The following is a 72,089-nucleotide window of genomic DNA, read 5'->3' on the forward strand; positions in this document are numbered from 1 at the left end:
AGGCAAGTGGAGGCTCCCCCACCCTAGGGTTTCCAACCCTAGGCGCAGGGGGGCCCAAGGGGGGGCGCACCAGCCCACTATGGGCTGGTTCCCCTCCCCACTTCAGCCCATGGGGCCCTCTGGGATGGGTGGCCCCACCCAGTGGACCCCCGGGACCCATCCGGTGGTCCCGGTACAATACCGGTGACCCCGAATCTTTCCCGATGGCCGAAACTACACTTCCTATATATAATTCTTCAGCTCCGGACCATTCCGGAACTCCTCGTGACGTCCAGGATCTCATCCGAGACTCCGAACAACTTTCGGATTACTTCATACTCATATCTCTACAACCCTAGCGTCACCAAACATTAAGTGTGTAGACCCTACGGGTTCGGGAGACACGTAGACATGACCGAGACGGCTCTCCGGCCAATAACCAACAGCGATACCCATGTTGGCTCCCACATGCTCCTCAATGATCTCATCGGATGAACCACGATGTCGAGGATTCAAGCAACCCCATATACAATTCCCTATGTCAATCGGTACGTTACTTGCCCGAGACTCGATCGTCGGTATCCCAATACCTTGTTCAGTCTCGTTACTGGCAAGTCACTTTACTCGTACCGTAATGCATGATCCCATGATCAACCACTTTATCACATTGAGCTCATTATGATGATGCATTACCGAGTGGGCCTAGAGATACCTCTCCGTCATACGGAGTGACAAATCCCAGTCTCGATTCGTGCCAACCCAACAGACACTTTCGGAGACACCTATAATGTACCTTTCTAGTCACCCAGTTACTTGTGACGTTTGGCACACCCAAAGCACTCCTACGGTATCCGGGAGTTGCACAATCTCATGGTCTAAGGAAATGATACTTGACATTCAGAAAAGCTATAGCAAACGAACTACACGATCTTTGAGCTAAGCTTAGGATTGGGTCTTGTCCATCGCATCATTCTCCTAATGACATGATCCCGTTATCAATGACATCCCCATGTCCATAGCCAGGAAACCATGACTATCTGTTGATCAACGAGCTAGTCAACTAGAGGCTCACTAGGGACACATTGTGGTCTATATATTCACACATGAATTACGATTTCCGGATAATACAATTATAGCATGAATAATAGACAATTATCATGAACAAGGAAATATAATAATCATTTTATTATTGCCTCTAGGGCATATTTCCAACAGTCTCCCACTTGCACTAGAGTCAATCATCTAGTTACATTGTGATGAATCGAACACCCATGGAATTCTGGTGTTGATCATGTTTTACTCTAGGGAGAGGTTTAGTCAACGGATCTGCGACATTCAGATCCATATGTACTTTACAAATATCTATGTCTCCATCTTGAACATTTTCACGAATGGAGTTGAAGCGACGCTTGATGTGCCTGGTCTTCTTGTGAAACCTGGGCTCCTTGGCAAGTGCAATAGCTCCAGTGTTGTCACAGAAGAGTTTGATCGGCCCCGACGCATTGGGTATGACTCCTAGGTCGGTGATGAACTCCTTCACCCAAATTGCTTCATGCGCTGCCTCAGAGGCTGCCATGTACTCCGCTTCACATGTAGATCCCGCCACGACGCTCTGCTTGCAGCTGCACCAGCTTACTGCTCCACCATTCAACATATACACGTATCCGGTTTGTGACTTAGAGTCATCCAGATCTGTGTCAAAGCTAGCGTCGATGTAACCCTTTACGACGAGCTCTTCGTCACCTCCATAAACGAGAAACATGTCCTTAGTCCTTTTCAGGTACTTCAGGATATTCTTGACCGCTGTCCAGTGTTCCTTGCCGGGATTGCTTTGGTACCTTCCTACCAAACTTACGGCAAGGTTTACATGAGGTCCGGTACACAGCATGGCATACATAATAGACCCTATGGCTGAGGCATAGGGGATGACACTCATCTCTTCTATATCTTCTGCCGTGGTCGGACATTGAGCTGAGCTCAATTTCACACCTTGCAACACAGGCAAGAACCCCTTCTTAGACTGATCCATATTGAACTTCTTCAATATCTTATCAAGGTATGTGCTTTGTGAAAGACCTATGAGGCGTCTTGATCTATCTCTATAGATCTTCATGCCTAATATATAAGCAGCTTCTCCAAGATCCTTCATTGAAAAACTCTTATTCAAGTAGGCCTTAATGCTGTCCAAAAGTTCTGTATCATTTCCCATCAAAAGTATGTCATCTACATATAATATGAGAAATGCTACAGAGCTCCCACTCACTTTCTTGTAAACGCAGGCTTCTCCATAAGTCTGCATAAACCCAAACGCTTTGATCATCTCATCAAAGCGAATGTTCCAACTCCGAGATGCTTGCACCAGCCCATAAATCGAGCGTTGGAGCTTGCACACCTTGTCAGCATTCTTAGGATCGACAAAACCTTCCGGCTGCATCATATACAATTCTTCCTTAAGGAAACCATTAAGGAATGCCGTTTTGACGTCCATTTGCCATATCTCATAATCGTAGAATGCGGCAATTGCTAACATGATTCGGACGGACTTCAGCTTCGCTACGGGTGAGAAAGTCTCATCGTAGTCAACCCCTTGAACTTGTTGATAACCCTTAGCGACAAGCCGAGCTTTATAGATGGTCACATTACCATCCGCATCTGTCTTCTTCTTAAAGATCCATTTATTTTCTATGGCTCACCGATCAACGGGAAAGTCAGTCAAAGTCCATACTTCGTTTTCATACATGGATCCTATCTCAGATTTCATGGCTTCCAGCCATTTGTCGGAATCTGGGCCCGCCATCGCTTCTTCATAGTTCGAAGGTTCACCGTTGTCTAACAACATGATTTCCAAGACAGGGTTACCGTACCACTCTGTTGCGGAACGTGTCCTCGTGGACCTATGAAGTTCAGTAGCAACTTGATCTGAAGTTTCATGATCATCATCATCAACTTCCTCTCTAGTCGGTGCAGGCACCTCAGGAACATTTTCTTGAGCTGCGCCACTTACCGGTTCAAGAGGTAATACTTCATCAAGTTCTACCTTCCTCCCACTTATTTCTTTCGAGAGAAACTCTTTCTCTGGAAAGGACCCATTCTTGGCAACAAAGATCTTGCCTTCGGATCTGAGGTAGAAGGTATACCCAACAGTTTCTTTAGGGTATCCTATGAAGACGCATTTTTCCGACTTGGGTTCGAGCTTTTCAGGTTGAAGTTTCTTGACATAAGCATCGCATCCCCAAACTTTTAGAAACGACAGCTTAGGTTTCTTCCCAAACCATAATTCATACGGTGTCGTCTCAACGGATTTCGACGGAGCCCTATTTAAAGTGAATGCGACAGTCTCTAAAGCATAGCCGAAAATGATAGCGGTAAATCGGTAAGAGACATCATAGATCGCACCATATCTAATAGAGTGCGATTACGACATTCGGACACACCATTACGCTGAGGTGTTCCAGGCGGCGTGAGTTGTGAAACTATTCCACATTTTCTTAAGTGTGTGCCAAATTCGTGACTCAAGTATTCTCCCCCATGATCTGATCGCAAGAACTTGATTTTCTTGTCACGTTGATTCTCACCTCACTCTGAAATTCCTTGAACTTTTCAAAGGTCTCAGACTTGTGTTTCATTAAGTAGACATACCCATATCTACTCAAGTCATCAGTGAGGGTGAGAACATAACGATAGCCACTGCGAGCCTCAACACTCATTGGACCGCACACATCAGTATGTATGATTTCCAATAAGTTGGTTGCTCGCTCCATTGTTCCTGAGAACGGAGTCTTGGTCATTTTACCCATGAGGCATGGTTCACACGTGTCAAATGATTCGTAATCAAGAGACTCTAAAAGTCCATCTGCATGGAGCTTCTTCATGCGTTTGACACCTATGTGACCAAGGCGGCAGTGCCACAAGTATGTGGGACTATCATTATCAACCTTACATCTTTTGGTATTCACACTATGAATATGTGTACCATTATGCTCGAGATTCATTAAGAATAAACCATTCACCATCGGAGCATGACCATAAAACATGTCTCTCATATAAATAGAACAACCATTATTCTCGGATTTAAATGAGTAGCCATCTCGAATTAAACGAGATCCTGATACAATGTTCATGCTCAAGGTGGCACTAAATAACAATTATTGAGGTTTAAAACTAATCCCGTAGGTAAATGTAGAGGTAGCGTGCCGACGGCGATCACATCGACCTTGGAACCATTCCCGACGCGCATCGTCACCTCGTCCTTCGCCAGTCTCCGCTTATTCCGCAGCTCCTGCTCTGAGTTACAAATGTGAGCAACCGCACCGGTATCAAATACCCAGGAGCTACTACGAGTACTGGTAAGGTACACATCAATACACGTATATCACATATAGCTTTTATGATGCCGGCCTTCTTGTCCGCTAAGTATTTGGGGCAGTTCTGCTTCCAGTGACCACTTCCCTTGCAATAAAAACACTCAGTCTCGGGCTTGGTTCCATTCTTTGGCTTCTTCCCGGCAGCTTGCTTACCGGGCGCGGCAACTCCCTTACTGTCCTTCTTGAAGTTCTTCTTACCCTTGCCTTTCTTGAACTAAGTGGTTTTATTCACCATCAACACTTGATGTTCATTTTTGACTTCTACGTCTGCTGATTTCAGCATTACAAATACTTCAGGAATGGTCTTTTCCATCCCCTGCATATTGAAGTTCATCACAAAGCTCTTGTAGCTTCGTGGAAGCGACTCAAGGATTCTGTCAATGACCGCGTCATCCGGGAGATTAACTCCCAGCTGAGTCAAGCGGTTATGCAACCCAGACATTGTGAGTATGTGCTCATTGACAGAACTATTTTCCTCCATCTTACAGCTAAAGAACTTGTCGGAGACTTCATATCTCTCGACCCGGGCATGAGCTTGGAAAACCATTTTCAGCTCTTCGAACATCTCATATGCTCCGTGTCGCTCAAAACGCTTTTGGAGCCCCGGTTCTAAGCTATAAAGCATGCCGCACTGAACGAGGGAGTAATCATCACCATGTGTCTGCCAAGCGTTCATAACGTCTTGGTTTTGTGGGACGGGTGCGTCACCTAGCGGTGCTTCTAGGACATAATCTTTCTTGGCAGCTATGAGGATGATCCTCAGGTTTCGGGCCCAGTATGTATAGTTGCTGCTATCGTCTTTCAGCTTGGTTTTCTCTAGAAACGCGTTGAAGTTGAGGACAACGTTGGCCATTTGATCTACAAGACATATTGTAAAGATTTTAGACTAAGTTCATGATAATTAAGTTCATCTAATCAAATTATTCAATGAACTCCCACTCAGATAGACATCCCTCCAGTCATCTAAGTATAACATGATCCGAGTTAACTAGGCCGTGTCCGATCATCACGTGAGACGGACTAGTCAACATCGGTGAACATCTTCATGTTGATCGTATCTTCTATACGACTCATGTTCGACCTTTCGGTCTTCTGTGTTCCGAGGCCATGTCTGTACATGCTAGGCTCGTCAAGTCAACCTAAGTGTTTGCATGTGTAAATCTGTCTTACACCCGTTGTATGTGAACGTTGGAATCTATCACACCCGATCATCACGTGGTGCTTCGAAACAACGAACTGTCGCAATGGCGCACAGTTAGGGGGAACACTTTCTTGAAATATTATGAGGGGTCATCTTATTTACTACCGTCATTCTAAGTAAACAAGATGCAAAAACATGATAAACATCACATGCAATCAAATAACAGTGACATGATATGGCCAATATCATATAGCTCCTTTGATCTCCATCTTGGGGCTCCATGATCATCTTGTCACCGGCATGACACCATGATCTCCATCATCATGATCTCCATCATCGTGTCTCCATGAAGTTGCTCACCAACTATTACTTCTACTACTATGGCTAACACGTTTAGCAATAAAGTAAAGTAATTTACATGGCGTATCTCAATGACACGAGGTCATACAAAAAAAATAAAGACAACTCCTATGGCTCCTGCCGGTTGTCATACTCATCGACATGCAAGTCGTGATTCCTATTACAAGAACATGATCTCATACATCACATATATATCATTCATCATTCATCACAACTTTGGCCATATCACATCACATGACACTTGCTGCAAAAACAAGTTAGACGTCCTCTAATTGTTGTTGCAAGTTTTACGTGGCTGCAATAGGGTTCTAGCAAGAACGTTTTCTTACCTATGTAAAAGCCACAACGTGATTTGTCAACTTCTATTTACCCTTCATAAGGACCCTTTTCGTCGAATCCACTCCAACTAAAGTTGGAGAGACAGACATCCGCTAGCCACCTTATGCAACTAGTGCATGTCAGTCGGTGGAACCTGTCTCACATAAGCGTACGTGTAAGGTCGGTCCGGGCCCCTTCATCCCACAATACCGCTGAAGCAAAATAAGACTAGTAGCGGCAAGAAAGTTGACAACATCTACGCCCACAACAAATTGTGTTCTACTCATGCAAAGAGAACTACGCATAGACCTGGCTCATGATGCCATTGTTGGGGAACGTTGCAGAAAACAAAAAAAATCCCTACGTTTCACCAAGATCAATCTATGGAGTCAACTAGCAACGAGAGGAGAGTGCATCTACATACCCTTGTAGATCGCGAGCGGAAGCGTTCAAGAGAACGGGGATGATGGAGTCGTATTCGCCGTGATCCAAATCACCGATGACCAAGTGCCGAACGGACGGCACCTCCGCGTTCCACACACGTACGGAGCAGATGACGTCTCCTCCTTCTTGATCTAGCAAGGGGGAAGGAGAGGTTGATGAAGATCCAGCAGCACGACGGCGTGGTGGTGGATGCAGCAATGATCGCAGCAGGGCTTCGCCGAGCTTCTGCGAGAGGGAGAGGTGTAGCAGGGGAGAGGGAGGCTCCAAGACTTGAGGTGCGGCTGCCCTCCCTCCCCCCCTTTATATAGGCCCCCTGGGGGGCGCCGGCCCTGGAGATGGGATCTCCCAAGGGGGCGGCGGCCAAGGGGGTGGAGTGCCCCCCAAGGCAAGTGGAGGCGCCCCCCACCCTAGGGTTTCCAACCCTAGGCGCAGGGGGGCCCAAGGGGGAGCGCACCAGCCCACTATGGGCTGGTTCCCCTCCCCACTTCAGCCCATGGGGCCCTCCGGGATGGGTGGCCCCACCCGGTGGTCCCGGTACAATACCGGTGACCCCGAATCTTTCCCGATGGCCGAAACAACACTTCCTATATATAATTCTTCACCTCTGGACCATTCCGGAACTCCTCGTGACGTCCAGGATCTCATCCGGGACTCCAAACAACTTTCGGATTACTGCATACTCATATCTCTACAACCCTAGCGTCACCGAACCTTAAGTGTGTAGACCCTACGGGTTCGGGAGACACGTAGACATGACCGAGACGGCTCTCCGGCCAATAACCAACAGCGAGATCTGGATACCCATGTTGGCTCCCACATGCTCCTCGATGATCTCATCGGATGAACCACGATGTCGAGGATTCAAGCAACCCAGTATACAATTCCCTTTGTCAATCGGTACGTTACTTGCCCGAGACTCGATCGTCGGTATCCCAATACCTTGTTCAGTCTCGTTACCGGCAAGTCACTTTACTCGTACCGTAATGCATGATCCCGTGATCAACCACTTGATCACATTGAGCTCATTATGATGATGCATTACCGAGTGGGCCCAGAGATACCTCTCCGTCATACGGAGTGACAAATCCCAGTCTCGATTCGTGCCAACCCAACAGACACTTTCGGAGACACCTGTAATGTACCTTTATAGTCACCCAGTTACGTTGTGACGTTTGGCACACCCAAAGCACTCCTGCGGTATCCGGGAGTTGCACAATCTCATGGTCTAAGGAAATGATACTTGACATTCAGAAAAGCTACAGCAAACGAACTACACGATCTTTGAGCTAAGCTTAGGATTGGGTCTTATCCATCACATCATTCTCCTAATGATGTGATCCCGTTATCAATGACATCCCCATGTCCATAGCCAGGAAACCATGACTATCTGTTGATCAACGAGCTAGTTAACTAGAGGCTCACTAGGGACACATTGTGGTCTATGTATTCACACATGTATTACGATTTCCGAATAATACAATTATAGCATGAATAATAGACAATTATCATGAACAAGGAAATATAATAATCATTTTATTATTGCCTCTAGGGCATATTTCCAACACAACCTACTAGCACCAATCCCGGACTTTGAGACAAGAATTGGATACAAGAGATGAACTAGGGTTTGGAGATGAGATGGTGCTGGTGAATATGTTGATGGAGATTGCCCTCTCCCGATGAGAGGAGCGTTGGTGATCACGATGGTGATGATTTCCCCCTCCCGGAGGGAAGTATCCCCGGCAGAACAGCTCTGCCGGAGCTCTAGATTGGTTCCGCCAAGGTTCCGCCTCGTGGCGGCGGAGTCTCATCCCGAAAAGTTCCTTCCTTTTTTTCTCATCGAAAAACTTCATATAGGAGAAGATGGACGTCGGAGAGCCACCAGGGGGCCCACGAGGTAGGGGGCGCGCTCTAGGGGGGGCACCCTCGTGAGCAGGGTGTGGGCCCCCTGGCCTTCATCTTTGGCGAGGATTTTTCTTTCTTTATTTTAAGATGTTCCGTGGAGTTTCAGGACGTTTGGAGTTGCGCAGAATAGGTCTCTAATATTTGCTCCTTTTCCAGCCCAGAATTCCAGCTGTCGGCATTCTTCCTCCTTATGTAAACCTTGTAAAATAAGAGAGAATAGCCATACGTATTGTGACATAAAGTGAAATAACAGTCCATAATGCAATAAATATCGATATAAAAGCATGATGCAAAATGGACGTATTATCGGGCTTGTTCATTATCAGTTTCAACGTAAGCCGCCACACGGGGCGAGTCATGACGGATGTCACTAGGCAGGACTGCTTCTGCTCCATAAACCATGAAGAAAGGTGTATAACTTGTGGACTTGTTAGGAGTGTTATTGATACTCCATAGCACCGAAGGTAACTCCTCTACCCAACAACCTGTTGTTCGTTGTAAAGGAACCATAAGCCGGGGCTTGAGACCTTTTAAAATTTCCTGATTTGCTCTCTCAGCTTGACCATTAGATTGTGGGTGAGCTACTGAAGAAACATCAAGCCGGATTTGCTCACATTGACAAAACTCCTCCATAGCACCTTGGGACAAATTAGTGCCATTGTCAGTTATAATGCTGTGTGGAAAACCAAAGCAAAAAAATCATCTTTTTCATGAACTGAACCGCCGTGGCTGCATCACACTTGCTCATTGGCTCTGCCTCAACCCATTTTGTGAATTTGTCAACTGCCACCAAAAGATGTGTCTTTTTATCTTTGGATCTTTTGAAAGGTCCAACCATATCAAGCCCCCAAACTGCAAACGGCCAAGTGATTGGAATCATCCGCAGTTCTTGAGCCGGTATGTGTGCTCGTCGTGCGAACTTTTGACATCCATCACACCTACTGACCAGATCCTCTGCATCAGCATGAGCCGTTAACCACTAAAAGCCATGACGAAAAGCTTTGTCCACTAGAGATTTTGAGCCGGCATGATGACCACAATCCCCTTCATGGATCTCACGAAGAATTTCTTGACCTTCTTCAGAAGAAACACAACGTTGAAACTCTCCAGTGATGCTGCGATGATACAACTCACCGTCAGAAATTGTCATTGACTTGGACCGCCGGGTTATCTGTCGGGCCAAGGTCTCGTCCTCTGGCAACTCGCCCCGGGTCATGTAAGCCAAGAACGGCACTGTCCAATCTGGAATGACATGAAGAGCCGCCACCAACTATGCCTTCGGGTCAGGAATGGCCAAATCTTCCTCTATAGGCAACTTAACAGACGGGTTATGTAAAACATCCAAAAAGGTGTTAGGTGGCACCGGCTTACGCTGAGATCCCAACCGGCTTAAGGCATCGGCCGCCTCATTCTTTGTGCAGTCAATATGTTCCACTTGATAACCCTTAAAATGCCCCGCAACAATGTCGACCTCGCGGTGATAAGCCACCATGAGAGGATCCTGTGAATCCCACTTGCCTGACACCTGCTGAGCCACTAAATCTAGCCGCCAAGGCACCGTACCCGTCTCAGACTCATCTCTTTAGCCATCCGAATACCATGGAGCAAGGCTTCATATTCTGCTGCGTTGTTAGTACAAGGAAACATCAATCGCAACAGATAACAAAACTTGTCACCTCGAGAAGAAGTTAAAACAACTCCAGCCCCCAAGCCTTCCAACTATCTGGACCCATCAAAATGAACCGTCCAATATGTGTTGTCTGGTTTCTCCTCTGGCATTTGCAACTCTGTCCAGTCATTACTGAAGTCGACCAGCGCTTGAGTTTGATCGCAGTACATGGCACATACTTCAAACCATGAGACCCAAGTTCAATAGCCCACTTGGCGACTCGTCCTATGGCTTCTCTATTTTGAATAATGTCTCCTAGAGGAGCAGAGCTAACCACAGTGATTGGGTGACCCTGAAAGTAATGCTTGAGCTTCCGGCTTGCCATGAACACGCTATAAACAAGCTTCTGCCAATGTGGATATCTTTGTTTAGATTCAATGAGCACCTCACTGACGTAGTAAACCGGCCGTTGGACCGGATGTTCCTTGCCAGCCTCCTTGCACTCCAAAACAATGGCCACACTGACAGCACGTGAGTTAGCAGTCACATACAACAACAACGGCTCTTTCTCAACCGGAGCAGCAAGAATCGGCGGCTCAGCGAGCTGTTTCTTCAGATCCTCAAAAGCAGAGTTAGCAGCATCACTCCAGACAAAGTCATCCGCCTTCTTCATCATTTGACACAAAGGCATCGCCTTCTCCCCTAACCGGCTTATGAACCGCTTAAGGCTGTGACATGACCCGCCAACCGTTGAACGTCATTGATGCACGCCGGTTTAGCCAGAGATGTAATTGCCTTAATTTTCTCCGGGTTAGCCTCAATACCTCTGTTAGATACCAAAAACCCAAGAGTTTGCCAGCTAGGACTCCAAAAACACACTTGGCCGGATTAAGCATCATCTTGTAGACCCGGAGGTTATCAAAGGTCTCCTTCAGATCAGTTACCAAGGTTTCCTTCTCTCTGGATTTCACCACTATATCATCCATATAAGCATGAACATTACGCCCAATCTGATTGTGAAGGCAATTCTGCACACATCGTTGATAATTCGCCTGGGCACTTTTAAGCCTGAAAGGCAGAGATACATAGCAGAAGGCTCCAAATGGAGTGATGAAAGTTGTCTTCTCCTGGTCCTTAACTACCATCTTGATCTGATGATAACCGAATAGGCATCCAAAAAACTCAAATGCTCGCAACCCGCCGTAGCATCAATGATATGATCAATACGAGGGAGAGCAAAAGGGTCAGCCGGACAAGCCTTGTTTAAATCGGTGTAATCCACACACATACGCCAGGTGCCGTTCTTTTTTAGTACAAGCACCAGGTTAGCCAACCACTCCGGGTGAAAAACTTCAACAATGAACCCGGCCGCCAAGAGCCGGGCCACCTCTTCTCCAATCGCCTTGCGCCTTTCCTCATTAAACCATCGAAGAAACTGCCTGACCGGCTTAAATTTCAGATCAATATTGAGAGTGTGCTCAGCGAGTTCTCTTGGTACACCCGGCATGTCAGAAGGCTTCCATGCAAAGATGTCCTGGTTCTCACGGATGAACTCGATGAGCGCGCTTTCCTATTTTGGATCCAAGTTAGCACTGATAATGAACTACTTGGATGAGTCGCTAGGCACAAAAGCAACCACCTTGGTGTCATCGGCTGATTTGAATTTCAACACCGGTTCATGCTCCGTAGTTGGTTTCTTCAAAGACGCCATGTCTGCCGGGTCAACATTATCTTTATAAAACTTTAATTCCTTTATTGCACAAACGGACTCAGCATAAGCAGCATCACATTCTTCACATTCCAGGGTATTTTCCGGCTTCCATGTACTGTAATGGTGCCTTTATAACCCGGCATCTTGAGCTGCAGATATACATAACACGGCCGAGCCATGAACTTGGCATAGGACGGTCATCCAAACAGGGCATGATATGGGCTTTTGATCTTAACCACTTCAAAAGTTAACTTCTCAGCCCTAGAATGTATTCATCCCCAAAGGCTACTTCCAGCTCAATCTTACCAACTGGGTATGCCGACTTACCAGGTACAACACCATGAAAAACAGTGTTGGATTGTTTAAGACTCTTGTCAGTCAACCCCATGCGACGAAACGTCTCATAATAGAGGATGTTGATGCTACTGCCTCTGTCCATGAGCACCTTATTAAACTTATATCCACCAACCTGAGGCGCCACCACCAAAGCCAAGTGACCCGGATTATCAACCCGGGGAGGGTGATCTTCCCTACTCCACACAATAGGCTGTTCTGACCATCTCAAATAACGTGGAACCGCCGACTCAACAGCGTTTACAGCCCTCTTATGAAGTTTCTGGTCCCTCTTGCACAAATTAGTGGTAAATACGTGGTACTGCCCACTGTTCAGCTGTTTTGGGTTACTCTTATACCCGGCCTGCTGCTGCTATTGCTGCTGATTACTTTGGCCAGATTGCTTATTATAACCACCTTGATTACCCGTATGGCCCTGGCCGTGAAAATCGCCTCCGCCCGAGCCGGCGCCCGGGCCATGAAAACCGTCGCCGCCTGAACTGCCGCCAGGTCCGTGGTTACCATCGAACATGTTGGAATTTTTAAATGCCTTCATGATCATACAGTCCTTCCACAGATGGGTAGCTGGCTTCTCCCGGGTGCCGTGTCTCGGACAAGGTTCATTCAGTAGATGCTCAAGGGTGGGACCTGACCCGCCTGACCGAGGAGGTGGCCTCCCCTTGCACCGTTGGTTGTTGCCCTATGTACTTGCGTTAGCCACAAACTCGTCAGCCTTACGTTTATTACCTCCTTGATTCGCCGGGTTATGCTGGTGACCCTTGCCATTGCCGTTCTTTTTCCCTTCCCTGCCTTCTCTTTATCAGACGCGGGATCCTTGATACTATCTGAATCAACATATTTGACCAGAGCCGCCATCAACTGGCCCATGTGATGACAATCATGCTTGAGCCGCCCCAGCTTCTGCTTCAGAGGTTCAAAATGGAAATTTTTCTCCAACATTAAGATCCCAGAGCCGACATCCATCTTATCAAATGAATGTATTATCTCCTTGACCCGTCGCACCCAATGGGTCGTGGACTCACCTTCCTCTTGCTTGCAGTTAGTCAAGTCCATGATCGACGTAGGTTGCTTACACGTGTCCTTGAAGTTCTGAATGCACAGGTTTTTAACTCTGCCCATGAGCCGATGGAGTTGGGTGACAACCCTTTCAACCAAGTGCGAGCTGTTCCATCCAACATCATAGTGAAATATTTAGCCATTGCTGCATCGCTGACCTCCAATAGCTCCATCGCCATCTCATAACTTTCAATCCATGCCCCGGGCTGCAAGTCGGCCGTGTAATTAGGCACTTTACGAGGCCCCTTAAAATCTTTTGGCAAGCGCTCATGACGTAGAGCCGGCACCAGGCAAGGGACACCTCCTGTCCTTGTGGACACTCATGCCTCAACAGAGGTTGCTGGATAAACCGGAAAAGCCTGATGAGCCGCCTGCTCAGCTGCTAGTTGAACCGCCCGCTCAGCCTCCTGACGGATCCTCCCCTGATCCACTAAGTTAAAGGCTCCATCTTGCGTCGGGTCATGCTTGCACGGTTGGTTATGGCGTTGGGCATTGCTTGACATAGCCGCTGAGTCCATATGTCTGCTATAGCTCGGGCTCCGGCTTGGGCGAGGGATTGAATGGATTCTGTCTCGACTATAAGAGTACGCATCCTGCTGTGCCAGGGCTGTCTGAAGAAGTTCTCTGGCCCTTCGTGTTTTGATCACCGTTGGAGGGTCGCCTTCCATTGGGAGAGTCGTCAGACGAGCCGACGCAGCAATTAAATTCTCCAAAGGGTTAGAGAAGTGACCCGGTGGTACTCGCGTGTAATGAGGCGGAGCAGTATTCACACAGGGTGGTTCCATGGCCCTCGGCTGAACCGCCCCCCGTCCCGGGTGTTGTGATCCGGTTTGCCTCCGGCGGGTTGCTGGGACCGGCCCCGGGTGTGTGGAAAAGATTCCTAGGATCGTAAGTCAGAGGTAGACGTGACTGCGTTTTCTGGTGTCTTCTCCTCATGACCTCGTTTGACGCGTTCAGATCCACCGAGAGCCGAAAAGTCTCTGCTTGAAGCTGCTGAGCACGAGCATCCAAAGCCGCCCGCTCCGCAGCCATCCTGACATCTTCTGCTACTAAATTTTCCTTGGCTTGTGCCACCTCTTCATGTAGTCGTGCCACCTCTGTGTCATGCTAAACCTTATCCGCCGGCTCAACCACAGCAGTTAACAGAGCCGTCATCTTATCCATGAGGTCCATTAATACCCGAGCCGGGGCGTGCGCGGGGTCTCCTGACCCGGCTGCTGCCGACCCGGTGGTTATTGCTGCCGCCACCGTAGAATTCTGCCCGGGTTGAGTGCCAGCCATGAAGACTCCGACTCGATTCGGCGGCTCAAAGGGGTCCTGAATACTGCTGCCATCGGAACAACCCCCAAGCATGCCATCTTGTAGCTGATACAGAGAATCTGTCTCGCCTGTGGACGACGCACCGTCAGAACATATGGCCGTCTCACCACCGTGTATCGATCCTTCAGAAAATTCCCGTCCATGGATGCAACCCACGAAGGCCTGCCGCACGGCGGGTTGAGCCGGGTAGATCCAGCGCACTGAGCCGTCTCGACGAGGTCGGTGCAGATGTCCGGCTCAGGGCCCGGCTCGCCAATCCAGCCGATGAAGACTTGGATTCCGCCGAAGGGGACCCGGTATCCGTACTCAATTGAGCCGGCGTCGGGGCCCCAGCCTTCATCGTCGATGTAGAGCTTGCCGCGACGACTCTTGGTCATCCGGCCCTTCGAAGTTGCCCTTCAAGAACTCAAATTCACCGTGCACTGGCCCCACGGTGGCCGCCAACTGTCATGGAATTGTCATGGCAGATGTCCTAGCGAAAGGACTTAATCGTAGGGCCATCACAACTAGGAAGCTTAAAGGGGTTAATCGGGACAAAGGACACGAGAAGGTTTATACTGGTTCGGCCCCTTACGGTGAAGGTAAGGCCTAATCCAGTTGATGTTGTATTGCTAGGTTTCGATGACCAAGGAGCGAATCCGCTAGCTTGGCTATCAATCTGTTGTCTCTTGTCCTAAGCCGCCGCCGGGTCGTCCCCTTATATACACGGGTTAACGCCTGGCGGCCTACAGAGTCCCGACCGGCTCATAAAACGTGTCCGGCTCGATGACTTCTTTTATATGCCTTTCTTTACAAGTCTTTCTTTACGTATGGCGGTTTACAATATTGGGCTTTAAGCCGCCTCTGGGCTTAGGCCTTCTATAATTCTTAATAAACTATCACCTTGAATGTTTACTAGGCTTCTTTTGTAACTCGCCATTGGGGTTGACCCGGCCCCTCCTGGGCGGGTCATACCTGGTAGCTATATCCCCAACAGAAGGCGAACAGCTGATTCCATGGCTGATCGAAGCTCTGGCACACATGACGACGTGAACTTATCCACGTAGTAGAATCTGGAAACATTTGCACGCTCCTGGCACACTCGAGCATCTTCAGCGCCAAAGGAAATAAGTTTTTTTTTGAATTTTTGAATTTACTGCTCATATCATGTGCATGTGATCCCAGACACCAAACCTCCCTCCTCCAACACAACGGAAATATTGTCAACCGACACCAATCATATTTTCCAAATGGTTCACTGATCAATGCTAACCATGAAACCGAACTCAGCGCAATAGAGGTGACATCATAAAACCTTTTTTGTCTAGCATCCTTTCTTAAACCAAGAAAGTCGACAAAAATTTCCAAGTACTTGACCAAAAGCAGCAAGGCACAAGTACTTTATACAGGTTTTTGAATGCATAGGGTCTGATAGCATGAATTATCCATATCCTACCACTTACATTTAAATTAAATGAAGCGAATTTCTTCCCATAACAAAGGAAGGTCTGGCAGGCTAAGGGAAGGTCAAATACCAACACTCATAGCATGGTACCATAAGTAAATTATTATATAATAACGCATGATAAATAGATAGTCAATATAGATACCATATATAGTTACATGACAATGAACAAGTGTCCGTACATGTTACTCCGTATCTGAGAAGATAATATATATGATGATAATTTAGTACTTGGTATGTAGTAATTTTCTTCTTTTGCGAATGTGGTATGTTCCACAAAAACATAAACTTCTTGTGGTTGGATGGCTGGCAAAACTAGAAGTTTTCCTTGTGGAACTCAAACCGTGTGCTTGTTTTTCTCGAGAGATCCTTTGCAAGATAGCGCAATTCATTTGTCAGCGCCGGCATGCCGCAGTAGAACACTCCTGCGATATCCAAGAAACACAAGGTTAGTGTCAATTCAGAAAAGCAATGCTATGTATGCACAAAAGTTTTGCTGGTTGATTGATCATGTTGTTCTTATGCAGTGGACTCAGACGACAAGCTCATGCCTTGATTGGTATGTCATAGTTGGGTAAGAGAGATTATCCACGAATACTATATATGTGCACGAGGAAATTTCACAAATACACAATATTCGGGACCGACGTAACAGAAAATTACAACTCTAAGGGATTTTAAAAACCACAACTCTAGGACTAATCAGTAACAAAAAACACAGATTGCTTCGTTTAGTCACTTAATGAGAAATATGACGTGCGGATCTCATATGTTAAGTACTAGCGGGACAGTTGGCTTGATCTAGAAAAATTATAATAATTGAAGTTCTTTTAAAAAAATCAAAATTTTCAAAAAATCCCAAAAAAAAGGAAAAAAATTGAAAAAAATAACAAAAAAAAGTGTAGCACAGTCCAACTTTGTTGATCAATCTGGGAAAATTTCAGCCTATTTTACTTTGCCGTATGAAAGTATGGACGATTTTTGTATGAACGTGAATGAGTTGACTTACAAAAACTGTCCAAATTTAAAATGGCTAAGTAAAATAGGCTGAAAATTTCCCAGATTGATCAGCAAAGATGGACTGAATTACTATGTTTTTTTAGTTCATTTTTTTAACTTTGGTTTTTTAAAATTAACACATGGTGCCCACATGTTATATTTCTCATTAGTCCTAGAATTGTTGTTTTTGTTAAAATACCCCCGAGTTGTAGTTTTTTGTTACCTCAACCTCAAATGTTGTATATTGTGTAATTTTCTCTATGTGCATATACCCGAGCTCAACTAACTATGCGTGTATTGATCATTTCTATCTAGACTATGGTTGTAACTCCAAGATGCAGCTTCTCGAGCATGCTAATTGTGCTACGCACAGAAAGTGTGTGGTGCTAGAAATTGTCGTGACTGAATATATATGTATTCCTTCCGTAAAGTAATATAAGACAGTTTAGATCTAAACGATCTTATATTACTTTACTTTATGGGGGAGTACTTCTTTACTAAGCCCCAAATGTTGTGTATTTGTGCAATTTACCCTGGATGACCCTGCCTACCAGTAGGCCAGCGTCGTAGTAGTTTCGTATTGGAAAACAGAAGGAGTAGTAGTTAGTTTCTGTACGGTACTGACCGACGCGTTTTCCTTGGTTCTCCTGAGCGATGCGCTCGTAGGCTTCACGCCAGTCCGCTCGCCCGAAGGTGGTCTTGACTCGGCTGCCGGAGATGATGTCAATGCCGTGCTTGGCATAGTACAGGGACTGGAGAATGGTGAGGGGCGCCGACCGGGCGTCGCCCTCCTTGTGGACGCTGGTGCAGTGGGTGTGGAGCTCGATGATGCCATCCTTGTCGGTCTCGGCCACCTCGTCCATGATCCCACGGAACCACTCGAAGGAGCCTTGCTCCCGGGTGGTCCAGTAGAAGTAGGCACGGCGAGTCTTGAACGACGTCGGCGCGCTTGCGTCGCCGGGGTTGCCAAACTCGATGTCCCCGAGCCGCTTCGTGTTGTTGATGATGTCCTTGATGATCGAGATCATGGGCGTGGCACCGATGCCGAGTCCCACCAGAAGCACAACCTCGTACCGCTTGTAATCCTCCGCGGGTGCACCATACGGCCCATCGATTAGTATCTTGGGGAATCTGCAGCACGAGCACGAGTATTTATTTTTTCAAGATTCACATGACCAAAGACAGCAATTGCGTGAAGAAAACATATGGGTAGCAGATGGATTTTATTAACGCATAGTTGCAGTAGGAAGGGAAAATATTCTTTCCGGTCCATAAAACTGTTCTTATTGTCTCTTATATATGACCGTTCATCCTCCTGACAAAACCCGGGAATCCTCTGACCCGGCTTTTAAAAACTCGTCCTTAGAATCTGAAGTCCAAACTCAGCCCAAAATAAATAAGCAATGACAGTTTCATGTATAAAAATACCAATTTAACTATTTAGCCTGCTATTTTCACTAAACCCTAGTTTCGAGCTATTTCATACTTTCGGGCTTGGCGTTTGGACCTAAAACTGTAGCCTAAGCTTGGCCCCTATAAGCAACAACTGGGAGATGCCACTATACTAGTCCAGCCCAACCATCGGACAATTACACCTTAATATTTTCCATATATCAATCAATCCATAAAAAAATGACCCTGATAAGTGTCACATATGTGGCACGAAGCTATTCCATCCCGATGTTTTTTGATGACAAGTTTAGTTCCTAAGGATAGCAACTTTAGTTGTGAACTATGTCAACTTTCTGTTGGATGGTAGGTTTCAGTTTTTTTTTATGTTTTTATGGCAATTTTAGTTGTAAAAACGTCAGGGCATTGTTACTTTGTGCCATACATGTAACACTTATCATTTGAGAAAAGAAAACATATCAATCAATCAAACAAATCATCCATCGATACTGGAAGATAGGCCTAGCAAGTCGAATACAGGAAAGTCCCAAAGTCATTGGACTAAACTGTGGTTGGCCAAGGTGCCGGCAAAGGTGTGATCGTTTGCATGGCATCTAGTAAAGAAAATAGCATCCCTACCGGTGAAACTCTAAAGAGGAGGAATATATCCGAGGATGATCTATGTGCGATATGCAATGCATCAGTATGGCATCACGCTTTACTCGATTGCCATATGTCTAAGTGTGTATGGGCACTTAGGAAGGAGGAGCTTGTGGAGCATATAAGACTTTGCAAATCTCCTCGTAACCTTGTGGGTGATATGGTAGGCGAGACGGAAGTGAAGCATGAACAAATCTTTCAGAGTTCACTGTCCACAAGGCTATTCGTTCTGAGATACTCGAAGGATCTCGAGCTTACCCTGGAGAAGAAGATGGCTTATTTTGCTGTTTAGAGGTCGAGTGAACCAAGGTGGATTAAATCCCTAGATGGAGGGCCAAAGATAAATGTTGACGTAGTTGTTTCTCAACATAGTGAGAGAGGTTGTTGTGCGGCAATTTGCAGGGATGGTCAAGGAAGATACATGGGAGCATCGATGACCTTTTTTCAAGGTCTTATTGATCCGGAGATTCTAGAAGATCATGCTTGTTTCGAAGCCCTTTCTCTTGCTACATATCTATACATCCAAAGGGTGAGGATAGCTAAAGATTGCATCACAAAGGTATGTCCGATCGAATCAATTTCGAACTCATGACCCGAGAGGAGAAAATGGGACCGGATTTCACGGGAAAAAGTCAACTTTTGCTCATACGTACATACCTTGGGTTGGACTTGGCGTCGTCGCGGTCATACTCTACCTGTCGAATCTCGTTCTTCCTCTCTGTGTTCGGGCAAACCTACAATTTGTGCACACACGTTTAGGGATAGATATGTTTTTGGAGCTTTTGGGGTTGACGATGATGGGATCAATGTCACTAATCACAACAGTACCTTAAGGAAGGCGTCCCTGAGGTCTTCGGTCCAGTCACCAAGCGCCTTGATGTGGACGCTGACGCAGTCGTCCTCCGGCGCCGATGTGATGGAGAACGGGTGCCTGAACGCTCATTCAGTTCACCCATTAGAGAAATCGCTATTTCATTGAGGGGTTGTTTTGTTTGAGAATAAAATTGTCACATATGAGATCTAGAAAAAAGATGATCAATTTAAGTGAGTGTTTGGTTCAATGTATCCTTGCGTATTCGCAAAAAAGAGTAAGTGTTTGGTTCAAGTTACACCTTAGTCCAGACTAGAGGCTAAGACGCGCTTCACCGTGCCACTCTTCATTTGTGGGATTAGCTCTTTTATATCTAGAATATTCTTACAATAAGTAGTTTTGCTTTTATTTTATCTCTGTTGGCTTGTGTCTTAATTATGTTCTGGCGGTGTTCTTTTTATATATCATATTGGGTTGCTGTTTGAGATATTATTTGTTCTGAGAGGAGAAGTTGTTTGATGTGTGGTTGTGGTGTCTTTACATGTTTCGACCTCGGGGTCAGCCGGTCGTAGTTGTTTGAGCCTCTTGGGAGCTCCTATTCCATGCTAAAACCGTGAAATTGTTGTTTCACATGGGCCTGCGGACGAAGGTCTCGCTCGTTCAGCTCGGCTCTCCGCATCTCTCGCTCGTTTAGCTTTTTTCAGCTCGCCACACTACTAGCTCAAAAAACTAGTTATCTTTTTTTAAATGTAGTTGAATTAAAAGATGTTCAAGGGTTTTTAAAATATTGTAAATTTTAAAAAATCAGGAGTTTTAGAAAACATTCATGAATTTAAAATTTATTCATGGATTTGAAAAATGTTTACAAATTAAATATAATTTCGGATTTATGAAATGTTCACAAACATTAAAAATGATCACAAAATTCAAGAATATCAGTGAATTTAATCAATATTAATGAATCTGAAAAAGTGGATTTTAAAAAATGTTTATGTTTTGATGTTCACATATTTTAATAGCGTCATGAATTAAGATGTGAGAAAAGTAAAAATTAAAAGGAGAAGGATAAATAAAATTAAACATCACACACCCTCACATGCGAGGCCCTTAGCACCTCACAACCCCTGGAGCAACATGACACTTCGAATCAAGAGAGCTTAGAGCATCTACAATCACAATTGCTTAAATTGGCTTCCCCGGTCAGTGCCTAGTCATGTCCGTTTTGAACCCTCACTTTCCTTGCAAAACAATCACTCTTCGTATTATCTCATATTGTTCAGTCAAATCCATATAATTGGTGGAGAGGAAGAGAGAGAAAAGAAAGAAAAAGTAAAGAAAGAGAAAAGATGGTCCACAGTGGGCCAAATCCTACGTGGCATCCTCCAGGACACACCCGGACATCCCCATATCTTTCCCATGTATGACTTGGATATGGGGATTTGTGGATTGTCCGGACACGCCCGGACAAAGTAAGAATTACGGTTGGGTGTTTTTTTAGCCTATCTCCTACCCGAACAATGACCGGGCTGTCCAATGGGACGTTTGAGGGTTCTGCTTGTAGATGCTCTTAGTATCTCTATAGATAGATGTTTTTCTTTGTGCCACACTAACAATATCTTTGATTTGTGCCAAAGATTTGCCATGGCAAAAAGTTGGCTAGCCAAAAAATTAATTGAGGTTTCGCTTGCCAATGAATTGGCCAACATTAGCAATCATCCAAACAAAGACCAATACTTCGGCCATGACCAAAAAGTTGGCAGGGTAGACATTGGTGGCAATCCAACACACCGTAAGATCCCATGCCATGTACGCTTACAAAGGGTGCGAACTTGTGACTTCAGTTTTATTAAACTACATTATATAAGTTTAATAAAAATATATAAAAAGTGTGATGTTGTTAGTCCTAAAATCAAACAGCCCCTAAGTGAGGCGGCCAGCCGGAGATGTTTGTAAGTTTGTTGCATCTTACCACTCAAATTTTGAGACGTCTGGGCATTTGATGAAGATGTATTGTCCGCCCTTGAACCTGAACCCCTCAGGCTTGGACATGTGCAGGGACAGCAGGCTTGCGGGGTGCGGGTGCACGGCCACCTTGATCTTCTCCACCAACCGCACCCTCGATCGCAGTGTTCGCGTCAGTCGTTCGCACGCGTACACAACAATTGGCACTGTCAGGTACATCCACGTCTACACGCACCACAAATAGTTCCAATCAATACTCAATTGTCAGTCAGCTATGGCCGATCGAACCCAGAGATTTATTCTTTTGAGTGCAAGCAAATTTTTTGGCTTGGACAATTCCCGCGCAAATTCGAAGAATTAACTATTTTTCTAAAGATATATTGAGATTCCATGTATTGAAATTTTTACAAGAGCTCCCCATTCCACAAGATTGATGTGTTAACGTACCGTCTTCTTTTGCCACTTCTTGGTGAGGTAGAGGAAGTGCCCGTGGACGATGAGCAGCGCGTAGACGATGGCGAAGAGATGATGGGTGTACAAGAAGGCATTGTACCCAGTGAAGCGATTGAACGAGGCGTTGATGAGCATAGTGAGGCGGTTGTGCGAGGCACTCATGGACCGGGTGAGGCGGCCGAGCAGCCCGGGAAGGCTATTTGGATTCTTGGACTCAACGATGCTCTCAGACTTCTTTGGCTTGGGGCGTCGGATTTCTCTTTTGCGGAACCACCCCGTGGCGAGTGTGAAGGTGATGGCCATAAGCACCAACATCACTAGCCCGCTCCACCCTTCTGTGCCCTTCACAAACCACCAATAGTTGGGCGGCTTCACGTCGCCGAAGAATGGCTTCATGGGCTCATACTCGTCATTAGTGGCGTGCACCAGCCTCGGGAAGTCGCACGCCAGGTGAGAGATGATATGAAGCCCGGCGCCGACGAAGATCCCCACGGCGATCACCTTGTGGAAGTTGAGGTTGTCGTTAAATGGCACGAACCGTCCGAGCGTGGTGCGGCTCCGAAGCCACGTGATGGTGTTGCGGCACACAGGAAGGAGAGTGAGCGCCATGTTGAACTTGAGTGTCTCGGCGCCACCCTTGGCCACACACACGCAGTAGCCCATCACCTTGAACACAGCGTGGTGGCGGTACTGCATGAACTTCCAAGCGAATAGCCCCGCGCAGATAGAGAGCCACAGGAGCATCACCCAGCAGCGGCGCCAATTGTCCTTCAGGAAGTATCGGGCGCGGCAGTACAACTGCTTGTACCAATTGGGCTCCGGCAATTTACTGCCGTTGGTCATTGTCTCGCTTAACGGCTTCAGTAATAGCATCTCCAAGCTGTGCAGCTGCAAATTAATTCTTTGCATCAGTTACATTGTTGGTCACAGGGGCGAATCTAGTGGGTGCCAGTGCCGGGTGCAGGCTACTTTTTACTCACTAGATTCGCCCCTGTGACCAACATTCGCCCCTGTGACCAACAATGTAACTGATTTAAAGAATTAATGGTGAGAATAATATACTACACTAGACAATAATTTCCGAACAACACAATGCTATTTGAAGAGTACTATTTGCTAGGATTATGATGATACTTAATCAAATTACACTACTACCTCCTTTCCATTTTATACGACTTATCTCAAAATTTTCATTTTTCCGTTTCATAAGTTTTATTTTTATTGCTCCTCACCACATGTTCAAATTTGAAGGTGCATTAAGTTACTGTATGCGAGGATTAAAGAAAAACTCATCAATGCATGTAATTTTTTTTTAGATATTTACGCATGCATGCATTGCAAATAATACATTGGTAACATTTTTTATGAAAAATAATCGCATTAATTGAGTACTTTTGTAAAATACAAAAAAAATATTCCACCACTTATCATCTATCTTAGTTGGCGAGATTTTTGAATTGAACACTATAAATTGGCCGGAAGATAGTATTTAGCACCCTAATATAGCAATTCTACGCATCAGAGTTAATTACCTCGATGTAGCCAAGGCCGTGGGGGTCCAACTCCTCCATGATGAGCTTGACATACTCCTTGTACTGTTGTGCGGTTATTGTTAGATGGTTCGCCGACGCGCTCAACGTGATGATCTGCAGACCAGATCAGAATAGCCCTCATTGATGTGCAAATGTGCAATGACAGTCTTTTTGAGCGATGACAGTCTTTTTGAGCGAGAATCGTTCATCGTCGAAAATAAGAGAACACACACCCCCTCCATTCCTGTTGTTGGAGAATGGAGATGCCTGAATGAACCAGTGAAAGAGTAGTTGGAATTCACCTGTTTGACCTCCGCCTCGCTGATCCTCCCGTCAGCGTTCTTGTCCACCCTGTTGGTTAGTCAAAGACATTCACTTACGTACTTCACCTTTGACCATGATCGACAAAATACATGAGTTACACAACACAGAATGGTTTTGTTAATAAAATGATTTACCTGACGCATCAATCAAGGACTAATGTTTACCTTTGCTATATAATTAAAGAGCCCCGCTCCGGTACATTCCCCACTAGACGTATAACAGGCAATATGGACTTTCTAAAAGTCAAACTTTGTAAATGTTAACCAAGTGTGTAGAGAAAACTATTTATATATGCAACACTGAATATATAAGGTTTCGTCAAGGGGATCCGCTCTCCCCGTTACTCTTTGTCATTGCTATTGACCCTCTACAAAAGATCCTCCAATTGGCCATGAGCAAGGGGCTCCTTCACAAGATTCGTGGGCGCGACGCCTTGGTGCGGACCTCTCTATATGCGGATGATGCGACGGTGTTCATGGCGCCGATCAAAAAGGACATTGACAATCTTTTCGACATCCTCAAATACTTCGGCCAAGTCATGGGCTTGTGCACCAACGCCCACAAGAGCTCGGTAGTTCCCATCCGGTGCAACCACATTAATTTGAACCGCATTCTCCAAAGCTTGCCAGCCACGAAGACATCCTTCCCTATGCGATATGTCAGTCTCCCGCTCTCGGTTTGGAAACTTAAAAAGGTGGACTTCCAGTTTTTCAAGGACAAGGTGGCCATGAAGCTCCTCCCTTGGGAGGGCCAAAACATCACAATCATCGGCCGCACGAGTCTTGTCAAGTCAGTGCTTACCTCCCAAGTGGTGTTTTTCTATTACACCTCTAATCGTTATGCCAAGCATGCTTCGCAACACTAACAAGCTTGAGAGGGCCTTTCTTTGGTATGGGTCAAACAAGACAACCGGTGCAAACTGCAAAGTAATCTGGAACAACGTATGCTGCCCCTTGGCCTATGGGAGTCTTGGAGTCCTCAACACCAACAAATTCGCGTAGGAACTTAGATTGCGATGGCGTTGGTACAAATGGAAAGAGCCAAGCAAACTTTGGGTGGGCATGGGCAATCCTTGTGATGAGACAGACCTTGACTTCTTCTATGCATACACCATCATGATAGTTGGGAACGGCGCCAAGACCCTCTTTTGAGACTCCCCTTGGGCTTTTGGGACGAAGCCAAAGGATATAGCTCACATATTTTTGAGGCGTCAACAAGGAAACCACAGAAAGTTCGGGAAGCTCTCAAAGACAATGTTTGTATTTCAAATCAAGCTCAACAACGCTTTCTCATGGAACCACTTACATGAGTTTGTGGCGCTTTGGTCCCTAATACAGGACTTTCAGTTGTATGAGCTCGTGGATGATGATATCTCTTGGAAGCACACGACTAGTGGCCATTACTCGGCGACGTCTGCTTACAATGCCCAATTATTGGGACTCATTTTCACTTTCTCACCTATGGAGCATGGCGGTTTGGAAGGCTCCCCCCAAAGACAAAATTATTTGCATGGTTGGCAATCCAAGATAGGATTTGGACCGCCGACCGCTTGGCCAAGCGGGGATGGCCAAATTGCGGTCTATGTCCTCTATGTAGGCCGGAATAAGAATCCAGGCCACATCTTTTTCTATAAATACCCTTTCACCCTTCGCCTCTGGAACATTGTCAAGGCTTGGCTGCAACTTGGACACATTGACACCTCTTTGTAGCACCTATAAGATTCCGTCAAGGATTGGTGGATCAACTCTTCAGGCGATAACATACCTAACACGAAAGCTATGGCTTTCCTCACCATGCTTGTGTGTTGGACGATTTGGAACGAGCGTAATGCCTGCACATTTTGACAAAAAAGCGCTTCGCCACCTATCCTTTTACGCCTAATTAAAGATGAGGCCAAGCTTTGGGCCAAAGAGGGAGCAAAGAAGTTATGGAGTTTCATTTGAGAGAGTAACAATTTGGGTTGTAAAGGTGTTTTCGTAACACAAACTCTTCTCCTTAATTAATAGATGAGGCAAAGCTTATGCCTACGTTTCAAAAAAATAAAAATAAAACTTAAAAGTAAAATATGAAATTACATGTTATGACGAATCTAAAGATATATGTTTGGCGTTCCACATGTAAATATTGTTCTCCATAAGCTTGGTCAAACTTGATGAGGTTTGACTTTTAGAAAAATTATGTGAACTTCATTATGGAACGGAGGGAGTAATGAATAATGTTCACTACTTGATGTCATGCCGACAATAATTAAAATTATATAAATTTATAACATATACACTATGCACCCGAAAGAGGTAAATAGACCGGTAGTCATAAAACTTTCACGCGATGATCAGTATGGTGCACAAACTTGCAAAATATATGTTTCTGGTCATCAAACTTGCACGGACATCCATATACAATCACATTTCGCATACGCGGGCGTATTCGTGGCCTACATGGCATGCCAGCATGGTCTAGGCCTGCCATCTGCTGCTGTCGCATGATAGATTTGCAGAAAAGCCCTTATCCTTTTATTTATGTATTAAGCCCCTAAAATAAAAATAAAAAACATGAATGGCGGGGTTTCAAAGCCGCGAGCTGCCCCTAGTAGGGTCGGGTGGACAACCACACCAAACCGATGATCATTGTTGTTACGATAGCATAACTAATTCCTTTATTATATAAACACGGACCGAAAAAATAAATTTTAAAAAAATGTAACCCAAAAAAGAGAACACTGTGGCTCGACCATGCATGTGACCTCGTGGTCAACGTTAACTAAGATTACCACCATGCTACGACAACACAGCATGTCCAGAAGGGGTAACATTTTTCATGTTGTTAGTCCTTCTCGTTCTAGTTCTACGTAAGTTTGTGACATTTAAAAAATGTTTATGTGTTACAAAAAAAAGGTACGTATGTTTAAACATTGTAAAACATATTTCGAAAGTAGTATCATATAGCATCATATACATGTACCAGCAGCCTAAACTTGAAAGTAAAGTGAGAAGGATGAACTAAGAGTTCTCTTAACTAGACTTGTGCATGGACAACCCAGCCCGGAGACATGTGCATCCGGGCCGGGCTCCGGCTCCGTTTTCTTCCCCGAAGCCCAGCCCAAAAGCCCGAAATGATCATAGATGTATATTTTATTTAAAATATAGGCATATTCTATTATGTTAATACCCCGGATATTGTTTATTTAATTGGAAAATATAACGGTTCATGTGTTTCAGGCCGGGCCAGGCCCGGGCTGGGGATTTTTTTCTTTGGGCTTTGACAAGCCTGGCCTAAACCAGGCCCAGCCCGGTGAATGATCAGGTTTACTCTTAACTAATGCGGTGGGTTTTCCTAAAAAAAACTAATGCGGTGGGCGATTGTAAAAAAAACCCAATGCGGTGGGCCGGAGTTTATAATTAGCGTACATGTCGAAGAAGAGCTGCAGGCGGCTCTTGATGCTGGGGTCTGAAATTTGGTCCCAGAACTCACGCAGCTGCGCCTTGTCGATGCTGCCCCCGGAGATGCCCCGCCGCCTTGCCAGCGTGTCGAACAGCTCGCCGGCGAACGCGACCTCTTTCATACCTGCAAAATTGTTTGATCACAGTGATATACACAACTAATCAGGCACGAGCGAACTGTGTTTTCGATTGAGATAAGGCGGAGCGAGGCGAGGCGTTTGACGTACCGATGCACTCGCCGAACATGGAGCGGGGGAGGAGATCATTCTGGGAGTTAGTGTCGAAGAACCCGGCGGCGCTGGTCCATCCTTTGGAGGCGTCTGTCTCGCTGATGAACTTGAGACCCTCGAGCGCCTGCGCGGGGGCGGACGACATGGACCTGTCGAGGCGGCTCGGGCCGCCCCCGCGCGGCGCAGGCACGGGCTCGGTGAACCGCGCGGTCTTCTGCGCCGCGGAACGACTCCCCGGAGGCACGGCTCTCTCGTGCTCGCCCCCGCTGGCCTCCACGATCTCCCCCACTCCGGCGTCGTCATCGCCCACCCGGCTAGGCATGTCCGGCCGCCGGTTCTAGCTCGTCCCCAGGAAGTCAGCCAGCGGATGGAAGCACGCACCCTGCCTCCAAGAAACCGCAGCTAATGCGGAGGCAGAACTCAGCCAGCGCACGCGCGCCGGAAATTCGCCGCCGGAGGTTTGGTTTCCGCTCGGGCGGCAGCAGCAGCCGAAGCAGTAGTTGGAAGAGGGATCGGATGCGTGTGATGAGACCCGAAGGGGCGGGTGGGAGATGGCTATTTATAGGGGACGGGTGGTTGATCTGCTAGCCATAGCCATGGTGCAGCTTAGTGGTACGGTGTGAACTGTAGGTTGGAACTGAATGTTGACTGTCATTGTGGTTGTTGCTTGTTGCTTGTTGCTTCATGATTAGAGCGGAATGTTCCGACTGGCTTGAATAAAGTACATGATCCAAGTGGAATAATTCGTGTTTTTATATCCACAAAGTTGGGTCATTTATTTTGGAACAGAGGGAGTATGTATTTTATATCCACACCAATGAGTTATGTTGAAACCGTAGCTCGAGGAATTGCTCCATCCCCACTTCATCACCGCCTACCCATTTTTGCTCACTGCATCAAGTTGTTGGTACCATATTCTGGGAAAACCGGCAAGTAAAATAATACCGTATCTAAATAAGGATTATTTAAAAAAAAGTTCTTTATTTCAGGAAATTGTGTAAAAATCTAGTAATACGCATTCTAATTCTAGACGTTATTTTATGGGACGGAGGACTAGAAACTATTTGTAACACAGCCACATGCCTGTTAAAACATGCAGCATAAAAGGGAAAGCCAAAAGAGCAAGCCCTAACAACTATTTGAAGGTAGGATATATAGCAAACTATCCTATTAACATCTAAGCAGGTTCTTCGTACCGCCGGCATCTCCTCCAGTCTCAGCCCAAAGGACAGTGGCAAATGGAAGAAACCCAGCCGATGACAAAATCCACCTAAAGTGCACTACCTTAGGATTCTGCCATTTAGATGACAAGTGTCCCAGACTCTCAGGGCGTTGACTCGTATGATTTTCTGCTATGACAGTTGCAACCTACCTGCACAATCATGCTTTCTGTCGTGCATTATTCTAACCAGAGAAACTATATCTTTTGATTAAGCAATATGACATTTCTGTACAACCATTTAAGAGTCTTCCGATAACATTATCTGCTAATACACATAGCATTTCTCTAAATCTTTGATCTTTTCCTGTATCTGTATGTCCCTCAAGCTAACTAGAATTGATTGTTTAGTGATTACACAATGCTACTAGTACAATTCAAAGCTCTGTGCCTACCTATGTCCCCCCTTTTCTTTTGTTACGACAACATGTCTTAAACTCTTGATATACAACAACTTAAGAACATTTTGACATGCCGCACCTGCTTTGTAGCACTTCCCGGTTACATAAAGCCAGAGAGGACAATTGAGAGTTTCTGAAAGATTTTGTTGTTTATAGATGACAGCTAGCAGCTACTATACTTGAAGACTTTGAGTGTTATGCGAAGTCTTCCTATTCAATTTATAACGTTGGTTAAGACCTCATCCTATATTGGACTTGGGTAGTACCAACTGCAGGCCGGTTAAGCTATCATATTATTTCAATCCGCAACACAACAACCATCAATTCGATGCGTGGAAGTGTACTGCTTCGCAAGTTTGTTGAGCATCGGCATCAAGAGCGGTCGAGTCAACTGCACTTCTGTCAAAACAAGCATCTTTTATGATCTTATCTGATAAGTAACTAAGCTATTTTAATCCATCATCATGCCTGTTCATACGGCTGCAAGATTTGAATACCGGACGTCGTGTTCCCCACGGGAAACCGCACCTTGCTATCTCGAGATTAAATTTTTAGTTGATGACGCCATTTGATCAGTCTTGTTCCTTTAGTCCTTGCTGTGAAACAAGTCTTGTTGCGTCTTAGAAAATCATGTTCATTAGGAGGAGGAAGCTACGTGATGCTTTCGGAAATAAAAGAAAGGTGGTACGCGGTTTACATGCTCCACAGGGCATGCAGATCTCATTGCCATTTGAGGGGTGTTATAGCTGAGTTAATTAGTCCGAATTTGGTGGTGCCTCATGTCTGGTTCGATCTTATTGACACAGAAGGAGATTTGTGTGCATATGATTTGCAAAATTCCGTATATTAAAAAGGGCTCTTTTATGTGGCAGCCTTTAATTAATATGGACGGCCCATTTTCAGAACCTGTCACAACTGTTTTGCGGCGCCCAACCTTGCATACTTCTTCGCAGCTCCCCATCAAAATCTGAGCTGCGATGTCTCCGTCGCGGATGACTGAGTGTTTGGCATGATCTTCATGTGGCTTCGCAAGACCTCTTCGGTGTGCGTTGGGTTGGTGGCCATTTGTGGTGAAGTCAGAGTTGTTTGCTGGGAAGAAGGGATGGGCTGATGCTTACTTGAAGAGAAGCGATGGTGATGATGTCAATGCGCTGCGTCGACGAGGCCTTCTTCATAATGGTGTGTGTGGGGTATCTTGTGTGTTTGTGACAGTTTTTGTCCGATTTTTCGTTAATTAACTGAATAATTCTCTTCTTAATTAACATATGAGATAAATCTTTGCCATCATTTAAGAATGTTTTTTGACAAAGATTGATCAATATTGTTGTCTGAGGTGATTACTATATCTTGTCTTTTTGGAGAGAACATGAGAGCTTTATTCAATCTTCAAGTTTGCGGGGCTGCAGCTTTGAGCCTTTGATCATGGGTTTCAAGAGCCATACATGTTTCTCAAAGAAATGAAATCCAAATACTCACTCATGATGCCTTATTATCAATCCAAATGGTCACTCACGGTGCCTTATTATTAATCTAGGCACTCATTCCTCTCCTAGTCCACGCTGACCAAACGGGCTTCCTCTCCGGCCGTAACATCTCTGAAAATTTTCTGTACGCGGCCGATATCCTTCATTGCTGTGCCAAGCATAAAGCTCCCTCCCTGGTTGTCAAATTAGACTTTCGTAAAGCCTTCGACTCTGTTTGCTGGTCCTCCCTCCTTCGCACTCTTCGTACTCGTGGTTTCCCACTACGTTGGTGCGATTGGATCGAATCTTTGCTCTGCACTAGTTCAACTGCGGTCATGCTTAACGGTGTCCTGGGTAGATGGATCCAGTGTAAGAATGGACTACGCCAGGGTGATCCTCTCGCCCTACCTCTTCATCATTATCGCCAACATTCTTCAGCAACTTATTATCAAAGCCAATCAAGATGGGCTTCTCTTGCACCCTCTCAATCCCACCCTGCCCTGTCCGGTCCTTCAATACGCAGACGATACCCTCATTATTGTCAAAGCCACCCCCGAGGCTGCCTCGCACATGAAGCGAACCCTAGATAATTTTGCAGCTGCCACAGGTCTCCAAATCAACTTTCACAAAACCACCTTCATCCCTCTCAATGTGGACTCGGAACTTGCCACTAAAATGGCCTCGGACCTAGCCACTAACATCTCCTCCTTCCCCCAAACATATCTAGGGCTCCCTCTCTCCCCCTACAAGCTGCCCCCGTCGGCCTTCCAGCCAATCATTGACAGATGTGATATCTATCTCTCTGGCTGGGCTGCCCTCCTTCTCTCTCGCGGTGGTAAACTCGTCTTGTTGTCTGCTGTCCTTGATAGCCTGCCCACCTACTTCATGCTCTGTTTTTCTCTTCCTATTAGTGTTCTTGAAGCCATTGATAAACGCAGACGTACCTTTTTCTGGTCTAATGAGGAGATTTGCTCTGGGGTTAAATGCCTGGTAGCTTGGGATAAGGTTTGCACTCCAAAAGTCGCAGGTGGTCTAGGTGTTAAAAACTTACGTGCACAAAATTTTTGTCTACTGCTGAAATTTGCTTACAAGTTCATGCACTCCACCAACCTTCCTTGGAAAGATTGGATCTTACATCACTCGCCACTTCACATTGGTTTTGGTAGTAACAGCTCCTTCCTTGCAAAAACTATATTTAAACAGTTGCAGAGCCTGAGAGAGATTTCACACTGTATCATTGGTAATGGACAGTCCACTTTCTTTTGGTTAGATCGTTGGCTTCTGCCTGAGCCTCTGGCTATCATCTACCCTGCTCTCTTCTCCCACCACACCAAACAAAATGCCCTCGTAGCTAATATTTTACAGGAAGGGATTGAGCTTGCTCTTCGTAATCGACTAACCAATACTGCGGTCACAGAACTTGCCTCTCTCAACTCTTTGTTGCAGGATGTGTCTACCTCTCAGGAACCGGACACTAGGAGGCTGCTGAATGGTGAAAGTTTCACCACGCGAGGCGCATATGCTGCCCTATCCACCCAGCTCAACGACCAAGCCCTTGCCTTGGTTTGGGACTCAAGGGTGCCGAAGAGTGATGATCTTCGGTTGGCTATTTTACTTGGATCGCCTGAACACCAAGAAGAACCTGCGCAAGAAGCACCTCTTAAGCTCCGACACCTGTCCTCGTTGTAACAGCGCGGTGGAGGACCGTGACCACCTCTTCTTCACTTGTCCGGCGGCTCGCAGGGTTTGGCGTGCTACCGGTATTCAACCTCAGTTTTCTCCGATCGCTGAGTTCTTCACCTCCGCCTGGCCGCCTGCCCTGCCGTCCACAATCCGCCCCTTCTTGCTACTTCTCATTCTCTGGAAAATCTAGGATGCTAGGAACAAAAAAGTTTTCCAGAGTCTCGAGATTGATACGAGAGGTACGATCAAAGCGATTCTAGATGACCTTATTCTTTGGTCTCACCGTCTCCGGACGTCATTACTTAAGGATCACGCCGGGCTGTGGCGTGATTTCCTGTCCTCTCGCACTGCATGAGTTTTGTAAACATTTCACCTCTTTTTGAAATATATTCAGGTGGGGAGCCTTCCCCCCCCCCCCCCCCCCCCCCCCGGTGACCATTTCAAAAATCTAGGCACTAAACGGGAAAATGATGTCCTTTAATAATGTATTCGTCCAGTGGTCAGTTTAGTTTGTTCACAATGGTGCAGAAATGCACACGATGTTGGATGGAGGGCACAGTAAGAGAAGCCACAGTGTTAATCTAGGAGCTAAATTAACACGGTTCCGCAAAAGGATAAACCTCTTCTGGCTGGATGGCTTACAAAACTAGAAATTCTCGCTGTGGAACACGAATTTTGTGCTTGATTTACTTGAGAAATCCTTTGCGAGCCCGCGCAGCTTGTTCGTGAGCACCGGCTCGCCACAATAGAACACTCCTGTGATATCCGAGAAACACAGAGTTAGTGTCAGTTCCGAAAAGTAATGCTAATGCTATGCATGCACTAAAAATGTTGCTGGCCGATCGATTCTGCTGTTCTTAATTATTGACTGGATTGAGGCGAGAAGATCGTCATGCCTTGACTGATATGACTCAATTTGGCAAGGGCAAATATTCTAGGAGTAGTCCTATATATATATACCCGAGCTCAACTAATTTATGGTGGAGAACCTTGATGCTTCTATCTACACTTGACAGCTCAAATTTCGGAGGTGGTCGTAATTAACCATCGGCAAGTAGTAACAAAATTTTCTGCAGTGGTTGGGACTTGGGACTCAAAGGCGCAACTTCTCGTCTTCTCGAGCATGCTCGTCATGCTATCCAAACAAAGCGTGTGGTGCTAGAAGTTGCGAATGGCTGAATATGTACAGCAGTAGTATTGCAAAATGGAATGTAGTTTCGGTATGGTACTGACCGACGCGTTTTTGCTTGTTCTCGTCGGCGATGCGTTGGTAGACTTGGGCCCAGTTTGGCCGGCCGAAGTGGGTCATGACGCGGCTGCCGGAGACGACGTCGACGCCATTCTTGGCGTAGTGGAGGGACTGGAGCATGGCGATGAGCGCCGACCGGGCGTCGCCCTTCTCGTAGACGCTGGTGCAGTGGTTGTGGAGCTCGATGATGCGCTTCTCGTCGGCCTCGTCCACCTCGTCCATGACCCGGCGGAACCACTCCAAGGAGCCCTGCTCACGGGTGACCCAGTAGAAGTAGGCCCGGCGGGTCCGGAACGGGCTCGCGCCGCCGCCGTTGCCGTTGCCGGACTCAACGTCCCCGTCGAGCCGCCTCGCGTTGGTGATGATGTCCTTGATGATCGAGATCATGGGCGTTGCACCGATTCCGAGTCCCACCAGTAGCACGATGTCGTACTCCTTGTAATCCTGCGCCGGCGCCCCGTACGGCCCGTCGATCAGCACCTTCGGGAGGCTGCAGCACAGCAAGCACACGGTTACTTTCGGTAATTAAGCTGGTCATATTGATTGACCAAGATGAATTCACATGACCATAGATCACATAAGGAACGGAAACTTAAGGATAACATATACGTAGTAGATTTATTCACGCAAGAATGCATCACAGAGGGCGACTTAGCAAAATAGCACGAGCCGATAGTAAGTTTGGAAGCAATGGAGTCTTCAATCCCTTCATGAAGCTCAAAGTGTTGAAGAATTGTCTAGACATTGAAAATTCATTCATGTGCTATCAGTAATGGCATTTGCATGCATTTTTCGACACTAGTATGGCTGGGTTGGACCACTCCAGTCCAGGGGATGGCACATCAAATCAGTTGTGCTCCATAATCACATGAACCGAAATGAAAACACCAGGATGAATTTTCACAACCAAAAGGGAAACTATTTCACAAGCACAGGAAAATAGTCGCGTATGTACCTCGGGTTGGACATGGCCTCGTCGCGGTTGTACTCCGCCCGAAGAATCTCGGTCGTCCCCTCTGTCGGTGTTGGGCAAACCTGCGACTCGTACACAATACAACACTCTTTAACTTCTTTTTATATGAACGAGCTTTACTTAGAGGGTGATGAGGAGATCAACGCGACTAATCGCATTGGTATGTAGGAGTACGTACCTTTAAGAAGGCGTTCCTGAGCTGGTTGGTCCAGTCACCGAGCGTTTTGATGTGGACGCTGACGTAGTCATCCCCTGGCGCCGACGTGATGGAGAACGGGTGCCTGCACGTTCGTCTATTGATCAGACGGCCGGATTGGCCGATCGGTGATTAAACCAAGTGTGCCCGCCGGCTGCATGCAGCGTACATACCACTGGAATGGCGAGACGTCGAGGCACTTGACGTAGACGTACTGCCCGCTCTTGTACCTGAACCCCTGCGGCTTGGACAAGTGCAGCGACAGAAGGGTCGCCGGGTGCGGATGCACGGCCACCCTGACTTTCTTCACCGACCTCACGCTCGACCGCAGCGTCCTCGTCAGCCGCTCGCATGCGTACACGGTCATCGGCACCGCCAGGTACATCCACGTCTGCACTTAGTAGCACACGCATAGACATATATTGAGTTAATAATTAATAGTTCAACCTCTAGATGGGTGCATACGATATGCATGTGATTTTAGTATGTAGGTCATCTATTTGGCCAACTAAATATTAGTTGTATGTTATAGGTTTTAAACATATAGTTTTTTGGTCAAGTATTTGATTGGGCAAATCAATTGCCGATCTAGAAGTACAGACACTACTACTGCCTTTATTCCTGATTTAGTTATTACCTAAGCCCCCCCCCCCCCCCCCCCTACCTAAGTCCGAACTACCTTAAACACATCTATATCTATACCAATATAAAAAAACCCAAAGGGGCAGATCCAAATCATCTCGACCGTCAAATCATTTTATCTATCGGTTCAAATCGCTCCAATGTTAAGCACCAAACATGTTTAACGCTCTAATTACCCATCACTGCCGTTGGTTATAAACACGTTTTGACACAACGATATCCCATGAAATCTGTCATGTAATTAATATTCTACCATTCCCGCGTAAAAAGTAATTGATATCTTACCAAATACCAACGTGCAACATATCTTACCTAATATAACGTGCAACCAATATCCTACCAAATATAATGTGCATTGCACGTACATTATTACTAGTAATCTTAAGTGGGAACAAAATCCATACTACCTCTCTCCTTTTTACTAGCCCCTTGTATTTTGCGTCATATTATGATTATTATTTAACAGATATAATACTATAAGTTGTACTTAGCAAAGATAATATCATTCAACTCTACATTCAAATACCGAGTCCAAAAATATGATTTTTGTGACATGCATTAACATTTTGCTAATCAAGTTTTGACACAAAATATGACAGGGACTACTAATAAACTCACACGGAAGTATTACCATATTTCTGAAGTTGTTATGTACTCAACGACCACGAAACAGAGGTGACTCGATACTACTTTGTCCTAGAAGTACTAAGATGCATAACAAATACCCTCATACTTACCGACTTCTTTTGCCACTTCTTGTTGAGGTAGAGAAAGTGTCCATGGACAAGAAGCAGTGCGTAGACGACGAGGAAGAGGTGGTGTGTGTACCAGAAGACGTTGTACCCAGTGAAGCGGTTGAGCAAGGCGTTGACCAACCAAGTGAGGCGGCTGCACGAGGCGTTGACGAGCCCGGCGAAGCGGGTGAGCTCCCTAGGCTCGGGGTTGCTGTCGAGGCTCTCGAGCTTCTTGAGCTTGGGAAGGCGGAGCTTCCCCTTGCGGAGCGATGCCCTGGCGAACGTAAAGGCGACGGCCATGAGCGCGAGCATCACTAGCCCCGTCCACCCCTCTGTCTCCCTCACGAACCACCAGTAGTTGGGCGGCTTGGCGTCCCCGAAGAATGGCTTCATGGGCTCGTACTCGTCGTCCATGGCGTGCAGCAGCCGCGGGAAGTCGCATGCCAGGTGGGAGATGATGTGTAGCCCGGCGCCGACGGTGATCCCAACCGCGATCGCCATGTGGAACTTGAGGTTGTCGTTGAAGGGCACGATTCGTCCCGCAGTGGTGTGGCTCCGGAGCCAAGTGATGGTGTTGCGGCACACGGGGAGGAGCGTGAGCGCCATGTTGAACTTGAGCGTCTCGGCCCCGCCCTTGGCCACACACACGCAGTAGCCCATCACCCCGAACACGGCGTGGTGGCGGTATTGCATGAACTTCCAGGCGAAGAGGCCCACGCAGATGGAGAGCCACAGGAGCATCACCCAGCAGCGACGCCAGTTGTCCTCCAGGGAGCACTTGGCACGCTTGTACCACCGCCGGATGGGGCTGGGATCCGTCGTCGGGCGGAGACGCTGGCTCAGCAGCTTGCTGAGCTTGTGGCTGTTGGTTGTCGACTCGCTCGGCGCCTCCAGAAGCAGCATCTTCAGGTTGTGCAGCTGCAAACCAGTTATTACCATGAATTCTATGCATCACCGTCAGTAACACGAACCAATCTTGCATGGCAAATAAGGCCGTTGTTCTACCTCGATGTAGCCGAATTCGTTGGGGTCCAACGCCTCCATGATGAGACGTGCATACTCCTCGCACTGTCGCGGGGCCATCGTTAGCTTGTTCGCCGATACGCTCAACGTGATGATCTGCAGAGCAAACCAGTATAAGCCCCCCAAAAAGTCAATTTTCCGGCAAATTGCTCATGTTAAAAAAACTAAGACAATAAGATAATTACGCAAATGGATGCGAAAGACATGAACCAAACAAGGGCTCGTTGGTTTGGTCAGTACTCCCTCTGTTCAGTAATGTAAGAAGTTTCAGAAATGTCTTTTTAAACTGTTTTTGGTGTTGCCGGAAATGTTTGAAACGTGTTACGTTAGTGAACTGAAGGAGTAGTACGGCAGAACTTGTGGGAAAAGGACCAAAATCGGTCACGAGAACATGCTTACAAGCATGTCGTGCTGGTACGTTGATGACACCTATGTGCAGATGTGAAATGGCAATCTGGTCGAGCGAGTATTGTTCAACACGTCCATCGTTGAAAATCGCAGAACACACACCTTCCGTTTGCTATTTTTGGAGAATGAGGAGATGTTTGATAATTTATTTATTTTTGAAAAAAGAAGATTACCTTTGGCCTCTGCATCAAGCAATGCACACAATCATTTTATTAATTAAGGTATCAATAAAATATGAAACTCATCTCAGATACACAAACAAAAGCGAAAAAAAAAGCCACAACCGGCAAATATAGAACGCTTGAATGAACCACTGAAAGAGTAGTGAAAATTTACCTGTTTGGCCTCGTCCTCGCTGATCCTCCCGTCGTCGTTCTTGTCCACCCTGTTGGTTACGTAATCAAAGTCGTGATTCGTAACTTGTTGGTCTAGCAAGAGAGCTAAATTAAGTGGTTTTGGTTAAATAAATGCTACAATACTCCCTTCTTTCTCATACTCCTGATATTACTTAAGTACTTATGATACTCATAGCGGGAGTAACAAAATACTTCCTTCGTCTCATAATGTGAAGCATTAATACAACCAATATAGAGTAACATGCATGCTATATAGGTAAAAGGATGACGCGACAAGTAATTAAAGATGGAAGTGGCAAATGAAGTAACATAAGTATCATTCTTAAAGCTAATTAAGAAAAGAGTTAGGTACTCGTATTAGTTAGTGAGGGCTGCTTCAGTGTACGGCTCCTTTAAAACCAACTTGAAATGGGTACTTTTGAGCTTGATTAGTTATTAAAAAACGCTGACAAGATTAGATGGATAATTAGGTCCAAATCTATGGGGAGGACCGTAGTCTAGACTAATTACAGAACGTTGAAGATCTAGTATGTGCCTAGTCCTCGCAAAAAAATGACTCAAATAAACATAAAAAAAGGAAATACCTATAAGAATTTTCGCGTAAAATCAATGACATAGGACTTAGATGTGTAATACTTAGGGCACATCTAGTTGTGTCTTAGAGAAAATACAATAGTGGGTTATAAGCCTACTTACATGTCATTTTTGTCGATGTGAAGAAGAAAGACAAGTAAAAAGGAAGGGACTGTGCTCTAGTACCTAACTCTTTTCTTAATTAGCTTTAAGAATGATACTTCATTTGTTGGCGCATGAGGTAAAATCTGGGCGCAACAGCTACGCTTGTTGGAGTTTGTTAGCGCCTATACTAGGGGTTAGTGTTGGAACGGAGAATGCTTACGTGAGCTTTTTAATTTTATGATATTTATTTTATTTGCCTAAGCGCCTCTACAGGCACCTTGCATTGAAAATGCCCTAAAGGTGCTCCTAGTTAATACTAGTAAATGAGAGGAAAGAGGAAGAGAGAGAGTGAAAAAAAAACACTAGCCTAAGAGTAAACCTTATAGTCAACTTTATTGCATGAGTGAATGATATTATTTTTTAGGAATATTAGTGAATGATATTGTTAGCTTTTGATGACATGGCAGTCTTATATAGCCAGTTGTTGGCTATATTGTTAACACTGCAAAACCAAAGTAAACTGAGGAGGACGAAGTAATTAAGAGATAATGGAGTTGGCCGGAGTTTAATGAGCTTTTACATGTCGAGGAAGGTCTGCAGGCGGCTGTCGAAGCTGGTGTCTGAAATTTGATCCCAGAACTCACGCAGCTCCGACTTGTTGATGCTCTCTCCGGTGATGTTCCGCCGCCTTGCCAGCGCGTCGAACAACTCGCCGGCGAACGCGGCCTCTTTCATACCTGAGAAATTGTGGAACTGTAAGTGAAGACGCAGCCGTACACACAATTAATCGGTCCTGATCGCATAATATGTTTTACTTCGAGGCGAGGTGTTTTACCGATGCACTTGCCGAACTTGGAGCGGGGAAGGCGCCCATTCCTGGCTTTTTTGTCGAAGATCCCCTCGGCGGCGGTCCACTCGGCGGAGCCGTTAGTGCCGCTGATGAACTTGAGACCCTCGAGCGCGTGCGTGGCGACGGGCTTCGAGTTGGACCTGTCGATGCGGCTAGGGCCGCCTCCCCGGAGATTGAAGGACGCGATCCGCCGGAGCCCCTGAGACACTTGCTCGAACCGCGCTGAGGCGTTCCTGAGCACGCCATGGCCGTGCGAGGACGACCGCTTCTCCGGCGTCACAGTCGAGTCCCCGCCTCCCGCCACCGGCTTCACGCTTCGCACCACCACCGAGTCGTCCAGCACGTCGAGCGTGATCTCCACCTCGTCGCTGTCGCTGCCGCCCCCGCCTCCGCGCGGCCCGGACACGGGCTCCGCGAACCGCTCGCTCTTCCCCGGTGGCAGTACTCTCTCGTGCACGCCGCCGCTGGCCTCCACGGGCTCCCCCGCTCCACCGCCGCCCCCGGAGTCGGCGCCCACCCGGTTAGGCATGTCTGGCCACCGGCTTCACCCGTTTGCACCCAGCCTCCGAAAACCGCAGCTAATGCGGAGGCAGAACCTAACTCGCCCGCTCCGAAACTCACTGCCGGAGGTCTCGTGCCGGCACTCGGCACAGCCGGCAGTAGCAAAGGAGGAGAGATGGGATGCGCCTGATGAGAGCCAGGGAGACGAGTGGGAGGTGACTATTTATAAGGGACGGATGCTCCATGCACTATAGCCACTGTAGTGGTGCGGTGTGAACTGTAACTTGGAATGTTGTTGACCTATCATTGTGGTCTGTTTGCTCCATATGATTCGAATGGAATGTTCCACTTGCTTGAATAAAATACATCCAGTGGAATGAAACATTCCGCTACTGCGTCAAGTTGTTGCTACACTCTTTCTAGGAAAGGCAGTAGGTAAAAGTTTAAAATAACTGACTGAATTATTTCAGATAATTGTGCAGGAATTATCTGTTGTAAGTATAGAATTATTTGTTTCTGCAATTCTACTACAGTGCAATGAAGTAACCGTGGATGTTGATACATGAATAATACAATACGATCTAGATGATATTGCATGCCAATGATAGTTGTAGACATTGCAAAAGTACTCCTATATAGATTTAGAGCAAGCATAAACAAAGTCCTATATATAGCTCCAGATTTAGAGCAAGCATACAGTAAAATCGAGACAAATAGTAAAAAAAATCTGAAATTTTTGGTAATGCTCTTAGCGGAAAAAATAAAATCATAGCTCCAAAGACTATTTTCAAAGCATTTTGGAGTGCTGATTTTGTTATTTTTTTTCTCAGACCTCCATCACGAGAAATTTCAAGCAGGAATAAAACTATGCAATGTTTGTTGTCAAAACAAATTCAGATTTTTTTTGGAGGATCATTCGAACTCAATATTAGAAGGGCACTTTTAGCTTACTTGTGACTTTTGTCTACGTGGAGGAGAAACAAGTAAAAATGAGAGGGGTGTGAGTTCTAATGCAAGAGCCCACCTGTACATTTGCTTCAAAATAAACATAATAAGTGTATAGGAAAGAGAAAGACAAATGGTGAGAACAAAACAATCAATCTAATAGCCCATTACAAGAGTGATTACTAGTGATGGTTCTTAGTGACATGACAATTGTGCACAGTCACAAATTGGCTATATTAAGAATGGGTTTTGCTTCCCCTAGAAAAAACAAGAGTTTTCGTTCGGTACCCCCCCCCCCCCCCCCCCCCCCAAAAAAAATTTGCAAGAATTTTAAAGTTACTTAAAAAGGCCATAACCATATTAGCTTGCAGATCAAACGTATTGAGTAGATTGACTTGGATACAAAAGACTACACTCTGCTTTTCGATTGAAGGGTACCTTCTAATCTCCACTTTTAATCTGCATCGGAAATCATAAACTTTTCTAGAGGGGGTGTACCGAAGCAATACATGAATTGGTTGGATCGTTCGAATATGTGATAGTACATATATTGTGTTGTAGTATTAACGTTCACAAACTCTTCGTATATCTCACAATCATTTTTCTCATCCTTGAATCTTTTTCCGTGTGGGCAATGATTGTTTAGTGATTGCATAACGCTACTAGTGCAAACCAAAGCTCCGAGCCAGGCCCTGCCCCTGCCTATGTCTTGTTTCAATTTGTTTTTCTTTTGCGCGTGTGCGACTGCGCTTTCGTTATGGGCAACGCGACTTGATATACAACAACTTCGGAAACTTTTGACATGTCGACCTGCTTCGTAGCACTTTCCAGTAAGATAAGCCAGAGCGTTTCTGAAAGTTTTGTTGTTGTTCCATGACGGCTACTCATATTTAATTTATAATACTGTTGTTTCTGGGACCCACATTGTATGTATCCTTGTGTACACCAACCGCAGGCCGGTAAAGCTATCTTGCATATTCAATCGGCAATCATCATCTGGGCAGGTGAAGGTCTACCGGTTCGATAGTTGTTGAGCATCAGCGCCAAGGGCAGCGGAGTCAACACTGTCGTCAACTGCACTCCTATAACAATATAGGCATCTTTACGATCTTATTATCTCTGATGTGTAGCTAAATTATTTCAGTTCATCATACCTGCTGATATGGCTGCTAGATTCATTTCAATACCAGACGTGGTGTTCCCCGCGCGAAGCTGCACCTTATTTTCTCGAGATTGATTTTTTTAGGCGATGACGCCATTTTGATCACTCTTGTTGCGTACTGGTCAGTCGTCAGCAGGAGGAGGAAGTTAGGCGGTGCTTTCGGGAGTAGTACTATAATGATAAAATAAACGCAGTACTTCCTCCGGTCCTTTTTACTTTGCATATTAGAATTATCTGAAGTCAAACTTCACAAAATTTGATCATATTTATATGAAAAAATATCCACATCTGCTATGCTAAAATTATACAATATAAAACTTTAAGTCATGACACATCTATTGATATTAATTTCAGATTGTGAATGTTGGTATTTTTTTTTATAAAGTTGGTCAAACTTTACGAGGCTTGACTTCAGTCAAACCTTACTTGCCTGGTTTGAAAGAGAAGGGTTCCTCGAGTTGTTAGCTCGGGAGTGGGCTAAAGACTCAGGAGGAAGGACGCCTATCGAGCGATGGCAATGCAAGATTCGTCATCTCCGAAGGTTCCTTCGAGGATGGGCTAAGCACACGCATGGTATTTATAAGGCGGAGAAGGAGAGACTTCCTCTACTTATTCAAAACCTTGAAGTTAAAGCTGAAACATCTATCTTGGATTCCAGTGAGTTGGAGACAAAGATAGAGGCGGAGATGCGACTTAAACAGCTTCTTCGAGAGGAGGAATTGAAGTGGGCGTTGCGAGCTAAAGTTCGCAAGATAGTACAAGGCGAGGACAATACTCAATTCTTTCATATGATTGCTAATGGGAAGCATCGTAAAAAGAGAATTTTCCAGCTAGAACAAGACGAAGGGACGATAGTTGGTCAAGACAATTTGAAAATCTATATTACCAATTATTATAAGCAGTTGTTTGGTCCCCCGGAAGAGAATTTTGTGTCCTTAGATGAGTCTAGGGTTGAGGATGTTCCTCAACTTGAGACTGCCGAGAATGAGCTCCTGACTGCTCCTTTCTCTGAGAAAGAGGTGTTTGAAGCCATTGCACAAATGGAGAATAATAAGGCTCCAGGACCGGATGGGTTCCCGGCGGAGTTCTACAAAAAGTGCTGGCATTTTATTAAGGGAGATTTGATGCCCATGTTCCACGAGTTTTTTGAGGGACAGCTTCAGTTGTTTAAGCTGAATTTTGGAACGATAACTCTTCTTCCTAAGAAGACAGACGCTGCTCGCATTGAGCAGTTCAGACCCATATGTCTGCTTAATGTGAGTTTCAAAATCTTCACCAAGGTCGGGACGAACAGACTTACGCAGATTGCGCATTCTGTGGTTCATCCGTCCCAGTCTGCTTTCATGCCTGATAGAAATATCCTTGAAGGGGTTGTTGTCTTGCATGAAACGCTCCATGAAATCCACTCAAAAAAACTTGATGGCGTAGTTTTTAAAGTGGATTTTGAAAAAGCATATGATAAAGTTAAATGGCCTTTCCTTCAACAAGCTTTGCGTATGAAAGGTTTGATCCGGCCTGGAGAAACCAGATTGACTCCTTTACGCAAAAAGGGAGTGTAGGGATTAAAGTGAATGATGACATAGGTCACTATTTCCAAACACACAAGGGGCTAAGGCAAGAAGACCCGATGTCACCGATCATGTTTAACATAGTGGCAGATATGCTGACTATTTTAATAGGTCGGGCAAAGGATGCAGGGTAGGTAGGCGGCCTGGTCCCACATCTAGTTGATGGAGGGATTTCCATTCTTCAGTATGTTGATGATACTATCATCTTTATGGAGCACGACTTGGCGAAAGTAAAAAACATGAAGCTGCTGTTATGCTTATTTGAACAATTATCTGGCCTCAAAATTAACTTCCACAAGAGCGAAATGTTTTGCTTCGGAAGAGCAAAGGATGACCAGGACACGTATAAACAATTGTTCGGATGTGAATTGGGCTCCTTACCGTTTACGTACTTAGGTATACCCATTCATCATCGTAAGCTGACTAATTTTGAGTGGAAATGCATCGAGGATCGCTTTGAAAAGAAACTGAGCTGTTGGAAAGGGAAGCTCATGTCATACGGATGACGATTGATTCTGATTAATTCAGTCCTTACCAGTATGCCTATGTTTCTCTTATCCTTTTTCCAGGTTCCGGTGGGAGTCAGGAAAAGGTTAGATTTTTACCAATCTCGATTTTTTTGGCAGAATGATGAGCTCAAACGAAAGTATAGGCTCGCTAAGTGGGATATAATCTGTAGGCCGAAGGACCAAGGGGGTCTAGGTATTGAAAATTTGGAAGTCAAAAACATATGTCTCCTTAGCAAATGGCTATTTAAACTATCGTCTGAGACGGACGCTACTTGGGCACAGATTTTGCGCAATAAGTATATTTATGCTAAAACCTTGGCCCAGGTAAACGTGAGGCCTTCCGACTCACCTTTTTGGAAGGGTTTGATGAGAGTCAAACAACTTTTTTTCAACAAGTCAAAATTTATTGTCGGGAATGGTGCCACTACGAGGTTTTGGGAGGATACGTGGCTTGGGGAGACTCCCCTTGCACTTCAATATCCTACTTTGTACAACATTGTGCGACGTAGAGAAGCCTATGTTGCAACTGTTTTACAATCCACTCCCCTCAATATTAGTTTTCGGAGGACGCTAGTTGGAAATCATTGGGAGGCCTGGATCCACCTTGTTAGACGTTTGATGGAGGTCCGGCTGTCCCAGCAACCAGATCAGCTGTATTGGAAACTTACTAAGAACGGTGTGTTCTCGGTTAAATCTATGTATCTGGATGTCATTAACTCTAGCGTTGTCCCTTCTTCAATTCACGTTTGGAAAGTAAAGGTTCCCTTACGAATGAAAGTGTTTATTGTTGGGGAACGTTGTAGAAAACAAAAAATTTCCTACGGTTTCACCAAGATCCATCTAGGAGTTCATCTAGCAACGAGTGATCGGATTGCATCTACATACCTTTGTAGATCACGTGCGGAAGCGTTCAAAGAACGGGGATGAGGAAGGCGTACTCGACGTGATCCAAATCACCGAAGATCCTAGCGCCGAACGGACGGCACCTCCGCGTTCAACACACGTACGGTCAGCGTAACGTCTCCTCCTTCCTGATCCAGCAAGGGGGAGGAGAGGTTGAGGAAGATGGCTCCAACAGCAGCACGACGGCGTGGTGGTGGTGGAGCTGCAGTACTCCGGCAGGGCTTCGCCAAGCACTATGGAGGAGGAGGATGTGTTGGAGAGGGAAAGGGAGGCACCAAAGATGTGGTATGAGAGGCCCTCCTTCCCCCACTATATATAGGGAGTCCAAGGGGGGGGGGGGCGCCGGCCCTAGGAGATCCAATCTCCTAGGGGGGTGCGGCCAAGGGAGGAATCCCTCCTCCCCAAGGCACCTAGGAGGTGCCTTCCCCTTTTGGGACTCTTCCCTTCTTGAACCCTAGGCGCATGGGCCTCTTGGGGCTGGTGCCCTTGGCCCATATAGGCCAAGGCGCACCCCCTACAGCCCATGTGCCCCCCCGGGGCAGGTGGCCCCACCCGGTGGACCCCCGGGACCCTTTCGGTGGTCCCGGTACAATACCGGTGACCCCGAAACTTGTCCCGATGCCCGAAATAGCACTTCCTATATATAATTCTTTACCTCCGGACCATTCCGGAACTCCTCGTGACGTCCGGGATCTCATCCGGGACTCCGAACAACATTCGGGTTACTGCATATACATATCCCTACAATCCTAGCGTCACCGAACCTTAAGTGTGTAGACCCTACGGGTTCGGGAGACATGTAGACATGACCGAGACGACTCTCCGGTCAATAACCAACAGCGGGATCTGGATACCCATGTTGGCTCCCACATGCTCCTCGATGATCTCATCGGATGAACCACGATGTCGAGGATTCAAGCAACCCCGTATACAATTCCCTTTGTCAATTGGTATGTTACTTGCCCGAGATTCGATCGTCGGTATCCCAATACCTCGTTCAATCTCGTTACCGGCAAGTCACTTTACTCGTACCGTAATGCATGATCCCGTGACCAGACACTTGGTCACTTTGAGCTCATTATGATGATGCATTACCGAGTGGGCCCAGTGATACCTCTCCGTCATACGGAGTGACAAATCCCAGTCTTGATCCGTGTCAACCCAACAGACACTTTCGGAGATACCCGTAGTATACCTTTATAGTCACCCAGTTACGTTGTGACGTTTGGTACACCCAAAGCACTCCTATGGTATCCGGGAGTTACACGATCTCATGGTCTAAGGAAAGGATACTTGACATTGGAAAACTCTAGCAAACGAACTATACGATCTTATGCTATGTTTAGGATTGGGTCTTGTCCATCACATCATTCTCCTAATGATGTGATCTCGTTATCAATGACATCCAATGTCCATAGTCAGGAAACCATGACTATCTGTTGATCAACGAGCTAGTCAACTAGAGGCTTACTAGGGACATGTTGGTGTCTATTATTCACACATGTATTACGATTTCCGGATAACACAATTATAGCATGAATAAAGACAATTATCATGAACAAGGAAATATAATAATAATGCTTTTATTATTGCCTCTAGGGCATATTTCCAACAGTCTCCCACTTGCACTAGTCAATAATCTAGTTACATTGTGATGAATCGAACACCCATGGAATTCTGGTGTTGATCATGTTTTGCTCTAGGGAGAGGTTTAGTCAACGGATCTGCTACATTCAGGTCTGTATGTACTTTACAAATATCTATGTCTCCATCTTGAACATTTTCACGAATGGAGTTGAAGCGACGCTTGATGTGCCTTGTCTTCTTGTGAAACCTGGGCTCCTTGGCAAGAGCAATAGCTCCAGTGTTGTCACAGAAGAGCTTGATCGGCCCCGACGCATTGGGTATGACTCCTAGGTCGGTGATGAACTCCTTCACCCAAATTTCTTCATGCGCTACCTCCGAGGCTGCCATGTACTCCGCTTCACATGTAGATCCCGCCACGACGCTCTGCTTGCAACTGCACCAGCTTACTGCCCCACCATTCAAAATATACACGTATCCGGTTTGTGACTTAGAGTCATCCAGATCCGTGTCGAAGCTAGCGTCGATGTAACCCTTTACGACGAGCTCTTCGTCACCTCCATAAACGAGAAACATTTCCTTAGTCCTTTTTAGGTACTTCAGGATATTCTTGACCGCTGTCCAGTGTTCCTTGCCGGGATTACTTTGGTACCTTCCTACCAAACTTACGGCAAGGTTTACATCAGGTCTGGTACACAGCATGGCATACATAATAGAACCTATGGCTGAGGCATAGGGGATGACACTCATCTCTTCTATATCTTCTGCCGTGGTCGGACATTGAGCTGAGCTCAATTTCACACCTTGCAACACAGGCAAGAACCCCTTCTTAGACTGATCCATATTGAACTTCTTCAATATCTTATCAAGGTATGTGCTTTGTGAAAGACCTATGAGGCGTCTTGATCCATCTCTGTAGATCTTGATGCCTAATATATAAGCAGCTTCTCCAAGGTCCTTCATTGAAAAACTCTTATTCAAGTAGGCCTTTATGCTGTCCAAGAGTTCTATATCATTTCCCATCAAAAGAATGTCATCTACATATAATATGAGAAATGCTACAGAGCTCCCACTCACTTTCTTGTAAACACAGACTTCTCCATAAGTATGCATAAACCCAAACGCTTTGATCATCTCATCAAAGCGAATGTTCCAACTCCGAGATGCTTGCACCAGCCCATAAATCGAGCGTTGGAGCTTGCACACCTTGTCAGCATTCTTAGGATCGACAAAACCTTCCGGCTGCATCATATACAATTCTTCCTTAAGGAAACCATTAAGGAATGCCGTTTTGACGTCCATTTGCCATATTTCATAATCATAGAATGCGGCAATCGCTAACATGATTCGGATGGACTTCAGCTTCGCTACCGGTGAGAAAGGCTCATCGTAGTCAATCCCTTGAACTTGTCGATAACCCTTAGCGACAAGCCGAGCTTTATAGATGGTCACATTACCATCCGCGTCTGTCTTCTTCTTAAAGATCCATTTATTTTCTATGGCTCGCCGCTCAATGGGCAAGTCAGTCAAAGTCCATACTTCGTTTTCATACATGGATCCTATCTCGGATTTCATGGCTTCTAGCCATTTGTCGGAATCCGGGCCCGCCATCGCTTCTTCATAGTTCGAAGGTTCACCGTTGTCTAACAACATTATTTCCAAGACAGGGTTGCCGTACCACTCTGGTGCGGAACGTGTCCTTGTGGACCTTCGAATTTCAGTAGGAGCTTGATCAGAAGTATCTTGATCATTATCATTAACTTCCTCTCTAGTCGGTGCAGACACCTCAGGAACATTTTCTTGAGTTGCGCCATTTTCCGGTTCAAGAGGTAATACTTCATCAAGCTCTACTTTCCTTCCACTTACTTCTTTCGAGAGAAACTCTTTCTCTAGAAAGGACCCATTCTTGGCAACAAAGATCTTGCCTTCGGATCTGAGGTAGAAGGTATACCCAATAGTTTCTTTAGGGTATCCTATGAAGACGCATTTTTCTGATTTGGGTTCGAGCTTTTCAGGTTGAAGTTTCTTGACATAAGTATCGCATCCCCAAACTTTTAGAAACGACAGCTTGGGTTTCTTCCCAAACCATAATTCAAACGGTGTCGTCTCAACGGATTTCGACGGAGCCCTATTTAAAGTGAATGCGGCAGTCTCTAAAGCATAGCCCCAAAATGATAGCGATAAATCGGCAAGAGACATCATAGATCGCACCATATCTAATAGAGTGCGATTACGACGTTCGGACACACCATTACGCTGAGGTGTTCCAGGCGGCGTGAGTTGTGAAACTATTCCACATTTCCTTTAGTGTGTGCCAAACTCGTGACTCAAGTACTCTCCTCCACGATCTGATCGTAGGAACTTGATTTTTCCGTCACATTGATTCTCAACCTCACTCTGAAATTCCTTGAACTTTTCAAAGGTCTCAGACTTGTGTTTCATTAAATAGATATACCCATATCTACTCAAGTCATCAGTGAGGGTGAGAACATAACGATAGCCACCGCGAGCCTCAACACTCATTGGACCGCACACATCAGTATGTATGATTTCCAATAAGTTGGTTGCTCGCTCCATTGTTCCTGAGAATGGAGTCTTGGTCATTTTACCCATGAGGCATGGTTTGCATGTGTCAAATGATTCGTAATCAAGAGACTCTAAAAGTCCATCAGCATGGAGCTTCTTCATGCGTTTGACACCTATGTGACCAAGGCGGCAGTGCCACAAGTATGTGGGACTATCATTATCAATCTTACATCTTTTGGTACTCACACTATGAACATGTGTAGCATTACGCTCGAGATTCATTAAGAATAAACCATTCACCATCGGAGCATGACCATAAAACATATCTCTCATATAAATAGAACAACCATTATTCTCGGATTTAAATGAGTAGCCATCTCGTATTGAACGAGATCCTGATACAATGTTCATGCTCAAACTTGGCACTAAATAACAATTATTGAGGTTCAAAACTAATCCCGTAGGTAAATGTAGAGGTAGCGTGCCGACATCGATCACATCGACCTTGGAACCATTCCTAACGCGGATCGTCACCTCGTCCTTCGCCAGTCTCCGCTTATTCCGCAGCTCCTGCTTTGAGTTACAAATGTGAGCAACTGCACTGGTATCAAATACCCAGGAGCTACTACGAGTACTGGTAAGGTACACATCAATTACATGTATATCACATATACCTTTCGTTTTGCCGGCCTTCTTGTCCGCTAAGTATTTGGGGCAGTTCCGCTTCCAGTGACCACTTTCCTTGCAATAAAAGCACTTAGTCTCGGGCTTGGGTCCATTCTTTGGCTTCTTCCTGGCAGCTTGCTTGGCGGGCGCGGCAACTCCCTTGTCGTCTTTCTTGAAGGTTTTCTTACCCTTGCCTTTCTTGAACTTAGTGGTTTTATTCACCATCAACACTTGATGTTCCTTTTTGACTTCTACCTCTGCTGATTTCAGCATTGCAAATACTTCAGGAATGGTCTTTTCCATCCCCTGCATATTGAAGTTCATCACAAAGCTCTTGTAGCTCGGTGGAAGCGACTGGAGGATTCTGTCAATGACCGTGTCATCCGGGAGATTAACTCCCAGCTGAGTCAAGCGGTTATGTAACCCAGACATAGTGGGTATGTGCTCACTCACAGAACTGTTTTCCTCCATCTTACAGCTGAAGAACTTATCGGAGACTTGATATCTCTCGACCCGGGCATGAGCTTGGAAAACCATTTTCATCTCTTCGAACATCTCATATGCTCCGTGTCTCTCAAAACGCTTTTGGAGCCCCGGCTCTAAGCTGTAAAGCATGCCGCACTGAATGAGGGAGTAGTCATCGGTACGTGCCTGCCAAGCGTTCATAACGTCTTGTTCTGCAGGGAGAACAGGTGCGTCACCTAGCGGTGCTTGTAGGACATAATCTTTCTTGGCAGCTATGAGGATGATTCTCAGGTTCCGGACCCAGTCCGTGTAGTTGCTGCCATCGTCTTTCAGCTTGGTTTTCTCTAGGAACGCGTTGAAGTTGAGGACTACGTTGGACATTTGATCTACAAGACATATTGTAAAGATTTTAGACTAAGTTCATGATAATTAAGTTCATCTAATCAAATTATTCAATGAACTCCCACTTAGATAGACATCCCTCCAGTCATCTAAGTATAACATGATCCGAGTTAACTAGGCCGTGTCCGATCATCACGTGAGACGGACTAGTCAACGTCGGTGAACATCTTCATGTTGATCGTATCTTCTATACGACTCATGCTCGACCTTTCGGTCTTCTGTGTTCCGAGGCCATGTCTGTACATGCTAGGCTCGTCAAGTCAACCTAAGTGTTTTGCATGTGTAAATCTGTCTTACACCCGTTGTATGTGAACGTTAGAATCTATCACACCCGATCATCACGTGGTGCTTCGAAACAACGAACTGTCGCAACGGTGCACAGTTAGGGGGAACACTTTCTTGAAATTATTATGAGGGATCATCTTATTTACTACCGTCATTCTAAGTAAACAAGATGCATAAATATGATAAACATCACATGCAATCAAATAATAAAAGTGACATGATATGGCCAATATCACATAGCTCCTTTGATCTCCATCTTGGGGCTCCATGATCATCTTGTCACCGGCTTGACACCATGATCTCCATCATCATGATCTCCATCATCATGTCTCCATGAAGTTGCTCGCCAACTATTACTTCTACTACTATGGCTAACGCGTTTAGCAATAAAGTAAAGTAATTTACATGGCGTTTCTCAATGACACGCAGGTCATACAAAAAATAAAGACAACTCCTATGGCTCCTGCCGGTTGTCATACTCATCGACATGCAAGTCGTGATTCCTATTACAATAGCATGAACATCTCATACATCACATATATATCATTCATCATTCATCACAACTTTGGCCATATCATATCACAAAGCACTTGCTGCAAAAACAAGTTAGACGTCCTCTAATTGTTGTTGCAAGTTTTACGTGGCTGAAGTAGGGTTCTAGCAAGAACGTTTTCTTACCTACGTGAAAGCCACAACGTGATTTGTCAACTTCTGTTTACCCTTCATAAGGACCCTTTTCATCGAATCCGCTCCAACTAAAGTGGGAGAGACAGACACCCACCAGCCACCTTATGCAACTAGTGCATGTTAGTCGGTGGAACCGGTCTCACGTAAGCGTACGTGTAAGGTTGGTCCGGGCCGCTTCATCCCACAATACCGTTGAAGCAAGATAAGACTAGTAGCGGCAAGAAAGTTGACAACATCAACGCGCACAACAAATTGTGTTCTACTCGTGCAAGAGAACTACGCATAGACCTAGCTCATGATGCCACTGTTGGGGAACGTTGCAGAAAACAAAAAATTTCCTACGGTTTCACCAAGATCCATCTAGGAGTTCATCTAGCAACGAGTGATCGGATTGCATCTACATACCTTTGTAGATCACGCGTGGAAGCGTTCAAAGAACGGGGATGAGGAAGGCGTACTCGACGTGATCCAAATCACCGAAGATCCTAGCGCCGAACGGACGGCACCTCCGCGTTCAACACACGTACGGTCAGCGTAACGTCTCCTCCTTCTTGATCCAGCAAGGGGGAGGAGAGGTTGAGGAAGATGGCTCCAACAGCAGCACGACGGCGTGGTGGTGGTGGAGCTACAGTACTCCGGCAGGGCTTCGCCAAGCACTATGGAGGAGGAGGATGTGTTGGAGAGGGAGAGGGAGGCACCAAAGATGTGGTATGAGAGGCCCTCCTTCCCCCACTATATATAGGGAGTCCAAGGGGGGGGCGCCGGCCCTAGGAGATCCAATCTCCTAGGGGGGTGCGGCCAAGGGAGGAATCCCTCCTCCCCAAGGCACCTAGGAGGTGCCTTCCCCTTTTGGGACTCTTCCCTTCTTGAACCCTAGGCGCATGGGCCTCTTGGGTCTGGTGCCCTTGGCCCATATAGGCCAAGGAGCACCCCCTACAGCCCATGTGGCCCCCCGGGGCAGGTGGCCCCACCCGGTGGACCCCCGGGACCCTTCCGGTGGTCCCGGTACAATACCGGTGACCCCGAAACTTGTCCCGATGCCCGAAATAGCACTTCCTATATATAATTCTTTAACTCCGGACCATTCCGAAACTCCTCGTGACGTCCGGGATCTCATCCGGGACTCCGAACAACATTCGGGTTACTGCATATACATATCCCTACAACCCTAGCGTCACCGAACCTTAAGTGTGTAGACCCTACGGGTTCGGGAGACATGTAGACATGACCGAGACGACTCTCCGGTCAATAACCAACAGCGGGATCTGGATACCCATGTTGGCTCCCACATGCTCCTCGATGATCTCATCGGATGAACCACGATGTCGAGGATTCAAGCAACCCCGTATACAATTCCCTTTGTCAATCGGTATGTTACTTGCCCGAGATTCGATCGTCGGTATCCCAATACCTCGTTCAATCTCGTTACCGGAAAGTCACTTTACTCGTGCCGTAATGTATGATCCCGTGACCAGACACTTGGTCACTTTGAGCTCATTATGATGATGCATTAGCGAGTGGGCCCAGTGATACCTCTCCGTCATACGGAGTGACAAACCCCAGTCTTGATCCGTGTCAACCCAACAGACACTTTCGGAGATACCCGTAGTATACCTTTATAGTCACCCAGTTACGTTGTGATGTTTGGTACACCCAAAGCACTCCTACGGTATCCGGGAGTTACACAATCTCATGGTCTAAGGAAAGGATACTTGACATTGGAAAACTCTAGCAAACGAACTATACGATCTTATGCTATGTTTAGGATTGGGTCTTGTCCATCACATCATTCTCCTAATGATGTGATCTCGTTATCAATGACATCCAATGTCCATAGTCAGGAAACCATGACTATCTGTTGATCAACGAGCTAGTCAACTAGAGGCTTACTAGGGACATGTTGGTGTCTATTATTCACACATGTATTACGATTTCCGGATAACACAATTATAGCATGAATAAAGACAATTATCATGAACAAGGAAATATAATAATAATGCTTTTATTATTGCCTCTAGGGCATATTTCCAACATTTATGTGGTTTGTGCATAAACAAGTCATTTTGACTAAGGATAACCTGGCAAGACGCAACTGGATGGGCTCTTCTAGGTGTAGCTTTTGCGATCATAACGAAAACATCAAACACCTCTTTCTCGATTTTCCGTTGGCTAAGATTCTGTGGCGGTCGATTCATATTGCGTTTAATATTAATCAGCACACCTCTATCAACATGTTATTTGGAGCATGGCTTGACGGAGTTGATTCCGATACTGCAAGACACATTCGTGTTGGCGTTTGTGCTTTACTTTGGCCAGTATGGAACTGCAGAAATGATTTAGTATTTAACCGATCAACAAACATTCACTTTTTGCAGGTTATCTTCAGGGCCACGGCGTTCATCCGTATGTGGTCGCTACTCACTCCGACGGAGGCCAGGGAGCGTTTGGTTACTGCGTCTACCCGATGGGAGATGGTAGCGCGGGATATTTTCAACCGGTTTGGATAGCGGTCATGTAATAGGATAGGCATGTAGTGCTTCTATTGTGTTTGCCAGCCGGTTGTGGCTTTGGGTTTTAGCTCTTTCGAGCTTTTTGTTTATTTTCGCACCTCGATACTTGGCGACTTTACTACTGGATTATGTTTTTAATAATATGAGCCGTATGCATCGTTCTGATGCAGAGACTGGGGTAAACCCCTTTTCGAAAAAAAATATGCAAACTAAAAAGGATCGGAGGGAGTACGTGGTTTCATGTTCCATTGGGCACGCGGATTTCACTACGTTCATGGCTAAACCATCTTTTATAGATGGGTTGATTAGTCTGAATTTGGTTGGTGTTGTTTGGATCGATCTTATTGCCACAGAAGAAAAGGTGCGTGCAAGTGGTTGCCAAACTTTCTTTTCTGGTATGTACTTTACAATTAATAGATTGTCCATTTGCTGAAATCCAACGGTGGAGATTGACTGATATTGTTGCGTTTGATGTGAGCAATGCACTATATATGGGCATGAGTAGAACTTGGGATTATTAAAAAAAGATGCAAGGCAGAGCTCCGCCGATTTCAAACTTTTAAAAAAATGATCCTGGTCGATTACATAAAGGTTTATCAGAAACACAAAGCATCTCAAACCTAATAAAAAAAGTATATCGACGTCCTTGGATCACCGACGAACATTGCAACGAATAGATGTCACTGCTCCAAACCGGAGCTAACCTGACCTTGTTGAGACATTCAAGAAGTCTTCATGCATGTGCCCCTAAGGACCGGCGCCCCGGAGCTGGAGTTGTCATTTTGACCCTTAAATCGATATGAAGAACTTGGCCCCAAAACCTCACCACCACAAGGAGCTGGTAGGAATCTATGTAAGAACTCCATCAATTCCGTCTCGACGGATGAATTCGAGGAGGATTAATGGAGTATGAAAAAACAACACGAAGACGAAGCGCCGCACCTACATGTGCCCGTCAGTGCTGGGGACAATCCTGCCCATACCACTTCACCTCCGCGAGATACTTAGCCATTTCCCTCAAATCTCAAAACGATCAATTTCTTATTCTTACCCAAATTTCCCCTAAAACCCTAGCACCACCTGTTGTTGCCTCACGTCCGCAAGTCGTCATGGCGATGCATCTCCCGTTGTCACGCCGAGGTTTGCTTCACCTCCTACCTCCTTCATGTCGGTAGTTAGCTCTGATTTGATTCATCTCCTGTAATTACTAATTTGGTTACTTACCCGCAAAAAAAATTATTTTGGTTACTAGCGCGCGCCCCTACAGTTGCTTAGGACAAAAGTGAATTTGGTTACCCATGCGCCCCCTTCAATTTATCATTTTTTGTTAATTAGTTTGTTTTTTTAGCAAAGTACGTGGTTGTTATCACATTCTCTTTTCTAGTTATAGTACATTCTATATTTAAATGATTGGGTTAGGCAGGTATAGTACAGTCTACATTGCTTACTCACATTTTCTTTTCTAGATACTTTAGCTTGGCAAATTTGCAAATTTGCAGATATTCAAAAGAGAGTGTCAATGTTTTGGAGAAACGTTGATTAATTTTAATTTCGCCAATTTTTTGGCACTCAATATGTTTAATATTTGTTAGCAAAGGTCATGCCGATTTGTCCATTGATGTTTAATCTTTTATTTTTATTTGTCAATATGAACGCAGAAAATGAAGTGCCCCAACTGTTTCAACACATATTGTGTGTGTGATGAGTTTGGATTGGGCAACAATTGCTTCTCCCTCACACTTCAAATACTTCACATAAATTTTATGAATTATTGCACATATTTCCTTCTTAAGAATGTCATAAGGTTTTCAACTAACAAGCATAATTTTTGGTTTTTTATTTCGCTCAGTGCATCCCCTATTTTGCAAGACTATATGTCATACAGAAGCTGAATGGCGTCGCCATGGATGAGGCGGCTAGCACCACTGCCTGCCTAGAGACATAAGATTGTTTCTATTCAAGTCTGTGATCTATAACGAACAAGACCAAGCCTATTTCGGTTGTCCTAATTGGAGGCATTTGCTAAATCTTACAAATATGAACTTGTTATGAATCCAAACTTCTATATTCTGATAATCATCAAGACATCAATGGATTTGGACAAGATTCCAGTTCTGCCTCCGTATAACTTTCCTAAACATACTTGTTAATTAACCTTTCTATTACTCAAAATAAGTTGTTATTCATAACTAACTTATCTTGCTCTATATAATCAAACATATTTCTTTTAGCGCCAATAAAAACACGAAGGATAGTAGACAACACCTATTACACTGTTGGTACCATGCTTTACTTGGCAGGAGAAGAGGTACCTTGCCTCCTTTGTTGATGGTATTGAGTGGCTAACAGACACTTACAATGCTGGAAAAAATGATGGACCGTACGTGCCACTAGTCCACTCCTCGAACAAGACAAACATTCATAACAAATACTCCATTCGTTCCAAATTACTCGTCGTGGTTTTAGTTCAAATTTAAACTAAAGCCATGACGAGTAATTTGGAACAGAGGGAGTACCTGGTAAGAATTGTTACTATTGTGCCACTAGTCATACATTATTCATAAATTAGTGAAAGTGCCTACTATGGTACTATTGTGTTCTGGAAACAGAAACTCCAAGATGTGTTGTTTGTGAGGTGATGGATGACCATGGTGAGAAGACACTTATCTGCCATGATAAGACCAATTTCAAAGGCACCTACATGACTATGGCCCTACCAGATGAACGCGTCCTGGTTAATGGATGGAGGCGAATACTGAAGGGCATGCAACCTAAAAACTGGAGATCTGGCGATCTTTGTGCTCCACCATGGAGGTGCAGGGATTTTCCCATTCTTCCCATCCATTCTGTAAGAAGAGGACAAGTTAGTGGTTGTCATGATCGATACCAACTAGTGGATGTACTATCCATCGTGTTTTAGACTAGTATGCCCTGTCTAGGAAGAATGATGAACATTTTATATGGTCAAATTATGTGATGTTTAGTCATGATCGATAGTAACTAGTCATTAAGGTAAAAAAATGTGTGCATGTAATGATGGATATCAATGCAGAGTATTGGAATTTCTTATTGCTATCAATGTAATGTTGCATCCTATTGCAATTTATTATATGGGTATTATGCAAAACACTGCCATGGTAGCAAAATTTTGTTGCGACAGGGTAATGTTTAATTTACCTTGGCAGGCGTTTTAAAAGGCCAACCACTAGTACATAGATTACCAATGGAGGCGTGCACCCGTCACTGATGACACGTTAGCAGTGGTGGGAGCCCTCTAACGGAGTCAAATCTGACATATCTCGAGTAGGGGGTCCTGAACTAATGGTCTTGACACGATGGTAAGAGGGGCACAAATTTTACCCAGGTTCGGGCCCTTCGTAGCGATAAAAGGCTATGTTGTGCTTGTGTTTTATTGCTTTTGGGTAGAGTACAATGTACAGGTGATCTCCCTCGAGATCGTTGTGTGTTGATACGTCCGTTTTGCATCATGTTTCCCTACTGTTATTTATAATGTTTTTGATCATTATACCACTTTATGATGCAACTCTAATGCCTTTTCTCTCTTCATTTGCATGATTTACATGGAGAGGGAGATTACTGGCAGCTGGAATTCTAGACCTAAAAAAGCTACAGCAAAGATAACTATTCTACGAAGCTCCAATTGACCTGAAACTTCACGAACATTTATTATGGAATACATGAATAATATTGGAGCAAAGAAATACCAGAGGTGGGCCACCTGTTGGGACACGTAGTATTTCAAAAAAATTCCTACGATCACACAAGATCTATCTAGGAGAAGCATAGCAACGAGCGGGGAGAGTGTGTCCACGTACCCTCATAGACCGAAAGCGGAAGCGTTTTAGTAACGCAGTTGATGTAGTCGAACGTCTTCGCGATCCAACTGATCCAAGTACCGAACGTATGGCACCTCCGCGTTCAACACACATTCAGCTCGATAACGTCCCTCGATCTATTGATCCAGTTGAGGCCGAGGGAGAGTTCTGTCAGCACGATGGCGTGGTGACGGTGATGATGAAGTTATCGACGCAGAGCTTCGCCTAAGCACTACGATGATATGACCGAGGTGTGAAACTATGGAGGGGGCACCGCACACGGCTAAAAGATCAACTTGTGTGTTCTAGGGTGCCCCCCTCCACACGTATATAAAGGAAGGAGGAGGGGAGGGCCGTACGGCCCCTAGGGCGCGCCCAAGAGGGGAGTCCTACTAGGACTCCTAGTCCTAGTAGGGTTCCACCAAAAGGGAGAGATGGGGAAGGAAGGAGAGGGAAAGGGAGTAGGAAAGGGGGGCGCCGCCCCCCTTCCCTTGTCCAATTCGGACTGCTAAGGGGGGGGGGGCTGCCCTGGCGGCCTTTGTGTCTCTCCAACAAGGCTCATGGTGCCCATTAGTTCCCCGGGGGGTTCCGGTGACCTCTCCGGCACTCCGATTTTACCCGAAACTATCCGGAACACTTCCGAAGTCCGAATAACATGGTCCAATATATCAATCTTTATGTCTCGACCATTTCGAGACTCCTTGTCATGTCTGTGATCTCATTCGGGACTCCGAACAAACTTCGGTCCAAAACACATAACTCCTAATACAAATCATCGTCGAACGTTAAGCGTGCGGACCCTACGAGTTCGAGAACTATATAGACATGACCGAGACACATCTCCGGTCAATAACCAATAGCGGAACCTGGATGCTCATGTTGGCTCCTACATATTCTACGAAGATATTTATCGGTCAAATCGCATAACAACATACGTTGTTCCCTTGTCATCGGTATGTTACTTGCCCGAGATTCCATCGTCGGTATCATCATACTAGTTCAATCTCGTTACTGGCAAGTCTGTTTACTCGTTCTGTAATGCATCATCCCATGACTAAATCATTAGTCATATTGCTTGCAAGGCTCATAGTGATGTGCATTACCGAAAGGGCCCAGAGATACCTCCCCGACACTTGGAGTGACAAATCCTAATCTCGGTCTATGCCAACTCAACAAACACCATCGGAGACACCTATAGAGCATCTTTATAATCACCCAGTTACGTTGTGACGTTTGATAGCACACTAAGTGTTCCTCCGGTATTCGGGAGTTGCATAATCTCATAGTCATAGGAACATGTATAAGTCATGAAGAAAGCAATAGAAATAAACTAAACAATCATAGTGCTAAGCTAACGGATGGGTCTTGTCCATCACATCATTCTCTAATGATGTGATCCCGTCCATCAAATTACAACACATGTATATGACTAGGAAACTTAACCATCTTTGATTAACGAGATAGTCAAGTAGAGGCATACTAGGGACACTCTGTTTGTCTATGTATTCACACATGTACTAAATTTCCGGTTAATACAATTGTAGCATGAATAATAAACATTTATCATGATATAAGGAAACATAAATGGCAACTTTATTATTGCCTCTAGGGTATATTTCCTTCAGTCTCCCACTTGCACTAGATTCAATAATCTAGATTACATAGTAATGATTCTAATACCCATGGAGTCTTGGTGTTGATCATGTTTTGCTCGTGAGAGAGGCTTAGTCAACGGGTCTGCAACATTCAAATCCATATGTATTTTGCAAATCTCTATGTATCCCTCCTTGACTTGATCACGGATGGAATTGAAGCGTCTCTTGATGTGCTTGGTTCTCTTGTGAAATCTGGATTCCTTTGCCAAGGCAATTGCACCAGTATTGTCACAAAAGATTTTCAGTGGACCCGATGCACTAGGTATGACACCTAGATCAGATATGAACTCCTTCATCCAGACTCCTTCATTTGTTGCTTCCAAAGTAGCTATGTACTCCGCTTCACACGTAGACCCCGCCGTGACGCTTTGCTTGGAACTGCACCAACTGACAGCTCCACCATTCAATATAAATACATATCCGGTTTGTGACTTAGAGTCCCGGATCAATGTCAAAGCTTGCATCGACGTAACTGTTGGGGAACGTAGCAATAATTCAAAATTTTCCTACGTGTCACCAAGATCAATCTAGGAGATACTAGCAACGAGAGAGAGGGAGTGCATCTTCATACCCTTGAAGATCACTAAGCGGAAGCGTTCAAATGAACGGGGTTGATGGAGTCGTACTCGTCGTGATCCAAATCACCGATGATCCTAGCACCGAACGGACGGCACCTCCGCGTTCAACACACGTACGGTTGGGAGAGACGTCTCCTCCTTCTTGATCCAGCGAGGGAAGGAGAGGTTGATGGAGATCCAGCAGCACGACGGCGTGGTGGTGGAAGTAGCGGGATCCCGGCAGGGCTTCGCCAAGCACAAGCGGGGAGGAAGAGGTGTCACGGGAGGGAGGGAGGCCCCAGGGCTTTAGGTGTGGCTGCCCTCCCTCCCCTCCACTATATATAGGGGCCTAGGGGGGTGCCGGCTGATGAAGCTATGTACCTAGGGTAGGGTCATGGACCTTTCCAGCATACCCTCCCCAAGGACATCTTTACAAAGAATTAGAAGCAGTTGAAGAGAAATCATCATCCACTCAACCGCGGAGATGCGCTCACTCGACCACCTTGAAGACACTCGACCACCAGAAGATGAGGAACCCTCCACTTTGCAATGGTTAGGACTTAAACCATAGCATTATGAGCATTTATGACATTTTACTGTAGACGTTACCAGTAACGCCTTTCCTTTATGAGCATTGAACCCTGAGTAACGGAGGGGAGCTGGGGTCCTGGCACACTCTATATAAGCCACCCCCCTCCTCTGGGACAGGGGTTCGCACTTTTTTGTAAACTCACACACACACACATATAATACAGTCGACCGCCTCAGGGCACCGAGACGTAGGGCTGTTACTTCCTCCGAGAAGGGCCTGAACTCGTGAAACTCGTGTGTACAACTACTCCATAGCTAGGATCTTGCCTCCTCATACCTACCCCCATTCTACTGTCAGTCTTAGATCCACGACAGTTGGCGCCCACCGTGGGGCAGGTGTCTTAGCGACTTATTGGAGAAGTTACAATTTTTTTCGATCCCCATCATCATGGTTCCAGGCGGAAGTTGGCTAAGGGCTGCGAGATCCCTCTCGGCGCGCTCGTGTTTGTCGCCGACGACTCCTCTTGGCTTCAGGAGGCACCACTCGACATCGACACGCTCCCTGCCCGCGAGGCGACGCACTTTCACGCGTGCGTCCGCGGCGTCCTTCTGCGGCAACCGTCGACCCAGTACTAGTCGACTCCAATGGCTTTCCCCCTCCCTGCGACCCGCCGGAGCAAGCGCACCGGCCGGTCGAGGATTCAACGGTGGGTAAAGCATGCGGTGGCCCGCCAGTCGGCCACCCCTCAAGTCGCGGCGCTCGAGCACGACGAGTCTCTCTACGGCCTGTTCGATCTGTCGACTGGCTCCGTAGAGACTGCATCCGAGTGCGGCAGCAATGACTCGACAGCGGAAGTCCTGATGGTCAATGGACCACGCGGTCCTCCTGGCTTCGATCGTGAAGACGGAGGTGACGGGAACGGCGATCAGTCGCGCGTTCACGAGGAGTACCGCCCCGAGCCTCTCTCCTCGCAGCAGAGAGAAGAACTTCGTCATCGAAACATGGATGCCCTGCATACTCCAATAGTTGGAGAAACGCCCGAGGCCCAGGCCTTGGAACAGGCTCGCTTGGCCAATCTGGCTGAGCGCACTCGGCTGGAGAACCTACAGCGCGCACTCGATGATCGCGCTCGTCAACGTGCTCCTGAGTCCAGCCGACGCCAACTTTTTCCATCTCCGGCTCAGGTATACCGGACACCGATCCAAAACCTAGCAGCTGCTGCCCGGATAGCAGAGTCGATTCAACCTTCCCAGTCAGAAGCTGGCCGAGGTCTGGCACAGATCAGGGCCTTGCTCCGGGCAGCAGGAGAGCAGAATACGGCCATGTCTCAGTCGCGGGATAGGATCCATAGCAGATCTGTGGTCGCAGATACGGTCCAGTCGGCCCATAGCCCGAGATCGCCCCCGAGGCGTGAGGGACGTAGAGAGCGGCGTGATCAGTACAGAAACCAGGAGCAGTATGATCGTCGAGCCGATCGCGATGGTCGCCGTCGAGTGCACACGCCTCCTCCAAGGAGTGGGTCGTACGTGCCGTGGCCACATGAAGACAGGAGCCCTAACAGTGTCGGAAGAGGTATTCCAGTCGACCCCAGAGAGCCAGGCTTTGATGCGAGATCTATTCTCGTACAAGGCTTGGTTGACAGAAACAGAGCTCGCCGAGATGGCCATGACAGAGGCCTGCAAACCAGCAATAGGGTGCATGTCTCTGGCCCAGAGTGCTTCAGCAGAGCTATCAGAGCTGCAGTGATTCCCCCCAACTTCAGGTTGGCGACTGGAGTCAGTAAGTTCACCGGAGAGTCCAAGCCTGACACCTGGCTCGAAGACTACCGAGTAGCTGTCCAGATTGGTGGCGGCAATGATGAGGTGGCCATGAAACACCTGCCTCTGATGTTGGAGGGCTCGGCTAGGGCGTGGCTGAATCAGTTGGCGCCTGGCAGCATCTATACTTGGGAAGATCTCGCCCGAGTGTTTGTCAGAACGTTTGAGGGTACTTGCAAGCGGCCAGCAGGTTTGACAGAATTACAGTGTTGCGTCCAGAAACCGAATGAAACTTTGAGAGATTATATCCAGAGGTGGATCACCCTGCACCACACGGTGGAAGATGTGTTTGATCATCAGGCAATTTGTGCTTTCAAGGAAGGCGTCAGGTACCGGGAGTTGAACCTGAAATTCGGTCGGACAGGAAACATGACTCTGACTCGGATGATGGAAATCGCCACCAAGTATGCCAATGGTGAAGAGGAGGAGCGACTGCGGAGCGGCAAGCACAAAGCAGTCGCCCATGAAGCCGGAGGAGGAAACTCCAGTCGGAAACAAAAACGCAAGGCCGAACTAGCTGCTCCGGGTGAGGCCTTGGCTGTGGTTCAAGGAAAGTTCAAGGGGAAGCCCAAAGGGCCGTGGAACCCCAAGAAAGTAAAAGATCAGGATGGAAATGATGTGTTGGATCTGCCGTGCCATATCCACACCAAAAAAGACGAAGAAGGTAATTTCATTTACCCGAAGCATACCACTCGACAGTGTCGGCTCCTGATCCAGCAGTTCCGAGAGAAACAGCCCAAGGAAAAGGAGAAGGAGGCAGACAAGGCTGAGAGTGAAGGAGAAGATGATGATGGTTATCCTCACGTGAATTCCACTCTGATGATTTTTGCTGATGTTGAAAACAAGAGTCGATTGAAAGTCATCAACAAAGAAGTGAACATGGTTGCTCCGGCGACACCCAGTTACTTGAAATGGTCGCAGACTGCCATTACATTCGACCAGTCTGATCATCCAGCGCACATCGCCACCCCTGGGAGGCAAGCGCTGGTGGTCGACCCGGTGGTCGAAGGCACTCGACTGACAAAGGTCCTGATGGACGGAGGCAGTGTCCTGAACATTCTGTATGCAGAAACGTTGAAAGGAATGGGAATTCCGATGTCCAGACTCGGTGAAAGCCATATGAGTTTCCATGGGGTCATCCCGGGCAAGACGGCTGCGTCCCTCGGTGAGATTGCACTCGATGTGGTTTTCGGTGATGCCAAAAATTACCGCAAAGAAAAGTTGACGTTTGAAGTCGTGGATTTTCAGAGTGCGTATCATGCAATTCTGGGCAGACCGGCTTATGCACGATTCTGGTCCCAGAGGAGTGATCACTATCTCTGGTAATCGGAAAAAGGCGGAAGAGTGTTTTCAGAAGGGCTCAAAGATCGCCGATGCCCAGATGGCCGTGGCAGAATTACAAGAATACCAGAAAAATGCAGACCCGAGTGCCTTGTTGCGAGCCAAGAAGCCAGCCACGGATTCAGCATTCCAGTCGTCTAGCGAGACGAAGTCTGTTCACATCCACCCGACGGACCCCAATGCAGCTCCGACCAACATTTCGACCACACTCGACTCCAAATAGGAAGAAGCGCTCATCCAGTTCCTCCGTGAGAACTGGGACATCTTTGCATGGAAGCCTTCTGACATGTCAGGTGTTCCCAGGGGACTGGCTGAGCATCGTTTGCGAGTCGACCTGAAAGTGAAACCAGTCAAAGAGCATCTTCGACGATCCGCCATCCAGAAAAGAAAAGCAATCGGCGAAGAGGTGGCTCGGCTTTTGGCAGCTGAGTTTATCCGAGAGATTTACCACTCTGAGTGGTTAGCCAATGTTGTCATGGTCCCAAAGAAAGTTGACTCACTCCGCATGTGCATCAATTTCAAGCATATCAATCGGGCCTGCCCGAAAGATCACTTCCCTCTCCCTCGCATCGATCAGATAGTCGACTCGACTGCTGGGTGCGAGCGTTTGTCCTTTTTGGATGCCTACTCCGGGTACCACCAGATCCGTTTGTACGGACCCGACAAAATAAAGACAGCCTTTATCACCCCGTTCGGGTGCTTCTGTTATGTCACAATGCCATTCGGCTTGAAGAACGCTGGAGCCACATTTATGCTAATGATTCAGAAGTGCATGCTCACTCAGATCAGTCGAAATGTGGAGGCATACATGGATGACATTGTGGTCAAGTCACGTAAAGGTTCCGACCTGCTGACCGACCTTGCTAAAACCTTTGCCAACCTCAGAAGGTATGATATCAAGCTCAATCCATCAAAGTGCACGTTTGGAGTTCCAGGCGGAAAGTTGCTCGGTTTTCTTGTTTCCGAACGAGGAATCGATGCTAACCCAGAGAAAGTAGGTGCTATACTCCGAATGAAATGCCCTGTGCGTGTGCATGATGTCCAGAAGCTTACTAGTTGCTTGGCCGCCCTAAGTCAATTCATTTCTCGCCTCGGTGAAAAGGCGCTGCCTCTTTACCGACTGATGATGAAATCAGATAAATTCGAGTGGACTCCAGAAGCTGATACAGCATTTGCAGAGCTAAAAGCCCTGCTTTCCACCCAGCCGGTGCTTGCTGCTCCAATTAGCAAAGAGCCTCTTTTGCTTTATATAGCAGCCACTCGACAAGTCGTCAGTACAGTACTTACGGTCGAGCGGGAAGAAGAAGGAAAAGCGTACAAAGTTCAACGCCCAGTTTATTATATTTCCGAAGTCCTGACCCCGTCAAAGCAGAGATAACCTCACTATCATAAGCTTGTCTATGGAATTTACATGACCACGAAGAAGGTTGCACACTACTTCTCAGATCACTCTGTTACAATCATCAGCGACGCTCCATTGTCAGAGATTCTACACAACAGGGATGCAACTGGTCGAGTGGCAAAATGGGCGATTGAACTCCTTCCCTTGGATATCAAGTTTGAGGCAAAGAAAGCTATGAAGTCCCAAGCAATAGCAGATTTCCTCGCTGAGTGGATCGAACAGCAACTGCCGACTCAAGTTCACTCGGAGCACTGGACCATGTTCTTTGACGGATCCAAGATGTTGAACGGTTCTGGTGCTGGAGTAGTTCCGGTATCCCCCCGAGGAGACAAGCTCAGATATGTCCTCCAGATTCACTTTGATTCCTCCAACAATGAAGCAAAGTATGAAGCACTCCTGTATGGGTTGCGCATGGCCATCTCACTCGGCGTCCGTCGCCTCATGGTCTATGGCTACTCAGATTTGGTAGTTAATCAAGCGATGAAGGAGTGGGACGTCAGAAGCCCAGCCATGACTAGTTACTGCAACGCGGTGAGAAAGCTTGAGAAGAAGTTCGAGGGGTTAGAACTCCACCACATCCCCCGATTGAAAACTCAAGCAGCCGATGAATTGGCAAAGATAGGTTCCAAGAGAGAAGCCATTCCCAGCAATGTGTTCTTGGAGCATATTCACACGCCGACAGTTTAAGAAGATCCTTTCACTGAAGAGCCCCCACAACCCAAGAGCGCCACGGATCCGACTGAAGTCGAGGTCCCAGCTGTGGTCGACCTAATCATGGAGGTTCTGGCCATTACTCCCGACTAGACGGTGCCCTACATTGCGTACATCCTCAGGAAAGAGCTCCCAGAGGATGAAGAAGAAGCTCGACAGATCGTCCGCTGATCTAAAGCTTTTACTGTGATAAGAGGGCAGCGGTTCAGAGAAAGTGTGACTGGAGTCGGTCAGAAGTGCATAACACCAAAAGAAGGTCGAATGATCCTCAATGACGTCCACTCGGGGACCTGTGGTCACCATGCGTCCTCTCGGGCCATCGTGGCTAAAGCATACCGAGCTGGATTCTATTGGCCACGAGCAAATGAGATGGCGAAAGATATAGTCGACAGATGTGAAGGCTGTCAATTTTACTTCGATATGTCTCACAAGCCACTGTCAGCCCTGAAGACCATTCCCCTCGTCTGGCCCTTCGCTCTTTGGGGACTGGATATGGTTGGACCGCTGAGGACCGGCAAAAGCGGCTTCACTCATGTGCTCGTTGCAGTCGACAAATTTACCAAATGGGTCGAAGCCAAACCTATCAAGAACCTTGACGCTAGCACCGCTGTCAGTTTTATCAGAGAATTGACATTCAGATATGGAGACCCACACAGCATCATCACGGACAATGGGTCGAACTTCGATTCCGATGAGTTCAGAATTTTCTGCGCCTCTCAGGGCACTCGAGTCGACTATGCTTCTGTTGCTCACCCGCAGTCAAACAGACAAGCAGAAAGAGCCAATGGCCTAATTCTCAAAGGACTGAAGCGCCAACTGATGCGTGATCTCAAACACGTAGCAGGTGCTTGGGTTGATGAACTTCTGTCAGTTCTGTGGGGTTTAAGGACAACTCCTAATCGGTCGACCGGAAGAACTCCTTTCTTCTTAGTCTACGGAGCCGAAGCTGTTCTGCCAAGTGACTTGCTCCACAACGCACCCCGAGTTGAACTCTTCTCCGAAGCAGAAGCAGAGCAGGCCCGGCAAGATTCAGTCGATCTCTTAGAGGAGGAAAGAGAGATGGCCTTGATCCGCTCGACCATTTATCAGCAAGATTTGCATCGATTCCACGCCGGGAATGTGAGGGGTCGGGCCTTTCAAGAAGGAGACTTGGTTCTTCGAGTGGATCAGCAGAAACCACACAAGCTCGCTCCAACTTGGGAAGGCCCCTTCATCGTCACCAAAGTTCTCCACAATGGAGCATACCATCTTTACAGTATCGAGCATCAGAAAGACGAGCCACGGGCTTGGAACGTGGAGCTGCTCCGCCCCTTTTATACTTAAACACTCGTTTGAATAAAATGTAATAAGCAACACCTTTTGTAATTCGTTTATCAAAGACAAGAGCTTACGGTTCTCTCATTTGATTGTGTTGTTCTTATTTACTCCTGAAATCCCCCAGTGGGTGGGCTTAGTCATGAATCCGTTCCGCCTAAGTTCGAAAAAATCCTACCAAGTGGAGAGAAATCCTCCCACTCGGGGGCTTAGCTGCAGTCGAGCACTCGCCTAAGTTCTCTCAATAAGAGGCTTAACGGCAGTCCAGCACTCGCCTAAGTTCGAAAAAATCCTACCGAGTGGAGAGCAATCCTCCCACTCGGGGGCTTAGCTGCAGTCAAGCACTCGCCTAAGTTCTCTCACTAAGAGGCTTAACGGCAGTCCAGCACTCGCCTAAGTTTGAAAAAAATCCTACCGAGTGGAGAGCAATCCTCCCACTCGGGGGCTTAGCTGCAGTCGAGCACTCGCCTAAGTTCTCTCAATAAGATGCTTAACGGCAGTCCAGCACTCGCCTAAGTTCGAAAAAAATCCTATCGAGTGGAGTGTAATCCTCCCACTCGGGGGCTTAGCTGCAGTCGAGCACTCGCCTAAGTTCTCTCACTAAGAGGCTTAACGGCAGTCCAGCACTCGCCTAAGTTTGAAAAAAATCCTACCGAGTGGAGAGCAATCCTCCCACTCGGGGGCTTAGCTGTAGTCGAGCACTCGCCTAAGTTCTCTCAATAAGAGGCTTAACGGCAGTCCGGCACTCGCCTAAGTTTGAAAAAACCCTACCGAGTGGACAGCAGTCCTCCCACTCGGAGGCTTAGCTGCAGTCGAGCACTCGCCTAAGTTCTCTCACTAAGAGGCTTAACGGCAGTCCAGCACTCGCCTAAGTTTGGAAAAATCCTACCGAGTAGAGAGCAATCCTCCCACTCGGGGGCTTAGCTGTAGTCCAGTACTCACCTAAGTTTAAGACCCATTCCTATCCGCAAGGACGACGAGGTAAAGGTCGACTGCAACCTTCTCCTTCGGAGCAGCGGCACAAATACAACGTCCGCTCCATCCTTATCCGCAAGGACGACGAGGTGCAGGTCGACTGCAACCTTCTCCTTCGGAGCTGCGGCACAAATACAACGTCTGTTCCATCCTTATCCGCAAGGACGACGAGGTGCAGGTCGACTGCCACCTTCTCCTTCGGAGCTGCGGCACAAATACAACGTCCGCTCCATCCCTACCCGCAAGGACGAAGAGGTGCAACAAGAAAAGTCCATCCGAAGGTAAACACAAGCACATTCGGAGATAAACCAAATTCAGATAAATACTAAAAGGTTCCAAGCAGTGAATCAAAGGTACTCGGGCACCAAGCCCGAAGGAGTTTAACGGTTACAGAAACCACTCGGCATTCCGAGGCAAATTTAAAGTGTATCCAAGTTTCATAAGATTGTTCACTCGGCCGGAGGAGGGCTGGCAGGCTCCACGAACGAGTCCAGATCGATCCCATCAGCGATCCAAGTAGCGGCGGCAATGAAAGTCTCCATGAAGGACTGGAAGTCGTGCTTTTTGGTGTTAGCGACTTTGATCGTAGCCAGCTTGTCTTCACGAGCCTCCTTGCAATGGACTCTGTAAGTGCATCTAGTGCCACCCCTAGTTGGTTTTGGAGTATTGACGACAAACCTAGTTGAGGGACTAATGTGTTTGTGAGAATTGCAGGATAACACAGGTAGAAGTCCCTCATTGATTCGGTTTTATTACCAGAGATGACCCCTAAAAATGTATGAAGACATTGAAGCCTAAGGTGGTATACGAAGATATTCACATTGAAGATTATGACAAAAGAAGACACGTTATGAAGCTTATGGAGCTCGAAGAGTTAGATCTTTCGTAGTTCTTTTTCTTTTGTGTTGAGTCATAGGAACCACCGTACTGTTAAGTGGGGTCCAGGAGAACCAGTCAGAATGACTGAAGTGATGCCTAAATCAAAAAACCTATGTCTTCGAGTGAAGACAATGAAAGCGAATCTTGTCCAGAGCCGGACAAGTCAGCTTTGCTTGTAGCCCAAGTAAAGTTGCCATGAGAGTTTGAAATCTGACCGTTGAGACACGTGTCAGTTCCTTAGTGACCCAGGGTCATTTCGGACAAATCAGGTCGGGTTGCCAAGTGGCTATAAATAGCCCACCCCCACAACCATAAACGGTTGGCTGCTCAGATTTCAGTGCACGGCTTTTGTCGTTTGAGAGCAACCCACCTCGAAGCCTTTGAGAGAAAATTTCTAGTGAGGAGAAAAGCCCTAACCACCCAGAGCCAGAGTAAATTGGGCATCACTTAAGTCTTCTTGTCTGTGTGATCTAAAGACTTATTACACTTGAGGACTGTGAATCCTCCAGACGGTTAGGCGTCGCGTTCAGAGCATCCAAGAGACATTGTGGATTGCCAGTGAACGAAGTTTGTGAAGGTTTGGGAGTCTACCTTGAAGACTTACCAGAGTGATTGGGCGAGGACTAAGTGACCTTAGCTCAAGGAGAATACGGTGAGGACTTGGTGTCCTGAACTGTGTGTTCAGGACTGGGTGTCCGGGACTGTGTGTCCTAAGGTTTAAATACCTAGCCGCTCCAACCAGACGTACAGTTGTCACAGCAACTGGAACTGGTCCAACATATCATTGTCTTCAACGAGTCACTGGTTTCATCTTCACTTCCTTTTCTTACTGTTACACATTGTGAAGCCATTGCATGCTTGCTATATCTTTTGTCTTCACAACGTGAATGTATGATTTGTTTGGCTTCACAACTTCTTCCTACCTGATCCTTATTACACGGCAGCTGTTTGTCTTCGTGCTTTCACTCTATTGAATACTTGACCATGGCTTGCCTAGTGTAATCTAACTTCCGCTGCATAGTAATAGGCATAATCTTTGTTGTTTGTCTTCATAACTCCCACGTTTTGAAGACTTTCATAAATATCGTCTATTCACCCCCCCCCCACTCTAGTCGATATAACGCACTTTCAATTGGTATCAGAGCAAGGTGCTCCCTTGTTCTGTGTGATTCGGTTTAACCACCTGGAGTTTTAGCTATGTCGACTGCAGGGATAATCAAAGTCTCCGCTGCGTGCCCCGTCTTCGATGGAACTAAATATCCCTACTGGAAGAATAAGATGCGCATGCATCTTGAAGCCATTGACGTCGACCTATGGTATGTCGTCGAGAACGGCGTTCCCAAGGCTGGAGAAGGTGTCACTGCTGCTGATGTCAAGAAGTTCACTCAACTGGACTCTACTGCCAAAAATATCATCTGTGGCCATTTGACAAAATGATAGTATGGCCGTGTGAGTGCCTTGAAGACATCCAAGCTGGTCTGGGACTGGCTCTCCAAGGTAAATGAAGGCGTCTCAACCCAGAGAGATCAAAGAATCAGTGTTCTTTGCAACCTCTTCAACCGCTTCAAGTGAAATGACAATGAGAATGTCCAGCACACATTTGATCGGCTCACTGACATCACAAATGAGCTTCAAGCCCTCGGCGCCACTGAGATCACCAAACATGAAATCATCAAGACGCTGCTGAGATCACTTGATAGTTCGTTTGACATCCTAGCCCTGATGATTCAAGAACGTCCTGATTTCATGACACTCGATCCGTCTGACATACTTGAGAGGCTCAACACACATGAGTTTCAGCTTTCTGAGAAAAGAGATATCTACGGTCCAAACTATGGGCGAACTCGTGCCTTGAAGGCAAAAGCTGTTTCCTCATCTGAAGAAGAATCTGACAGCTGTTCTGATGATCCTGAAGACATTGGAAGAGAACTTGCAATGCTAGTGAAGAAGTTCCAAAAATTCACCAAGAAGAAAGGCTTCAGAAAATCTTCACAATCAAGCTCAAGGAATGATGAAGCTTCTGCTCATGACTACAAGAAGAAAACATGTCACAAGTGCAAGAAAACTGGACACTTCATCTCTGAGTGTCCACAATGGGACAATGAGAACAGAAGGAAGAAGAAGAGCAAGGAATATGATTCCGACGACAAGAAGAAGAAATACTCAAAGTCTTCTTCCAAGTCTTCCTCAAAGTCTTCATCACACAAGAAGAGCTCATCTGGCAAGGCACGTGCGTTTGTTGGCAAGGAAATGGATTCAGAGGAGGAGTCTACTTCTGAGGAGGCAGAGGTGGAGTCTGAGGAGGAGTCTGATTCTGGCATTGCGAGTCTGGCAACAGCATACGTCACCAAGTCCATCTTCAACACTGAAGACAATCACTGCATCACCAACACCGACGCAAATGACAGGAACGACTCCACTCCTACCTACTGCTTCATGGCACGCGGTGCCAAGGTAAACACACGCACTACTCGCTATCAAACATCTAGTGACGATGACTCTGACTATGATTCAAAACCCAGCTACAAAACACTTGCTAAAATTGCAACTGAACAACAGAAAGCTATGGAACATATTCAAAAACTGTTAGACAGAAGCGATGATCTGTTGGGTGCTGAAATGACTCGATCTGAATCCTTAATTGAAGACATAAAAAATCTTCACGTTAAGTATCAGG

General features: G+C 46.3%; 2 protein-coding genes across 2 annotated transcripts; both read right to left on the minus strand.

The window, feature by feature from the left end:
* Positions 1–16,123: 16,123 nt before the first annotated feature.
* Positions 16,124–28,445, minus strand: LOC125528737 (respiratory burst oxidase homolog protein B). The gene is made up of 10 exons (XM_048693178.2): positions 27,803–28,445; positions 27,543–27,699; positions 24,114–24,162; positions 23,812–23,925; positions 22,274–23,167; positions 21,834–22,051; positions 19,882–19,984; positions 19,711–19,787; positions 17,630–18,135; positions 16,124–16,430 (listed from the first exon to the last, which is right to left on the minus strand). Exons 1-10 carry the CDS (start codon positions 28,125–28,127, stop codon positions 16,321–16,323), a joined length of 2,553 nt encoding a protein of 850 aa, XP_048549135.2. The 5' UTR covers positions 28,128–28,445; the 3' UTR covers positions 16,124–16,320.
* Positions 28,446–33,047: 4,602 nt separating this feature from the next.
* Positions 33,048–40,362, minus strand: LOC125528736 (respiratory burst oxidase homolog protein B-like). The gene is made up of 10 exons (XM_087526445.1): positions 39,666–40,362; positions 39,411–39,567; positions 38,133–38,181; positions 37,371–37,484; positions 36,369–37,283; positions 35,163–35,380; positions 34,972–35,074; positions 34,776–34,855; positions 33,805–34,310; positions 33,048–33,327 (listed from the first exon to the last, which is right to left on the minus strand). The coding sequence occupies exons 1-10, from the start codon at positions 40,207–40,209 to the stop codon at positions 33,218–33,220; spliced, it is 2,796 nt and encodes a 931-aa protein (XP_087382571.1). The 5' UTR covers positions 40,210–40,362; the 3' UTR covers positions 33,048–33,217.
* Positions 40,363–72,089: the final 31,727 nt, after the last annotated feature.

This window comes from Triticum urartu, chromosome 1A (genome assembly GCF_056163025.1).
Source record: "Triticum urartu cultivar PI428250 chromosome 1A, HENAU_Tu73, whole genome shotgun sequence".
In the NCBI taxonomy this organism is placed as follows: domain Eukaryota; kingdom Viridiplantae; phylum Streptophyta; class Magnoliopsida; order Poales; family Poaceae; genus Triticum; species Triticum urartu.

Excerpts from the sequence above, each read along its gene's own strand:
- LOC125528737 (XM_048693178.2), bottom strand. The coding sequence starts at position 28,127 with ATGCCTAGCCGGGTGGGCGATGACGACGCCGGAGTGGGGGAGATCGTG. Across the intron at positions 23,168-23,811 it reads ACGGCCTTGGCTACATCGAG|CTGCACAGCTTGGAGATGCT; the intron begins GTAATTAACTCT and ends ATTAATTTGCAG. Across the intron at positions 19,985-21,833 it reads GACGTCTCAAAATTTGAGTG|GCACCCGTTCTCCATCACAT; the intron begins GTAAGATGCAAC and ends ATGAGCGTTCAG.
- LOC125528736 (XM_087526445.1), bottom strand. The coding sequence starts at position 40,209 with ATGCCTAACCGGGTGGGCGCCGACTCCGGGGGCGGCGGTGGAGCGGGG. Across the intron at positions 37,284-37,370 it reads ACGAATTCGGCTACATCGAG|CTGCACAACCTGAAGATGCT; the intron begins GTAGAACAACGG and ends ACTGGTTTGCAG. Across the intron at positions 33,328-33,804 it reads GAACAAGCAAAAACGCGTCG|GAGTGTTCTATTGTGGCGAG; the intron begins GTCAGTACCATA and ends CGGATATCACAG.